The sequence below is a fragment of the Leuciscus leuciscus genome, assembly GCF_965113295.1.
Source record: "Leuciscus leuciscus genome assembly, chromosome: 12".
Lineage (NCBI taxonomy): Eukaryota > Metazoa > Chordata > Actinopteri > Cypriniformes > Leuciscidae > Leuciscus > Leuciscus leuciscus.
Genome location: NC_138736.1, coordinates 5734802 through 5795749, shown reverse-complemented (window position 1 = coordinate 5795749; position 60948 = coordinate 5734802). Strand labels below are relative to the sequence as shown.

At 36.8% G+C, this 60948-nt stretch overlaps 4 protein-coding genes and 1 long non-coding RNA gene across 5 annotated transcripts; 2 read left to right on the top strand and 3 right to left on the bottom strand.

The window, feature by feature from the left end:
• Positions 1 to 5079: 5079 nt before the first annotated feature.
• Positions 5080 to 9015, bottom strand: tfpi2 (tissue factor pathway inhibitor 2). The gene is made up of 5 exons (XM_082186357.1): positions 8833 to 9015; positions 8511 to 8681; positions 6117 to 6296; positions 5492 to 5668; positions 5080 to 5392 (listed from the first exon to the last, which is right to left on the bottom strand). Exons 1-5 carry the CDS (start codon positions 8906 to 8908, stop codon positions 5292 to 5294), a joined length of 705 nt encoding a protein of 234 aa, XP_082042483.1. The 5' UTR covers positions 8909 to 9015; the 3' UTR covers positions 5080 to 5291.
• A 455-nt stretch (positions 9016 to 9470) lies between these two features.
• On the top strand, positions 9471 to 10546 carry gngt1 (guanine nucleotide binding protein (G protein), gamma transducing activity polypeptide 1). Its single transcript, XM_082185054.1, has 3 exons — positions 9471 to 9819; positions 9917 to 10015; positions 10164 to 10546. The coding sequence occupies exons 2-3, from the start codon at positions 9920 to 9922 to the stop codon at positions 10287 to 10289; spliced, it is 222 nt and encodes a 73-aa protein (XP_082041180.1). The 5' UTR covers positions 9471 to 9819; positions 9917 to 9919; the 3' UTR covers positions 10290 to 10546.
• A 1020-nt stretch (positions 10547 to 11566) lies between these two features.
• Positions 11567 to 30526, top strand: LOC309511764 (putative acyl-CoA dehydrogenase 6). Its single transcript, XM_082187102.1, has 9 exons — positions 11567 to 11795; positions 15608 to 15728; positions 22535 to 22664; positions 25165 to 25271; positions 26683 to 26850; positions 26941 to 27114; positions 27456 to 27617; positions 29806 to 29956; positions 30167 to 30526. The coding sequence occupies exons 1-9, from the start codon at positions 11604 to 11606 to the stop codon at positions 30255 to 30257; spliced, it is 1296 nt and encodes a 431-aa protein (XP_082043228.1). The 5' UTR covers positions 11567 to 11603; the 3' UTR covers positions 30258 to 30526.
• Positions 30527 to 30555: 29 nt separating this feature from the next.
• On the bottom strand, positions 30556 to 32887 carry bet1 (Bet1 golgi vesicular membrane trafficking protein). Its single transcript, XM_082187134.1, has 4 exons — positions 32719 to 32887; positions 31785 to 31894; positions 31625 to 31681; positions 30556 to 31537 (listed from the first exon to the last, which is right to left on the bottom strand). The coding sequence occupies exons 1-4, from the start codon at positions 32735 to 32737 to the stop codon at positions 31382 to 31384; spliced, it is 342 nt and encodes a 113-aa protein (XP_082043260.1). The 5' UTR covers positions 32738 to 32887; the 3' UTR covers positions 30556 to 31381.
• Positions 32888 to 54975: 22088 nt separating this feature from the next.
• On the bottom strand, positions 54976 to 57560 carry LOC309510567. Its single transcript, XR_014210394.1, has 3 exons — positions 57491 to 57560; positions 56841 to 56936; positions 54976 to 55242 (listed from the first exon to the last, which is right to left on the bottom strand). It is a non-coding gene; the product is annotated as an uncharacterized lncRNA (long non-coding RNA).
• Between the last annotated feature and the right edge of the window lie 3388 nt (positions 57561 to 60948).

Sequence of the window (60948 nt, the reverse complement as noted above, 5' to 3'; positions counted from 1 at the left end):
AATGTTGTTATTGCTGCTGCTGTTATTGCTGTTGCTGCTGCTGCTGCTGTTATTGCTACTGTTGTTATTGCTGCTGCTGCTGTTATTGCTAATGTTGTTATTGCTGCTGCTGTTATTGCTGTTGCTGCTGCTGCTGTTATTGCTACTGTTGTTATTGCTGCTGCTGCTGCTGCTGTTGCTGTTATTGCTGCTGCTGTTATTGCTACTGTTGTTATTGCTGCTGCTGCTGTTATTGCTAATGTTGTTATTGCTGCTGCTGTTATTGCTGTTGCTGCTGCTGCTGTTATTGCTACTGTTGTTATTGCTGCTGCTGCTGTTATTGCTGTTGCTGCTGCTGCTGCTGCTGTTATTGCTACTGTTGTTATTGCTGCTGCTGCTGTTATTGCTAATGTTGTTATTGCTGCTGCTGTTATTGCTGTTGCTGCTGCTGCTGTTATTGCTACTGTTGTTATTGCTGCTGCTGCTGTTATTGCTGTTGCTGCTGCTGCTGCTGCTGCTGTTATTGCTACTGTTGTTATTGCTGCTGCTGCTGCTGCTGCTGCTGTTATTTCTAATGTTGTTATTGCTGCTGCTGCTGCTGCTGCTGTTACTTCTAACCCGGTTTCACACCGCAAGCGTCAGCGGCGCGTGAGCAGCGCGTATTTTTTTCGGCGTCCATGTTAATCAATGAGTGCATTCACACCGGGAGCAGGAGCAGCGCGTGAGCGTCAAGCAGGAGCGTCACGTGAACAGCAGTACAGCGGGGGTTTCGGCGCCCAGTCTATTTTTTGCTGTGCTGCTCACGCTCAATTGAAGTGAAAGCACACTTTTGATGGACAAAATAAATGTGATTTAACACAAAACGTGCTCAAAATGCACAGAATAAGCAAGTCAAGAGTTTTAACAACAATGCCAATGTCTAGTGTTTTAACAATTATGCCAGAAAAGATTGATTAAGTATAACAAATATGTGTTTACCCATTTAAATTTTTTAATTATTCATTTTGGGTGAAAGTATGGTATTATTATAAAAATAAAATAAAGTCAAACTAGCCACAAAATAAGATATAAACTTTATTTGAGTTTATTATGTAATACACAGACACTATGCTATATAGGCTCTAGTAAACATGTGCATGCGGCAGATGATGTAAACACAACCTGTATCAATGGATGACACGAGGAGGTCGAGAAGCACAAAGTGCTTTATGACCCAAAAAACAACACGTTCTAAAAGGAATTAAAACAAAATGTTTAAATACGTACGGCGCTAAAGTAGACCATGAACAACGATTTTAGATAAAACAAACTCTTCCAGGTATTACAAATATTCTGCAAGTAATAATGTATAAAAACAAAAATGTTAAAAGAACTTGCCATTGTTTGAAATGGTTTTATTGTCTGCCGAACACGCTTTGCAGCCGCTGCTGTGACGCTGTACTTAGCTACGCTTCCAATGTGAATACTCGCGAGAGTCTGCTGCTGCAGTGACGATGTAGTGGCGCGGACGCGCTGCTCGCGCACCGCTCACGCTTGCGGTGTGAAAGAGGGGCTGCTGTTGTTATTGCTGCTGCTGCTGCTGCTGCTGTTATTGCTAATGTTGTTTTTGCTGCTGCTGCTGCTGCTGTTATTGCTAATGTTGTTATTGCTGCTGCTGCTGTTATTGCTAATGTTATTGCTGCTGCTGCTGCTGTTATTGCTGTTGCTGCTGCTGCTGCTGTTATTGCTGTTGCTGCTGCTGCTGTTATTGCTACTGTTGTTATTGCTGCTGCTGTTATTGCTGTTGCTGCTGCTGCTGCTGTTATTGCTACTGTTGTTATTGCTGCTGCTGCTGTTATTGCTGCTTCTGCTGTTATTGCTGCTTCTGCTGTTATTGCTACTGTTGTTACTGCTGCTTCTGCTGTTATTGCTACTGTTGTTATTGCTGCTGCTGCTGTTATTGCTGCTTCTGCTGTTATTGCTGCTGCTGTTATTGCTGCTGCTGCTGTTATTGCTGCTTCTGCTGTTATTGCTGCTTCTGTTGTTATTGCTACTGTTATTGCTGCTGCTGCTGTTATTGCTGCTTCTGCTGTTATTGCTGCTGCTGTTATTGCTACTGTTGTTATTGCTGCTGCTGCTGTTATTGCTGCTTCTGCTGTTATTGCTGCTGCTGTTATTGCTGTTACTGCTGCTTCTGCTGTTATTGCTACTGTTGTTATTGCTGCTGCTGCTGTTATTGCTGCTTCTGCTGTTATTGCTGCTTCTGCTGTTATTGCTACTGTTGTTACTGCTGCTTCTGCTGTTATTGCTACTGTTGTTACTGCTGCTTCTGCTGTTATTGCTACTGCTGCTGCTGTGATTGCAATAATCAACAGCTGTAGCAATAACAGTAGCAGCAATAATCAACAACAGCAGCAATAGCAGCAGCAGCAGCAACAAAAACAGCTACAGCAGCAAATTAACAGCACATAATTTGACACATTATTACTCTCATCTTTATTTTTAGCAGTATAAGAAAGCCTTAATATTTCAGGATATACATATCTAAGGGCATAAGTTCTTACTAAGACAAAAATAAATATGCTGTTGCTTAATACAAATTATATTTTTGAATTTGAAGTTTCAACAAACCAGTAACTTATGAGGTGTTCTGCATTATTAAACATTTGTAAATGGGTTTTGCAGTCTCTGTTGAAAAACTGTCACTTTTAATTTAAATGTGTCACTGCCGAGAAATGAAAGTTCCAGACTTGTGATTTACATAAAGCACACCTTTGCTGATTGACTGATTTGTGTATTTATTTCATGGCAGTATCCTGCCACCTCTCAGCAAACCTAAAATATATGACTTTATTAAGCCCCAAATTCAGTTGTGCTGCTGTGCAACCTGCTAAACCTGCTGAGAGATAACAAATCTCTTTTTAGTATAAAACTATTAACCTTTGCAGACTTCACCACAGGACATGCAGACTCTGCAAAAGATTGTAATCCAACTCCCATATATGAGTGACATGAATTCACAATGAGTCTGTATTTCTGGAATAATCATTTCTGTATTTCTTGTTATTGGAGGAAAAGCTGCAGCTTATCAAAATATATTCCAGATATATCATAATGCATTTATCATTGTAGTTTTAAGTAGAGTCTCTAAGGGAGGATGTTGCATATTGAGATTTCTCTCCATCAGGTACATATTTAGATAATTTATAACTACAATGTCTTATTCAAGTTGGGAAAAACAACACTTTCTAAATGCAATGGAAAAGAACAATGAAATACCACCCTTTTCATGCCAAATTGAGCAGCAGAAATGCTTTTAAAAATGTAATCTGTGTGTCTTCAACAATGTAAAAAAAAAGTGCATTAGTGTCACCGCAAAATAATTTCTTGGAGAGTTCCAGTAGCAGAGCATTATACTGCATGAATACAGAACTCCACCTTGTGGCTGGTGGCTGTTGTAGACAACATTAATCTGAAGCCATTGACTGAGACTTACTAGTCTGTGGAACGTTAAGTTACCAAATTTGTTCATGATAAATTCAGCTTTGCTTTATTGATCTTGACATGAAATTACATTTTATGTGTGACAGTCAGATGCTTCAGGCCACATTATGTCGACCATTCACGGCCTAACAAGTTAATTACGTGATAGATAAACTAGGGGGCGCTATACTTTCAAATAAAACTTCACGTGGTAACCATTAAGGGTTAGATCACCCAAAAATGAAAATTCTGTCATCATTTACTCACCCTCATGTTGTTCATGCTTATACATTAGGCTACAATAATTACATAATTATTAATAAAGATAAAAAGAAACATGAATAGGCCTCAGTCATGGCTATTCATGTTTCTTTTTTCTTTTATTATTATTTTTCTTTTATTTTTTTACATGAACTGAAACATTGCACAGCAGTTAAACACCTAGTGATGAGGGTCGAAGTGGCCGGTGTTGTCTTCTGTCCCTCTGCTGCGTGATTGTGATTTAATGTGCTGAGTAACGCCATTTTCTCCACCGTGATATGGCTTCGAGATATGAAATTAAATTCTTCCGGTCAGCTGTTGTTAAATTTACCTGTATATTAATTTTTTTGTTTTTCTTCCTGCGTAGATATCAGCCGCGCAACTGGGTTGTCCAGGTTGAGGTCACAAATGGGTTGACATTTGTATGTGTCGATTGTGTGAGTAGGATGCGTTTCATGCAAGATCTGGCAACTGGACAACCTTGGAATAATAAATTGATGTTATATATTGATCATATATTGATGGGCCATACAAATTGCTACGGGAGTTTCCTGAGAGAAATAACAAAAAGGGAGTGGGGCGGGAGATGGGTGTGAAACACAGGTGATTCCCGGGAAAAACGGGAATGTTGTTCCAAACCTGTATGAGGTTCTTTCTTCTGTTGAACACAAAAGAAAATATATTTTTTTAAATGTTGGTAACCAAGTAACCAGTACTTTAACAATAATGTAAATTTTGGGATTTTGGAAATTAAAATGGATGTACAGGTGATTATGATTAATATGTGAGTGATTATGTGTTAGGCTATTTATGGTCATATTCTTCATGTGACAGATCAAACAACAACATGAATTGAGAGTCTTTAATACTTCAAAAATGATTAGAGAAATTATTTATGCAGATGAAAGACTTTATTCGGGATTGGTATAAAGTGTCGTTACAAAGGCATGAGACACAACATGATTTGAATTCAATTTAGTAAAACATTTAGGTTAACATTATATATAAATTAATATATAACACCCAGGTCAAACACGCTAATAATTTTTTTTTTAGCATTTCTCGAAATTTTGCACAAAAAACAACCTGTTATTTTTAACCCAACAGACTATTTTCATTTATCATGCTTGCTCTTGTCAGTTTAGGTGTCACTATAGCTTTCTGAAATGACTGTCATGTTAGACTTAGATGATCCTTGATAAAACTTGCTTTATCACTTAAACAGTGTTAGACTTATTATTGTATTTAATAATACAAATAATAATTAAAAAAAATTGAATTCTTATTTTATTGAAAATAAAAATTTCGAAGTAATCATTGCCAGTTAAACATTGTGCTTTATCACTTAAACAGTGTTAGACTTATTATTGTATTTAATAATACAAATAATAAAAAATAAAAAATGGAATTCTTATTTTATTGAAAATAAAAATATATACAGGCATAAAAAATACATGAGAATATTAAACAAACCTTCATTTTAAAAACAATCAACATCATATGTGCACAGAGTGAGCTGTGCATCCAATACTGTAAAATCAGTGCAATCATCTTTGTCAGTAAAACAGTGAGAATGGCTTAATGAACAATTATTTGGCCGACGTCTCCCTTGGTGGCTGAGCCTTTACTCGTCTTAGGTACTGTTTAGAAACTCTTATTGACTTCTTTGAGGTTCTCCAACCTTTGCTGCCTGAGAACAACAAAACACATGGTTAGACCACACATTGAAAATAATGCTGTCCTATTGTCTTGATAATGACTTTCTCAAACCCAAAGCGATCAAACATACCATTTTTAACACAAACATTCATGCAGAGTTGTTTGGAGATGAAGTTATTGTTGCTTCCTCCGCATCCTGTATATATGAACTCCTCGCATGTTTTTGTAGCAGAGTTGTAGTAATACCTTTCCATGGAAGCTAAGCACTTTCCTTTATCCAAAATATCATGGCAAATCACAGGGATCGCTGGAAAAAATTAAACACAACAGAAATGTTTAACTTTAGATCTTTGCATTTTCTAGGGACCTCAAAAAGTGTTCTAGGTGGAGCCGGAGTACATGAATAAATAAGCCAGGCAAGAGACTGGAAACCATTTAGACATGAAGGCCATTAAACAAGCTTGTTGTGCTGATGATTTGAAAAGACGAGAACAAAAATGTCTTAATGTGTTCCAACGAAGGGTCCCAACAAGTACACCGGTCCCTTAATGTTCTGTTCTATGACCCGCTCCCGCTCATCAGTTTTATTAATGCCATTGACATTTCCTCACCAAATCATTATCAAGGTCCAATGCTTTATTGCCGTATACATAATAAAAAATAAAAAATCTGCATTTTAATTATTTGATTTGATCTGCAAATGCTTCAATGAGGCTTTTTTTTTAAAATGCTACAGCTACAGTGTTTCTACTTACTTTTAGGAGGTTTGCAATATTCCAGACATCCCTGAAAGTTTTCAAACTGGTTTTCATTGCCTTGGCAACCACCATAAGAGAAGGGTTCACACTGCATGGAGGTCATATTGAAGAAATAACGCTTGAAGATGCCTCGGCAGGGCCCCTCTTTCTTTGGGAAACGACAGATCTGGGGGATTTCTGTGGTGTGCAAAACAAAACACGTTTAAGTGAGCATTTCACATCAGAAGTGCAGCTTATGATCGTTTTAAACCATAACTGCCCTCAGAACTCGCATTAAAAAATCCCATTTAAGATCCCTTATGAAAAATAAGTGTACTTAAAGCTGCAATCTATAACTTTTTTTGTGTTCAAAATTGACAAAATTTATATAATAAGCGAGTACATCATGAATACATTTTCCAAACCATTTTTTTTTGTCTTATCCTGAATCACTACGCTACACCTATCTTAAAGGGATAGTTCACTCAAAAATGTAAATTGTGTCATCACTTACTCTCAACCTCGTGTTGTTCTAAACCTGTATGGGTTTCTCTGTTCTGTTGAACACAAAAGAAGATATTTTGAAGAATGTCGGTAACCAAACAGTTGATGGACCCCATTGACTTCCATAGTATTTTTTTTCCCACTATGGAAGTCAATGGGGTCCATCAACTGTTTGGTTACCGACATTCTTCAAAATATCTTCTTTTGTGTTCAACAGAACAGAGAAACCCATACAGGTTTAGAACAACACGAGGTTGAGTAAGTGATGACACAATTAAAATTTTTGAGTGAACTATCCCTTTAAGTGTTTATATTCAGACTATTTTAGACTGGTTTGTGTCGGCAACGCTGTGGAGTATCCCAGTTCCTGCGTGACTCGTCATAGACATAAACAGAGAGAAGTAGGTCCAGCTAAAATGTTCTTCCACAAGACACATATAGTTCTGCTTATTAACCGCTAGAGCGCCAAAAGTTACAGACTGCAGCTTTAAGTTCAGTTATATTTTGAAGTATACTTCATGTATACGTATACTAATATCAATGTACTAGATGCATACTTGTAAGTGTACTGTTTTTAATACTACTTGGGACTAAATTGCCCCACTTGTCAGCGTATAAAAGTATACCTCTAAGTATACTTTAAGTGTAACAGTAGTAAACTTTGAGTACACAACTAGTTTACTGCAACTATACTACAAGTGAACTTAAAGATATACTGATAGTTTACTAGACAAATACTTGTAGCACACTTTTTAGTTTATAAAAGTACACTTTGAAGTGTATTTTCTACTAGTTTAGTAGTTTTATACTGCAAGTATACTTGTAAGTGTTCTTGAAGTGAACACAACATCATACTTTTGTTTACAATTAATATATTATTTTTGCACTTTAAGTAAAAAGTTTCAAACTATTTTCCAAAAGCCTACTATGTTCCAGTTTAGGTATTATTTGTTTATACTTGACAAATACCTTTAACTGTACTTTGACTTTTTTGTAAAAACATTTAAAGCAACATGCAACCTTTTCTATCAACACTTGAATCTGGGTACGTTTTATATAAAAAAATTAAATTAAATAAAAAAGCAACTTTTTGCGCAAAAAGCTGAGAAAATCTTTTTAAAGACTACGTCTGGATCGGATTCAGAGCGATGATCAAAACATAGATGGAGTAGATCGTGTCCATCAACACACCTACAAAGCTTCACAGTCGTTAACACTTCCTGGGTCGACATTTCATTAAGTAACGTTAGGCAGTTTTGATCTTTTGTGCTGTTTTTCTTCTATCACTTGTTTCTGCTTCTTCATCATCTGTTAATTTTGATCTGGAGATTCTGAAGTCTCTCAGAAGATGCGTAATAGTTAGAATAAATGAGGCTAGAATAAAACTTTTTGTTTTTAAAGCAGCGGCTCTGTTCTTTCATTTGATATACTGCATGTTCAGATTTGCATACAACAAAATATTCTGGGGGCCATGAAACTTTCTTGAAAATGATCAAAAACAATGGTGGTGGCTAGCATTTTTTTTTTAAACGCTGGCAGTGACAGAGTTAATATGCCACTATACTCAATCAAAAGAGTAAACACAACTACAAACCAAGTACTTAATTATACTTTTAAGTATATCCTGATCAAAAGATTGAGTACAAGTATAGGCCAAACAGGCTACTTAGACTTTTCTGTCAGTATAAGTCAAACTATAGCCTACTTAAGTGGAATTTTAAGTATAATTTTGAGAAGTACATAAAGTATATTCTTAAAAAGGACATAAAAAGTAGACAAAGTATACCTTCTTATTTTTAGTTTAAAAGAAGTAAATAGCACACTTGAATAAACTTCTTTTTCGTAAGGGATGCCATGTGTATTGTTTACAGAGCATTTACGTATATATTTATTTTTAAAAAAACGTACTTGGAATCCTGAAGCAAATCTTCTGACATTCCATAAATGACCTGAAGTTGTTTGCGTTTCCTCCACAGCCGCTATAGCTGAATTCTTCACACTTTTGGGTGATTGTGTTGTAGTAATAGCGCTGGATGTCGTCATTGCACGTTCCTTCTTCAACTTGCAACAGACAAACTTCTGTGAGGGAATAAATAACGTGGTAAAAAAATATATATAACAAACCTCAAGCTCAAATTCACTTGCAACTTTTAAGTGTCACGTTTCAACAACACAATGCCTCTGTTTCGCCACTTTACCAGCCATTAAAAGAGCACAATGTTACATTTACCTTTGGGTTGTTGTCCGACGGCGCTTTGCAGCAGAACAACAATAAGCAAAAGACCTCCAAGCAAATCACACACCATCGTGAGAGATTATGGATTCTAAGATCGCGTGTATAGTCTGATATACTAACTGCTATGTTACTCGCCTGATATGTTACTACTAACTTGACTTCTCCCAATCGTTGCCTTATAAATGGAGAATTTGTCAGGGGGGAATTGGAAGGGCGGGCTAAACTTAGTCATTTCCATGACAATTCCACAGTCTCCACTCAGTATAAATACGTCTATTCCCGAAGTATAGGAAATCAATAATGACGTGTTTCATGCATAAAATTATAACAAAGCCAAACGTACTACTACTAACTACTACTATAACTATTATACTATAATAATAATAATAACATGTCTATAATATAGTAAAAACATAATAAAAATAGAATGTGTAATCATTATAATTACTATAGAATAATAATAAATAATATTGGAATAATCACATTTATATTATTATTAACAATATAATAATGAAAACCCCTTTTTATTCATGTGTGACCAGGAAAAAAACACATAGGAAATATTTTAAGAGAATGCATTTGTCATATCTTTGATGATAATGAATTATCTAATGTGACAGGTTAGGGGTAAACATGGATTAGCACGCTTATCACAGTAGCCTGTAATACTTTCTATGTCCCCTTGACCTATATTGCAATCCGAAGGTCATTCGAAACCCTTTATATCAATTTCACTATGTTTGGGATGTAATTCATTTGTTAGGTAAATATGTATTACTTCTGTGTGTATGGTAATCCACAAGAACACCTGACCACAAATTTGGTGAAGAAGACTATGGAAAGATAAAATATAGCGTGCTTGTTTTAATGAGATTAAGAGATTACAATGTTTCTGCAGATTACTTTATAAACCGGATTGAGGGAGAGGTGCGGAATCTCTTTCCATTTTCAGGGGTGGAGGAGACCTCATCGTAAGCGGCAGTAAGTTTGGTCATCTGCAATTTTTTGAATAATTGCAAATCTCAATCATAAAAACCCTACCACTTGTAATGTAATTGTCTGATTTGATTTCTCACAGACAATGCCGGTCATAAATATAGACGAACTTACAGACCTGGATAAGGCTACAATGGAAGTAACCCAGCTCAAAACTGAGGTGAAGCTGGAAAGGGAGAAGGTAAGCATCCAAATCTACTCATGGCCAGATTACACAAAATGGACTACATCAAAGTTGGATGGCCTGGATGGCTTTCTAAAGCGTGTATAGGCATTGTTAGTATGCTCTCTTTTGTTTGCTTGTCACTTTAATCACTTTTTTCTGTCAGACCTCCAAATGCTGTGAAGAGATTACGGAGTACATTCAGAGCGGAGCAGAGGAGGATCCTTTGGTCAAAGGCATTCCAGAGGAGAAGAACCCATTCAAGGAGAAAGGTGGATGTGTCGTTTGCTAATGTGGACAGAGAAGCCCCGACTTATGCAGTTTAGTGTTCAATGCAGCCCATGGACACCTGCTAAAATTGAATCATAGCTGGAATCCACTCTGCTCCCCGAAAAAGGACAATCACAAACATGGATAGATGTTCGAATAACTCTAAATGGCTCTTTCTCCCTTGTAAATGAGTCCTCAGGATCTGGACCCTTATATGTTGTGTATTCATCTTTGAAGTGATGTAATAAATCTGACTACCATTGTGCACTGATCACCAGACACTTGCTTGATGGACTAATCCATGTATTTCTTTCTTAGGCAGGCAGCCAGAGGGTAACATTTGTGTAACTAAACTGAGTGAAAGTGAATTTTTGAGCTTGCAATTAACATGATAAATCAAGGCTTAATCGGTGGAATAATTTAGCTATTCAATAAAACCAAAGTTACATGGCAAAAGGCCACTACAGTTTCTGACTGAAATTTTTGTCACCTGAACATCCCCAAGAGCCATTATGAGTTTGGTTTAAAGTGTACAGTAGCCTATTATAAAGCAAACAGTAATTTACAGAAAACGTTACATCAAGTCTTTGCCATAATAATGCAGAAGAAAGGCCACTCTTGTTAATTACAAATGTGGTAATTTCAATAGTCAACTTTAGACATTCTACTAACTATAAGTAACTTTGTACTAGCAGTCATTAGAGTATTAGTAGACTGTCTGCTTAATATTTGCTAACACTTTATTTTTAGGCTCCCCAACAGACTGTAAGTAACTTTCTAATAGAGTACACGTCAACTTAGGCTATTCTACTAAACCTAACAGTCTATTAATACTCTAATGAGATTTAGTTGACATATAGGCAACGTTACTTGGAGTGGATTTAGGTTGATTGAGACACTTTTGCCATTAAAATGATTGGGAAATGTCCAAAATCAAATCAGCCTGAATTCACCCCTAGAATGTCTAATGTAATGTGGACTATCTAAATAAAGTGTAAACCAAAATCTACTATGGTAACCATAGATGTAACTGACAAAATACCATAATAATAAACGGTATTATATAATGGTATAGCTAATAGGCTACCATTTAGTAGGCTATATGGATTTTCTGCAAATATTGTTTCAGAATTATTCTTACTTTTGGCTAATACCCATTTATCACAGTTTTAACAATACTACTATAGCTTAGTTAACAATAGCTATAGGTAGTTATCTTGGTAAAGCGCTGACAGCAGACCAGTAAACTGAAATACTGTACATTCGACTTCCGAGTTCTACGTGAGGTCCAATGCGCATGCGCAGGCCAACACTTTTGTGTCTGTAGTTTGTAAAAATGGCACTGCGTGCTAAGGTCTTGAGATTCAGTTTAGCTGTAAATCGTAATTTACCCAAAACTGTTGTCTGCAACAATCGGCACTTCTCAGAAAAATCGTCCTCCAATCCGAAAGCATCTGTTTCTACCGAAAATATCGATCATGTTCTCTACACAGAGGAACATTTTGCATTAAAGTCATCTTTGAGAAAGGTAACTTAGATATGACAGCGTGCTATTTTGTATCCATAACAAATGTATAATTCTCTGTCGAGATGAATGTTGATTAAGTTTCTTGCTACATGTGAATATCACACATGTGAATGTACAGGTCGAATCTTTTTCAGCAAGTGAATGTAGGTAAGAGGTCACTTACTTACTTACTTTGTAGCTAGCTTGGACAACTAGTTGTATCTGTTTCGGGTTATATGAATTACTTAGGGGTTTCCTCGTAATGCCAGACACAATTAAAGAATTTTTAGGAAGGATTTGTTTGATATAAAGATGAATTTTCTAGATTAACAGATGAAATGTCAAGATTAGACGTTTTGTTTTGATGCTTCCAGGATTGTCACGTGACGCTGAAGGTGATTGTACAGCCAGCTGTCAACTCCAGAATACAAGTTTTTTTTAATTAAAAATAAACTTCCCTTCTTCTATACCAAATATATACACTTTAAAAAAAAAAACAGATTATTTACATTGCATTTTATATAAGAAAAAGCAAAACAATTCATTGTTATTGTAATTAATTAGACTGTGCTGTCTGTTCTGCTGTCATTTCCATCACACCAAGCAACAAACAATCCTTTTTATTTCCTTCCCAAAAAGTTTTTCTCTGATTAGGATAGGAATTAGAATAAATAAATATCTCTATCAGGACACCTGAGTGACATTTTGAAGATCAATTCATTTTAAGATCTGTGAGAAATAGGACTCTTTTTTTGTACATTTTATTTCAGAACATTTTGTTTTTTTGTACATTTTAATTTACTAATAGCTAATCTTTTGTGTTAGAAAGTTCAAGGCTTTTCTCCAAAAAGTGAAAAAAAAAAGTAATTGCCATCTCCAAGGCATGTGGTAAATATTTTAACTTGAAACTGAATTCGAATGAGTAAGATTTAATTGAGTGAAAGTCACTGTAATTATACTTTAATATCAACTGGCTAGACTGAAGGGTTACAGGGCTTGGGAAGGAAGTTGCTTTATCCAGTTCCCAGTGGCTTTAAGTGTATCCGAATAGACTGCTATGAGAAAGGATATAAGTGGAAAACAGAAAAAGCAGCGGATAATGAGAACAATGCTGTATAGCGTGAAGCTCAGGGACAGCGTTTATTAAAAGAACTCACCAGAGACAGTGAAACACTGAAAACAAGTTAGAAAAGTCCTTGACTTTGTAATAGTTATATGCATCTAAATGGAAGGAAAGATTGGTGTCAGATTCAATACGGCTTAATATTTGCAAGCTCAGTTCTATTTTTCAGCCTTTACTCATGTATTTTACAATAAAACGCATTCCTTCTCAAGGTCATCTCATGACTCAAGATTACATTTTTCACAGTATCTTACGTAATGCGTAAGGCATGTCAGTTAAGCTATGTTCGGATTGAAATAATGGGAGTATAATTTCTTTTCTTTTTTTAAATCAAAATGTTTAATGCACCTATTAGGGTTAGCACTTCCAGGAAACATCACCTATTGTGTTAGTCAGTTTAGTCAATGGTCTTCTGGGTGCATAAAGTGTTGACAAACCATAAGTCAGAGTTTTGGACCCCACCAAACAATTCACAGCTCTAACCGACAAAAGTATTGTGGAATGTATCACCAACCTTTATTAAGAACAAGGAACCTTGTACTGTAGGTTCGGACAGGGTGGACCACCCTTCCTTTCATGACCGTATTATCCAGTCACAGTCCTCCAGTCCTTGAGTGATCTAATATTAAATAAGACACTTCCATTATATATTCTATGCCAGTTGTTCCCCACAAATTCTTTCTGCTGAAGAAAGTCAGAAACTAGTTCATTCTGACTTTGTTATCATGTTCTTGACCCCTGGCTTCCTTTCGTTATTAAATGCTGTTTGTTCTGTTCACTCTGCTTTTGAGGCAGGACGTTTTTGTTGGCCAGTGAAGCAGCATGTCTGCGTGTTTTTGGGGAAATGTGGTGCTCATCCCTCTGCAGTATTTTTATTTTCTTAAACTTTTCACAGCTCATACTGAAAGCTCAGTCTGTACCCATTAAACACACAAGCATGACATATTATCTGAAGAGGAGTCATTACCACAGCTGAAAAACTTTACAGCCTTAATTGAATTAACATTATTGGTTCATCATGCTTGAATCAACTTTGTTTTGTTGTGCACATAAAGCATTATTGGAAAATTAATTCAGTTCCTTTTCTGCTTCATTTGTGTAAGTAGATTTTAATGAATTGCCGTGCTTTCCTTTGACTCCCCCATTACAACATTTAGTGTTCTTGTGATCAGACACTAAAACAGTTCAGACAATGAGCATTACATGGTCTGCTGACTTTTAATTGCATTTATTTTAAAGACTTCTGCTTTATAACTTAACATTTACAAAAAATACTCACCCTTATGTTGTTTGTAACCTAGATGATGTGTCAGAAAAGAGAAGCCTGGACATTCCACTAAATTACCTTTTATTGTGGCCCATAAGGAAAGATGATACTTTTATAGTTTTCAAAAAAACTCAAAACTCGAAAAGAATATAAGAAAAAAGTTATGGAATATTATCTTTATTATTAGTTCAAATAAATTAAATCCAGAACAATGCAAAAATATTGGCAACAAAATTGTGCATGATTTATGAAATATACACTGCAGTTCAAAAGTTCGGGTTCTGTAAAGAATTTTTTTATTTGATCGAAAAGACAGCAAAACGCTAATATTTACACATTATTAAAAAATAAAATAAAAACTGAATTTTCAGCATCATTTCTCCAGTCTTCAGTGTCACGTGATCCTTCAGAAATGATCCTAATATGCTGATTTGCTCAAAAACATTTCTTATTATTATTAATGTTGAAAAAAAGCTATTGTTCATAATGCATTATTGGGAAAAGAATTCAGTTCCTTTTCTGCTTGAGTTGTGTAAGTAGATTTTAATTAATTGCCTTGCTTTCCTTTGAAACTAATGTTGAAAACAGTTGTGCTGCTTAATACTTAAGTGAAAACTGTGATACATTTTTTTCAGGATTTTTTATTTTATTTATTTTTTGTTGAATACAAAGTTCAGAGTAACAACATGCATTTTTATAAAACATTATAAATATCTTTACTGTCATTTTTGATCAATTGAATGCATGCTTCCTGAATCAAATATTAATATCTTAAAAATCTAAAATCTAAAATAAAAATCTTACTGACCCCAAACTGTAGGTAGTGTAAAAAACAAAACAAAACAAAAAAAAGCACATTTGGTAAAAATGCAATTGAAAGTGGTGCTCAGATTCGGTGATATGGTGTCTTTTTTAAAAGCATGTTCAGTTTACAGTTGACCTAGAAATCCAGATGTTAATAGTGCTAAACTTGAAAGTGATTATGTATGTCACTCTTCTGTCAGGAATGTTATTTTTGGCAGCGCTTGTATTGGTCAAATCTACATGGAGTATTGCTGCAGATGCTCACTATATTTCACAACGGTTATGTTTGTTACAAAACCAGACGTCTTGAAGTGACTCATAAGGAAGATAGCATATTCCCGCGTTCATGGAAGAAACCTATTTTCTGGCTATTATACTCTATAAAGTTTGAAGGAACTTGAAAACTATTTTTAATTTTGGGCCTTTTGCCACTTTTATATAGAGGGCTGGAAGTGATGAGAAGAAGTGAGTGATATCCTGCATCACTGGAATAATCACGTGTTTAATTGCATACAAAATGTTACTGTAATACACAATTGCCTTGTGAACTATAAATCAGATCATATTCTGGTTTGGTCATGTTCATATTTAGTTACAGGACTCAGTTTAAGTATACATCTATGTTTGAATGTGTTACAGATCATTGATCAAGAGATCAACCCTTATGTAGACAAATGGGAGGAAGAAGGGCAGTTTCCTGCTCATAAGATCTTCAAAATCCTGGGAAGTGCAGGATTTCTGGGAGTCAACAAACCTGTGGGTAAGCAGACGTTTGCTACTTCAGATGTACCTTAATCAAGCACACAAGTGACCCTCAAAACGGGATCTTAGGTTTTTATAATTTTTTCCTCCATGGGGTCATAAGCATTTTCCTTAGAGTAAAAAATATTGAGAAATGCTGTCAGTTTGGGCGGTCATATCATGTGTAATCAAACATTTCAGAACAAGCAGTTTTTGCAGTATGTTTTCATAGCTTTTATATTGCACAAGATAAAGGACAATTTGATTCTTCTTGAAGTATCACCTTGAAAGCAGCTGGTTGAAAAAGACATTTGTAAAAATGAAAATATGCATTTTAAGTACAAACTGGATAATTTTGTCTTTGGTAATGGCAGAATTACAAGTTCATTACTAATGGCGCGTTTCCACCGAGCGGTACAGTACGGTACGGTACGGGTCGGTACCCTTTTATTTGCGTTTCCACTGCCAAAAGTTGAGAATGGTACCAAAAAGCCGAACCGTACCGTACCACTTTTTGGGTAGGCTTCCGTTGGGGTACCTAGCACAGTGGTACGGTACTAAAAGGTGGAGCTAGACTCACTGCAGGACGTTGATTGGTTGACAGAGAATCGTCACTTGCGCGTGCTACGAGGGGAATGACAACATAAGGAGCGCCATTTTTTAATATACAGTTTAATATAATACTACTGTTACTGTGTCACGAAATGTAATTTTAAGAGTTTTTCAGGCGAGAATGTAGTTGTTTAAAGCTCAAATCTGTGGTTTATTTATAAAGATGATTTGTTTTTCCCCGGTTGTGAGATCCATGCGATCAGCGGGCGCTCGGCGCTCATGTTTCCCGGCTGGATGAGCCTTTCCTCGGCTAAGTTAGTTCTTCTGACGTTCGCCGATGACTCCGACGGTAGTGGTTAAACATGAGATATAATAATTCGTCTTGTGTAGACCTAACGGGCGATCTTTGGTCTCGTGAATATATAATTCGTTCCCTGTCAATCGTTTTGGCCGAGGGCTAAGTTTAGTTTCATATTATAGGCTATTTGTATTTAACTTTACTGTTGTAATGTTAGACTAGAGCGCAGCATTTGGACATTTGGCTGAATTGTTTGCTTTATTTCTTATTGTATAGCTTCTTGTACCTTTTACTTAAACTTTTATATTGGCTATTATTGATAAAACTGAAATTTTACAAAAAGAAATATGGTTTCTTGTCATTTTCTTATTACAAGATTATCACTGATGTTTATTGCAACATTTGTACAAATGCATATATTGCCTGTAATATGTGTAATTTTTTTAATTATTTAAACGAAAAGAGGTAACGTTAGGGTTGTGTTTTAAATTTCGTTTTGTTATAACGTTAAATAGAATAACGTATAACGTGCAGTCAATATGCGTTGTGCATGAACCACATTTGTGTCCCTATAATGTTTAATTTATTTAAATGAAAACGAAAAGAGGCAGAGTAGTGTTTTATAACATATTTCGTTTTATTGTTGCTTAAAATGTACATACAGAGTAACAGAGATAACCGGAGTAGCAGAGCGAGCTGAGTGACCTTTTAAGAACGCGCTGTACCATTTGCATGTAGGAGTCGCACATGGCAAGTACAAACTTTGCGTACTTAATATTGAGAAAAGCCTAATGTCGGCGCTTGTCTTCTTGTGACAAACATGTCGAGGAGCAAGAACAAGATCTGCTGTATATGTCATCCATTGTAGTTTACTATGTTCTTCTTCGCGCGAAAATGACGTCGATCGAAACACCACGCCCATCAAGTAAGGGTACTGTTGGCAGTGGAAACGCTAGCCAGATCATGGTTAACAGACCCGAACCGTACCGTACTGTACCGTACCGTACTGTACTGCTCAGTGGAAACGACGAGCCATAAGTTACCCTGGTAATCCAGAGTTCTCGCGAGAGCACAAGTTGAATTTACTCAGCGAGTTACTCTGGTGTCTAGTAATGATGCTCATTAAATATGCCCCTCGATCTGAGCTGCACCAATCACATCGGGTTATCTGATATAGGCGGGCCAGAGGCGAGCTAAACAGAAGATGACAGCGCTGTGACGTCGAAGCCATTAGTAAACATTGCAAGATGGCTATGGATGAACACCAGTTGTTTGAAACGGCTTTGGCCGCTACAATGAACGAGTTAGACTTGGCTTTTTATCTTGGACGTTTTTGCTGTTTTGCCATCCGGATACAGCAAGAGTTTAATCTACCAGTTAGCTCCGCTGGTAGCTAAGCGTATGGGGTTTATTGTTGTGATTGGTCGTAGTGTTATCCAATTGCGTGCAATGAGATTTTCAAATGCATGCTTGGTGCCGCCCCTCGAGCTGGCCGATTTTCATTAGTCGACGCCAGACCATTAATCTTTTAGATTTAGGTCTGGATTTCCAGGCTAGTTCTAAGGATCCTTTTTGAGAAAAGTAGAGGAAAAATAAGATTGTAGAGTCCCCTTAAACAGTCTTAGGTTTTTTTTTTATGTGAGTGCAGATGGATTCATGAGAAAATATCAACATTGCTGCAAGAAGCAATTACGAGAACAGTGGAAAACACAAAACCGATTTGTGGTATTATCTCAGGTATCAATATGTCAGTGCACAACTTTTTGCCATGCAGTTCAAAGGGTTGCTATAGACTCCCAAAACATGAGAAGAATGATAGGAGAACCAAAAGTCATACAGTTCATGTACAACAGATTATCTGTTATTATATTGAAATTATTCAAACAATCAATGACTGTTGAGTCTCATTCTTAAATAACACGCATATAATATCCACCATTTAAAAAAAAAAAAAAAAATTCATATGATATATATAAAGTTTTAGCAACTAAGAATATAATGCAGTATAATTACTAATGGCTGGAGGCTCGGGGGAAACTTAAATCTGGCTTCATAAATCTGTAGGTAAGAGGAGAACAGCACTTGCATTAAGAAGTGCTGACACTGTGACACTTCTGCATTAGCCGGCTGGATTTACAGCATCTTCTTAGACTGAGGATTAGTGCTCGTAGCGTTGCCTCACCTCATTTTGATACAGTATGTGCAGCGCAGATACACCAGCAAATCTCTGAACAATAACGTAGAATCTGTTCAGGTGAATTGTGCCTCGACTGCTGTAGGCTATACGCTCTATTTTTCATCTCTTTTCTGCGCACTCCCTGTTGAGATTTGGGTGGGTTTTGTGGCTATTTTTATAATCAGAATCCACCATCGTCAGTGACTACAAATTTAGCATTTTCACGTTTATAGAAAGCAGAACATTTTTAGTGAAAGGTTATAATTTTCTGAAATTATCAATCAAAATGTAAGGGAAACTGGATGAATATTTCTCAGGCTAGGTTTATTTTCTAAAAGTCAGTTTCTGTACAGACACGTATTTGAAAATCTTGCCTACAAAAACATTTTCCTGGTTACTGTACAGGAAAAAGGATATAGTTAATGAACACACATTACTCAGCAGCAGGGCTTGTTGTCACATTGTTTGAGGTTTACACAATGTAACCTGCCTTTAATCTGCCTGTTATAAATTTTGCAGCAAATTTAAACAGTAAAACAATCACGAAACAGCAAAAATGTAAAAGGTTATGCGTCAAACCATTTAAAATATCAACCATTATATTGCACTGCAAAAAACAAAATTCTTATTCAATACTTTTGTCTCGTTTTCCATGACAAATATCTAAAAATTCTTAAATTTAGACATTTACTTGAGAAGCAAAATGACTTAAGTCTTGTTTTCTGAAAAGAAAATCATCAAAATGAAGTGTTTATGCTTAAAACATGAAAAAATACCTGTCAGCGGGGTCAGAAAAATGAACTAAATTAAAAAGGGAAAACAAGATATATATTTTTTACCTCACTGACATATTTTTCTTGTTTTAAACTTGCATAATATTGTTAATTTTTTTTAGTAAAGAAGATTTAATATCTTAAGGCATTTTGCTACTCAAATGTATCTTGATTTAAGATACATGAACCGACAAAAATACTGAGTAAGTATATACTGTATAAATATACGGTATATTAAATATTTCAGTGTGGTTTTATTGTGTTCATTTATTTACTTAATAGCGACAGCAAAAATATGGTGGTGTTGCTATTTAATTTTGGAGGTCAGAAGTCACACACATTTTTTTTTTGTATTAAGTGTTAGAAAACACAATTGTATCATGAACTTTTGACTCAACCCTTACAGTTACTAAGAAATGGCCTTTGTAAAAAAACTAGCCCCGGTCTCCCATAATTATAACCATCATGAGCCCTCTATACTAATGCATGCACAGAATGCTACATGATCTTACAGGCTAGCATTTTAATTATTTCGCATGATGGAAGGTATTTTGAGTCCTCGTTTTAGAGTTTTGCTGGTTCCCATAACACCGTCTTCCTCATGAAATCACAGCTTTCACAACCAGGCTAAAACAACTCTATCTTACAAAACACTGGCGTAAATCCAGATTGTCTGTTTTTCCAACCCTGGCAACCTCAGATAAGGCACTAAAACTTTCTTATCCGAACCATCCAGTCTTCTGACATTTACTCAAGTCCCAAAATATGTGGGGGTGCAAGGCCTCTTGTGTCTCTTGAAATACTTCTCATTTCACATCTATGCGGTGATTAAATGTACTGTGCGAGGTTACCCCACCAAACAGGAGAATCACTCTCCACTGTTTTTACATGTACACAGTAAACAGAAGTGTTGACCAGCTTCCAATATCTGACCTTCGTAAAGATTAGACCTGCTTGATGGCATATGACATCATTTTTCCCTTTTTGTTCCAACTTTATATCCTGTTATTTCATACTACAAACCCATATTAAGACTATTATACAATATTTGCTTTTTTTTAACATTTCCAACTTTCTTTAGTGTGTAATGTTGCTGTTTGAGAATAAAAAAACTCTGAAAAGTTTAAAAGCACAAAGTCACTGCAAAAATAGTTATTTTCTATATTAGTGTTGTAAAAATATAGATTTGTATCGATGCTGAAATATCTGAAACGGTTCCAATACTCGTTTTCTGAATCGCCGATACCAAACTGCGCATTCTCACTTCTCTCCAACAGCGAATTAAAACACACCCGCCTCCTCTCACTCACTCATCTCATTCGCTACGATTGAATAGTGCTTGTATTGCGCATAATTTTAGTCATTTCCGCAGGTATCGCGCTCACACCAAAAGCGCTCTCAAAAAAGCCACCTCTCAAACAGCTTGCGAGTAATAAAATGACTTCAAAATGATGTCAAAATGGTAGAATATTCAGGTAAATACAGTCCGTTTTGGAACTTAAATTAAAAAAGAATAATAATAATAAATCGCACGTTGTGTAAAAGTATATTGGATCTGTGCATAAGCTCTTAAAGTGACAGCAGCCTAATAAACCTTCTGCTTTCTGTCATGTAAATCAAAGAACAAAAGACAAAGAGAAAATGACACTGCTCTTGACTAAGTAACTTTTGTAACTTTAATCATTAATCTGTGTTTCATTTCTTACATTTGATTACTTTATTTAATTTCTGTAGTGTTTCTTACCTGAATACTACTGTTAGACCCACCTGAAAAACTGTTTTTATTTATTTTGTCGCTTTATTCTATAGTATTTATTTGTGCTATCATGTGCAAATAGTTATTTTTTATTACTGACTGTTTACTTGTTGTTTTTTACAAGCTATTACATCAAAATTACAGTGTAAAATAAAGGGTCGAGTCCTGGTTGAGTTATTAGCTAGTTAGTAGTTCGTTGAAACTCGCTGCTATGGTAAAGGGTGTGTCATTTACAAAACAAGCTCGAATCACAACACACTGATCTACCCGACCAATCAGAGCACATTGTGCTTTTCAGAAGGAGGGGCTTCATAGAGACAGGAACTAAACAGAGCGTTACTGACAGACTGGGAAAAGAGGAGCTGCAAAAATGTCAAATATGTGAAAAATAATGTGTTTTTTGAACATTCAAGCCTATTCTAGTAGACCCCAAAAACAAAAGGGCATAATAGGTCCCCTTTTAGGTTAGTTAAGCTAGTTTGTGGTCAGATGCATCTCACTCTGTACTGAACACTAACAGATTGTCCGTTTGGATACTGAATTATTTGACTACGACTGTTCCTGTGCAGCTGTATCTGTTTCCTTTGCTCTCTGGCTTCACTTTTCCTTATTTTGCCACGCCAAATGTTGTCCACAACCATCGAGGGGCCTGATGATGACAGAATACAGTGTCCTGTGGTACTGGGGGAAATGAGTGTAGAGTTCACCACATTCAATAAAGGACTTGCTTTTCAGCATTATTGTTGCCCTTATTGCCTGCACAGATTACAATCATTTCCTTAATGTCGTACTATTTGTTTCCTGAAGGAAAATGCTAAATGAAATGGAACATGAAATGACATGAATAAATGCATGACCAGGAAAGTATCGTGGGAAACAGTAACGCTGTTATTACGATCACATGTAATTGCCTGTACGCAATTGGGCCGAGACATTGTAGTATGTAATGATGAAATGGACTGCAGGGGTGTGAAAAGGGCATGTCAAGTTTTAGATTACTGCATGGTACAAATATGTAGATGACTTTTGCATGATGCATATTGTCTTCAATACTAAAGTAAGCAAGTTTAACTTATTGAGGCCTAAGAACAAAGAGACCTGATAGAAACACTCTAAATTTCACTTGCTTTGTGATCAGAATGTTCAGGAAATTGCGCAAATATTGTCAGATAATCATTTATTTACAATGTTTACATGCTTATTAACAAAAAACTGAAGAGATGAAGCATCTGCTCTCTGGATATTCACTGGTTGTTTTCATTGTTGGCAGAGTATGGCGGTCTGGGATTGGACTTCAGCTACAGTTTGGCTGTGGCTGAAGAACTGGGGAACATCAACTGTGGAGGGATTCCCATGGCCATTGGAGTCCAGAGTGACATGGCTACACCGGCACTGGCGAGGTGATTTCTAAAACTGAAATATTGTTATCCTTTGAGTAAGTACACATCAAACAGTTCCTGTACTCAGAATGGAATACTAAAATCTGAAGGCTGTCCATCATTTTGACAGATTACACTAAGGGTGATCTATTATAGCTTGTAACTGTAATTCCCACCCCTGTCCAGTTGGTGGCGAGTGCGCTCAGTGTGGCTGCAGAGCGCAGGTTCAGCCTCCAGAACAAAATTAGGGCTGTGTTCGAAATCGCCTTAAATAGGGCACTATTTGAGGGGACAGACATTTGTGTACTAGTGTCCGAAACCATAGTGGATGTGATCGAGTGCACTCATTTAATATTGCGGCGCAATAACGAGTGTACAACCGATGTACGCTCAACAGCTAGAAAATACCCATAATGCACTGTGAGAGTTGCGTGCTGAAGGGATTCCCTCGTCTGACCAGAAGATGGCGCCGTACCTGAATCATCCATCCATCCTTTTTCCAAACCGCTGGTCCAATGTGGCTACAGTGTAATATCATTCAGGTGTAAATTCCTTTTTAATTGATCATTCAATTGTTTAATTTTGCTAGTTTTCATGACAGAGTTCAAGATAAATCTTTTCATTACTACTGGAGCTGCCAGTTTGTTAAGTTTCAAATGATTATTAAACAGCAAGCACAAACTATCCAAAAGCGGCAGCCCTTCCAGCGCACTCAGTGTCCAAATTCACTCACTCGTTTTCATTAACTCCCTATATCAGTGGACTAATGTAGGTAGTAGTGAATGAGGGTATAGGGAGCAATTTCGGACACAGCCATGAGAAGTTGTCTGTCCGAGGCAAAGACGCAAAATCTAATGAGAAATGCCCTTGACGCGTTTAATTACACACATGGCGAACATCCGGTTTAAGTCGATGCGGACCAGGAGGAAGGTTTGCATTTTGGCAGATACAAAGTGTCTGTTGTCATTTGTTATCATTGTACAAGCAGAATGGGATGGTTGGTCGGTGTGGTGTTTGTCCCGCCCCTCCTTCACTGTGATTGGACGGCTGGTTAAAAAGCGACAGTGATGAGCGCTGTTCAGTTAATTTTCTACGTTTTGTACATATTATAATCAGAATTGTGTATTTTAATATATTGCATTAGTCATATTTTCTCTGATGTCGTGTTTACCGGCACGAGGGCGGGGCAACCTGTCACTCACATGAGATCCACCAATAGCAACCCACAACCATCCAATCAATTCTCCATAGACAAAATAATTGTATCTTTTTCGAGAAGCCTCTTCACTCAGATATGCGTCACACTATGGAAGAAAAGACTATTGCAACTTAAGTTTAATATTGACTTTAAGTTTGTGAAAAAATAGTGTTTTAACTTTATTTAAGATATTTTCTATGATAACAAATTATATTATGCAGTTTTGCTTCTCAAGTAAATTGATCTTGTTTTAAGTTTTGATATTTTTACTGTGTAAAAAGACAAAAAATACTGATTAAGCAAATTATCCTATGTGTTGACAGACTTATAACAGTTTAAACCACCTATCATTTATTATAAATAAATACTGTAGTTATCAGGATGGTTGTTGGATATCAGCTTTTAATTATATCCCAAGTTCGTTGGGAGTTGCAGAAACTTGATGGCGTGTCTGATTAAAACACATGACAAATACCAGTCCTTTGCTCTCTTTTATTTTAAGTTCAGGATGATTAAAATCTTGGGTAATTCACATGACTTGAAGTTCATGGATTCACATGGAGCAGATTCACACGATGTAAATGGACAGGAGTTAATGGATGAACAGGATGTTCAAGATGGTCTTAAGTCACTACAAACAGTACAATAAAGGAAATCAAACTCATATAATGCATCAATTAACATAACATATATATACTCAATTCAAATAAACAAATTCAAACAATACAATTAGCAAAACAAACTTGCTTAACGCATCCTAAGGAAAGGACTCAAAGGACATGGTTGGGTGTCCATTCAAACACCCACACCTCACCAATACAAAAGAAACAAAGGAAGGAAGTGAGGCCTACTTATAGACCTTAACTAACCAGGGGGTGTATGGGTAATGTAGTGTACTAGATTTAGTAGTGTAGTTTGCTTGGAATTGTGGGATATGTACTACATATATATATTGGGGGGAAAAAATAAGTAAAATTAAAGAAAAGGGCCAAATTCACAACAATGGTTCCTTTCCTCCTCTTAGTAATTGCCATATTCTGACTCCAGCCGGTTGTACACTGTCACTGAGGGGATATTACTGCACTGTGCTCACTCTCTGGAAACTTGTTTTTCTGTGCACATCCACTTTGGCTATTTGGTTTCAGAAAATCAGGGATTTTGATTAGTGTCCTTTGTGATTCTGCCATAGGGAACAGCTTCTGAAATTGCATTTGCTGCTAGTAAAATGTAAATCTCTTGTGTAACCTCTTGTGTACAGTAAATCACAGCTGCTATTACACTGATACCTGTGAGGATGTGACTGTGACTTCTGTGCCGTTGTAGGTTTGGTTCTGCAGAGCTCAAGAGAGAGTTCTTGCTGCCCAGCATAATGGGAGACATAGTGGCCTGCCTCGGGGTGAGCGAAACAGGGGCCGGCTCGGATGTAGCAAGTAAGTATTTTGCTGGAGATAATGTACCACACAAGAAAGACATGTTCTTTATATTGCCAAGGGGGTGTTTTAAACAAGATGTAAACACACACCAGACGCAAATCTAAAATTAATTACTTTATCAAATGAAGATATCAAAGCATTTCAGGCCAGGGAGATTAAAAGACTAGCCTACATGGGAATACCACACAGGGGTATGCTGAGCTATTTTTCATAAATGTATTCAATTTTGTATTTGAAGTAAAGCCGGCACTAGTCACAAATTATTAATGAGTTGCAAAGAAATCTAAACTTGTTTTATGGTGAAGTAAGAGTGCTGCCAAGAGTGTGAAGCCAAGTATGATCTAAAGCAGGTGTTCTCAACCTTTTTGACTCAAAGGCCCTTTATTGTCCAACATAAAATTCAACAGCAAAAATTTTTGCTATATGATATTTCTAATGTAATTATGACAAAGCTGCTTGATTTCAACTTTTTTATTAACAGAAACTGGGAGTGGTGATACAGTGCAAATAATTCATTTTGTGATTCCAGTGTTGTTATAGTTAACTAGAACTAAAGCAATTTAAAAATTGTTTTCGGTAATTGAAAAGAAAATGAAATTAATTTGTATATAAATATTAGATTTAAAACTTAAACTTAAGATAAATGTAACTAACTAAAATAAGTTAAATACTAAATAAAATGAAATAAATGTAATTTTTTACAAAAAAAAAAACATACAATATTACTAAAACAAACTGAAATTAAAATGAAAACTGAAAACATAAAAATAAAAGCTACTTCAAAATATATATTTTTTTTTTTACAATTGTATATAAATAATACTAAAATAACTGTTCAAGAACTTGTTTTTGGTCATTGAAATAAAAGTGAAATAAGATTTAATATAAATATTAGATATAAAAAACTTAAACTTAAGATAAATGTTGCCTTTGCAACTAACTAAAATAAACAAGTTGAAGTACTAAAATAACTAAAACTGAAATAAAAATAAATCAAAGCTATATAAAAATATATAAAATCTATCAAAATATTACTAAAACTTAAACTAAAATTAAAACAAAAAATTTAAAAGAGCTAATTCAAAATACAAAAAAAATGCATAACCGTATATAAATAATATTAAAATAGCGCTGTTCAAGAAGTCTCAAACTATAGCTGGAAAAAAATTGGGGGAAGAAATCTTTGTTTCTTAGCAATTTTATGATGTTTAATTAAGTTAGAGTGTTTAATATATTAATAACAATGTTAGATTAATATGATTGGAAATTGGTAAATATTATTATTCATTTAAATCATTTTAAGCCACCCTTTGGCCCCCTTGGAAGTTTAATGAGGCTCCCAAGTGGGCCCCGGCCTCCTGGTTGAGAACCACTTATCTAAAGAGTCTATAAATACTATCTCCTCCAGGCATCAAGACTAAAGCTGTGCGCAAAGGAGACGAGTTTGTCATTAACGGTGGAAAGATGTGGACCACTAATGGCACTCAAGCAGACTGGATGTGCCTTCTGGCCAACACCAGCGATGACCCTTCTCACAAGAACAAATCCCTAATCTGCTTACCCATGAATCTGCCTGGTAAGACTGGAGGCAAAAGCACAAAAATTATGGAAAAGAGTCGTTTGTCTGCCAAAGTAAACATGCTAATGTTTTACCGTGCGTCCGCAGGCGTTCAAATCGCACGCAAGATCGGTAAAATGGGCATGTGGTCATCGGACACAGCGGAGGTGTTTTTCGATGACGTGCGCGTGCCCTGTAAAAATGTAATAGGGCAGGAGGGAATGGGCTTCACTTACCAGATGCTACAATTCCAGGAGGAGCGACTCTGGGGAGTGGCCAATAGTAAGTCATTATTTTCGACTCCCACACATCCCGCTGCACGTCAAACATTTCTCTTCACTGTTGGGATTGGCACGGGCATGACGTCCGTGTGTTAATGTCAGTGGTGCTGGAGTGTGTACAATAAATCCAGATCGCTCTCCTCTCAGGCCCAAACGTGTTTACAGATGAGTCAAACTTTGGAGGATCTTTTGACATCATCAGCTGCCTACTTCCTGTCGAGATATTGTCTACAACTATTCCCTCTATCATATAATTTGTTGAAAAACACATTGGAATTTTTTTCCTTTGGTAGGTTAGACCGGAGACATGACCCGATTGTGTCGTATTTCTTGTTTTTCAAGTCCTGACGACGATGGAGAAAGTTGTCCAAGAGACCATTAATTACACCAGACAGAGGAAGATCTTCAAACAGCCGATTCTGTCTCACCAGGTCGTTCACTTCAGGCTGGCTGAGCTGCAGACTGAAATCGAGCTGTTGCGCTCCCTTTTGCATCGCGCCACAGGCGAGTCCAGACTGTTTCTGAAATTATTTTAGAATGATTGGCCAAGGCAGCTTTGCAATTTCATGGGTTTGTGTCTGGTAGGTCTACAGGGCCACCATTTCCAGATTAATAATGGAATGAAATGGTGTGCACTAGAGGCTGTACGTTAAAGTCCTTTGACAAGTACGATCACAGCGAACATTTAAATCTGCGTTGGCGCTGACCCAGAGAGAGCAGTTGTCATGTATAAGTATGAAATGGCTCCACAAACATCTTTTCTAATACACCGTATCATTATACTTGATATAATTACAGTAATTAAAATGATCACATAAGCACAGGGATAAAAGTTTATAGTTCGGATATAAACACTGATGTCTACGGTAGCGATCAAAATAGAGTAAATGTGACCCTGGACTACAAAACCAGTCACATGGGTCAATTTCTTGAAATTGAGATGTATACATCATCCGAAAGCTTAATAAATAAGCTTTGCATTGATGTATGGTTTGTTGTGATATGACAATATTTGGCCGAGATACAACTATATGAACATCTGGAATCTGAGGGTGCAAAAAAATCGAAACATTGAAAAAATCTCCTTTAAAGTTTTCCAATTATGTTCGTGCTTGTGCTGCATTCACTCACAAAAATAAATGTTTTATATACAAAATATCTTCATGGAACATGATCTTTACTTAAAGTAACAACATGTAACTTTTCAACCTTCATAATATATTTCCAAGACCCTTGTGATAGTACATCGACTTACAATAGGTTGAATGAGACGTCTGCCAGAGCCTGACGGGGTCTGTATCGCTTTTACTGGCACTATGTAACTTCGGGGTGCGGGTAGTAACCAGCGCTCAAAAAGAACTACAAAATTCGACTGCTTTACGGCATACGTCACTTCGCCCACCACTTCCTCAAATGTGGCCAACCAGCGCGTTTGTTTTCGTACGTCTGTTTTCGTCATGGCTGAACCAGCAGCGAAACGTAAGAAGCCAAAGGTTTTGTCGGAGTAGAGTCGGAAGAGGAAAAGGGAGAGTGATAAACTGAAAGGCAGGACGAGGATCAATATTGGTCGAGCGTTTGCTCGCTGGCGTGAGCTTATGGAGGAGGAGAGTTACCAGACCGATGCTGACTTGGCCGTCATGCTGTTGAACTAGTAAGTAACTGTAAATTGCTTGCATACTATCTATAGTTTTTCTAATCTGTTGTCTGCCTGGCAACGTTACGGAAACTATCTGGTCCTCCATTTATTTATCTTCATGAATCAGCTAGTAGATGAGCGAATTATCAATCTGGTAGCTAGTAAACACTAACATGGTAGTTTTAGATGGTTAGGATGCTATCGCTATCATTCTCGTTCAGATTTGAGCATTGCAATCGACATGCAAATCGCAAATGTTTGAGTTAAAATGTTTAGTCTAATAAACATGTATAAATTATGAAAGGGGGAAGATTAATATTATCATTGCCCATATGAAAAAAACCTGCATGCTTCATATACAGTAACCGTAAATCATTTTACGACAGCGGTAATGGACAATTCCGCTTCCAACCTGTAGGGCGACCGCAGAGGAAAAGTTCCATGTTGTTGCTTTAATATCCTAATGATTTTTGGCATAAAAGAAAAGTTGATACTTTTGACCCATTCAATGTATTGTTGGCTATTGCCACAAATATACCCGTGCGACATATGACTGGTTTTGTGATCCAGGGTCACAAATCACCATTTGAAAGTAACTTAATGCTTCAAATAAAAATTGTAGCGATTACATTGTTACACCAGTAGGTGGCGACAAGTGACTGCTAAAAAATATATGTCGTTGAATCATTCATTCAAGAGATTCGTTCAAAAACGCTGATTCATCCAATAATGAAATGAGTCAAGTCTTTGAGTGAGTCATTGAATCATTCATTCAAAACGCTAAAAAAAGTTTGTCAAATTGATTAAATATTTTTTTAAAGACTCCATCTGTTAACATTATGTCAGAACCTCAAGTAAATCATGTTTTTGTTTCGATGTCTATTCAGATAATCGTAGGATAATCGTGATCTCTATTTTAATCAAGAAATCTCCAATCATTTGACATGTTTCTCCTCCCTCATGTTGTGAAATTAAAAAAATGGAGCTGAATCTCAGCATATCCTGAAAAATAATACCTTTAGAATTTATATGATGTTTTCTGTGCACGTTCATTAGCTCTGTACATCAAGGGAAACGACGTGACAAAGTTGGCATCGATGGCCAAGCTGAAGGCGGGACGACTGGCCCGAGAGGTCGGTGACAGCTGCCTCCAGTACTGGGGTGGCATGGGCTTTACCAGTGGTGTCCTGGTCAGCCGGTTCTACAGGTCAGTTTCTCTCATCTGAACTGAGGAGAACGTGCATGTGCTCCCAGAGCTGCAGTGACATCTAGTGACATTTAAAAGCAACAGGTTTGGATTGCATGAAGCATAATATGCTTTTGAGGGTGTGGAAAGAGCAGTCAAATGAAGTGTATCGAACGCCCAACTGATTGTTAAAAGTGTAAAATATTGGTAAGCCTTCTTTTTCCTTAACAGGGACTCCAGATTAATGTCTATTGGTGCAGGAGCTGATGAGGTGATGCTGTCAATCATATGCAAGTACATGGACACTCTGCCCAGGAAATGACATCACTGATATGTATTCAAAGTGAAAAATAGTGCACTTAAAATGAACTGGAGAATCTATCAGTTAATTAAGTTATAGTAGCAGTTACGTCAACTTTAAGATGATTTGTAACTTGTAGTCAGATATTGTTGCCTTAATGAAGACTTGGCTGATGAAAACCTGACAAAATTGTATGTAACATATGTAAATTCTGATTATACTGTAGTTGTATATGACTTAGTTTTTTTAATATGCATGAAAAGAAATAAAGTTTTCACAATTCTTAAGAAGCCCACAAACAGAATACATGAAAACGGACTCAAGCTTTTGACAACATAAAGGAAATGTTTATGTAATAATTCTCTCAAAAATGACATTTATTTACATATTAGTCTCTGAAAAACTAAAATAAACCATGCATTATGTTAACCATAGAGAGCAGAAGGGTTTGAGCAAGAACCTCAAAAAATTAATGCAAGACATTTCTGAAAGTACACAGAATTCTGGGGTAGTTTCTGATATATATGATTATTATACAAAACTGAATTTCACATAACTTCACGTATCTCAGTGTGGTTTTCACAGTCTCAAGATCAGCCCTTTAAACACTATATTAAATAAGCAAAATGTTTGTGGCAACTCTTTCAAAGATGTTGTATAGACTTGTATAAACTAAATTGTTTACACCCATCCAGCTTCACTTCTGGCCAGTTGTCATAACCTGAATTTCCAACTATACAATTAAAAGGATTACTGTGCTGTCACACTCTCTTATAAGCATTTCATCAGTATCCATATAGAGGTTAGCACACATTTATAGCACTGAAGTTCTCCTAAATGAATAATATCATTAAACAAAGGTCATTATTGAATAAAAGATGCATGTTCATCTTTTTTCATGACCAGTATTAAACGAGTGGCATTATCCCTGCACTGAGACGACATTAATTTTGGTGGGTTGGGACAGATATATTTTATATTTATACAGATTTTTCAGATTGCACATTGTCACTCAATGGTTCAGTTTCCTGTCCAATGGAAAGCAAGCAGTCAAACACTCCTCGTCGTCACTGTGAGGATTCTGATCCTGTCCCCCGTGTGAGCATGGCACATAAGAAATGTCCTGGATCTCATCGGTCCTGCGATCACCTCAGTTTGATCACCCAGTACAGGACAATGAAGACAAACAGGGCGAACAGCAGCATGTAGCAGAACACCTTGGACTGGCTCCCCCTGGCGAGGAGCTTCAGTCTACCCATGGTGGATCCCAACAGACCTCCAGTTGAGTCGAAGTCCGTGTCCTTGAGGAGAAACAAACGCGAGATCATTCAGATCAGTGTGTTTTGATGAAGAAACTAGATTTTCATTAATAATTTCCCATCGCTTACCATTTCTCCCAACATTTTATTCTGGTACTTGACTTCATTTCCAATGTCAATCGAGAGCTGAAAAAGATGTAAAAAAAAATTCTCTTTAGATATATTGTAATAAGTGAAAACTAAAAAATATATATATGCCCCAAATATAAAATGAAATAAGCTCACTCACATGTTTAAGTGCGTTTACTTTAGCTTTCAGTCCCTCCTGTAGATGTTCGTTCTCCTCCTCATACACGCTGTATCCACTCGCTACGTAATTCCCTTGAGGGCCTCCCTCACCTAAAGAACAAGTAACAGGTCCACTTCATTAGATAACACTAGTGTTTCTCAGTATTTTAAAATACAACATCCAATCACAGCAAACTATTTGCCACGTATGAATTGACATGTATGAATTGATTTGACTTCAAAGTCTAAGATGGGCAGGGCCAATCATTTTACTGAGGCTGGCTGGGAAAAACTTCCAGTTCCTTGACATGCTGACTGCAAAATCAAATAGATGTGCACTTTAAATATACGTCTAAAACGTCTAAAAGTAAAGGACTAGTTATGAATGACATATTGATACAAAAATCTAAATTAGATATTGAAAATAATTTGAAAATAATTCCTATCACCGTAAAGCTCCTTTGAAATAATCTGTTTAGTTCATAAATCTAATTTATTTGCTGCCCAGTTTTATTTATCAGTTAAAATGATCACTTCGACCACTGACTTTTTGATTATATTTTGATGGTTCCTTTCAAATTGTTTGATCAATATCGAAGGAATCTAAAGTTAAGCTTGGATGTGTCATTTATTTTGTAATACACGCAGAAACACTAACAAACACTCATTCATTTTCAGATGTAAACATCTCTATGTTCACCTGACCTATGTAAGTTAGCAACTGCTCTAATATAGAGAAAACTAGCCCATTATTGTCTGTCTCAGGCCAGACACCGTTTTGTCTGGTACCGTTATTTAGGCAGGTGCTTCTCCAGATCTAGAAACTGTGATATTTAGCATGATTTGGTCATACAATGTTTGTTTAATCTCGGGAACTGTGACTGACTTAGCTTAGCATGAGCTTCAAACATAACAACAGAGAGAAAAAGACTTACCCAAACCTGCACGCCTCATTATAGCCCGGAAATCTTTATGATATGATATACGATCAACACAGTTTGAAAGTAATGTAACAGATTTTAGCTTGTCTTGCTATTTAAAGCCGCTGTACTTTCCCCTTCCAACTCAACAAGCGCCACGACACCCTACGGAAGCCGCAAAGGATGAAGTCAGCCACACGCGAAAGGGTGAGTGGGTAGTGAAGTTTATACAGCGAGTTTTGTTTGCAGATTGCTGACAGGTTGAAATCAAAATGAACACTTCATATGTTTTGTGGAATATTGCAGTATTTATTATAAATGCTTGTTTTATTTTTATGAATGTGCCCTTGTAATCTTTTATCAAAATAACAGCGACTCTTCTCGCGAGGGCGGGGCAACCTGTTACTCACATGAGATCCACCAATAGCAATAGTTTTTTCCTCCGTTTTTCTACTGTGTATGAGGGTCGTTGATAGATAATATGGACATTCGCTTTTTCTGCATTGAGTGAGAACTTGAAAAGCATTTTTTTTAGGTGTAGAATGGCTAATTTCCTCCCTTTTTTTCAAAATTCGTACCAATTTACTCAAAAACCAGAAACCACTAATGAAAATTGTTCTTTGGCAAATTATGGAGACCATTTTGTGATTCACTCTGAATTCGGGCTATGCACTAGCCTGGTTAAAACCAGACCATTCTCAGTATTAACTGAGTTATGGTCTGGCAAAGCTTCATTAAAGTCGGCATGAAATCAAATTTGACAAATCTTCTTTTTATATGTAATATTGTAGTGTTTATTATAAATGATTTATCTGTGCACTTCATTATTTTTTAAAAATTCATTTACCCTTATAATCTTTAATCAAATACATTACCCTTCCCTCCCCCTTCGAAACGACCTCTCTTCTCTTTCGGTCACGTGCCATGGCGAAAGGGTGCGGCCAGAGCCGATGAGGGTGCGGCTATCGGTGTGTCTCGTTTTGAGTCAAGTCAAGTTGTCAGTCAAGTTCACCCTCGAGAGCATCTCGAAGTGTCCGAATGGTAGGCTATCTATCTTATCTAAATCTAGTTATTTACTTATCGGACACGTCGAGATGCTCTCGATGGTGAACTTGACTGATAACTTGACTTGACTCATCTTCGCGGGAGGCTTATATAAATATGGGCTGATTCCTGCCTGAAAATTTAGCTGCTCGTCCTCGTCGCCGGGCTCCTCAATAAAAAATACTTCATGGGAGGGTAACGGTGGGGAGTCCGGTGGAGAGAAATCCTCCACAACTGAATGTAAACTGGCATTCAAATCTGCCTCCATTTTGTTTGCAACGCCCAACCTCCAACGATCCAATCAATTCCCGAAGAACAAAATCAAGCCCCGCCCTACATTTTTCTCTAATTTCAGAAGCCGTTTCACTCGGATATACGTCACAACAAGGAAAAAAATGACAATCTCAACTTCCGTTTCATGCCGACTTTAATAACTCATTTCCAAAAGGGGCGTCACCAACGGACGTCGCTCAAATGCCTCTGGGCGCAATTCGCTCGGTGCAAGACTCTACTTCCGTTCTACTTCCACTCCCTCGAGTGTGTGGGTCAGTACTTCCGGCAAGATGGCGATGTTTTACACCAGATGTCTCCAAGACCTGCCCAAGCTAACCATATCAGACGTCCACAGACTTGTCCGAAAGGAATGCTCAGCCCCCCGGAGTAAACGGGAAAAGGGGTACAAGATGTACCTTTCAAGTTTTATTGACAACTATGAAGGTAAGTTTGAAATTGACAGCAAAACACATTCACATTGTGGTATCGCTAACTAGCTAGCAGAAGCTAACATTTAGGTCAGTTGTCCTGTAGAGATTTTAGATTTTGTAGAATTATCAATTGTTTTTTAAAGTTTTTTAGTTGAGGTTTAGTCAAAACAAAAACTCAGCACCCTGAAAAAGCACGCATGTTACTGAAAGAACTAGCAGAGAGAGCCCCAGCCCGCGTGCTCTCTCTCTCTCATCATCTTCAAACGGTCTTGCTCTCGCATATTTAACCAACATCAATTGACAATTTACACTATTCTGTGTTTTCTGTCAGATCACCGGAAGTCTTCACCGGAAATACTGGCCCACACACTCAAGTTCGAATCTCAACGGTCGCCATTTTGTGCACAGAGCCCATTGGATAGACCTAAAACCAATCAGAGCGATCGTCATCGTGTAAAGCATGCTGCGTCCCAATTCGCCTAAGTTACACTACACCATAAAAGTATGTACTCTTTTTGTGAAGAAAAGGTATTTACTTTTGAATGTGTAGCAAAAAAAGTAGGCAAGCTTTGGGACATACTACTTCGTCATCTTTATCAGACGGATCTGTCGCGTGCATCCTGTCACGTAAACTGCCCTGTCAATCATCTTGTCACAGTTAAAATCCTCTATTAAATCTAATTTAATTTCCTACCGTTTCGGAGAGAAATGTAGTAGCACGTTCATCTGCCAGTGGGTCTTTCATGGAGACTGTCCTCATGTGTTTGCAATTTGAATATAATAATGCATTTAAAAGTTGCTGCGCTTCACCAACGGATGTCGGTCAAATGCCTCTGGGCGCAATTGGATAGACCTAAAACCAATCAGAGCGATCGTCATTGTGTAAAGCCCGACTCAACGTTTCTGATTGGTGCTGCGATTTCGACGGATTAGAAATGGGCTTGAATTTTCTCTTTGCCAGACTACTTGCAGAGCAAATCTAAATTTGCCGGAAGTTGTCTGGGTTTTCCCAGGCTAGCTATGCACAAGAAACTATGGTGTTTTTACTACTGTAAGGTATTTTATTAAACAGATAAAGTACCATATGTAGCTCTCTAACAGAGTTCATTGTAAATCATTTTCTATTGTGAAGGGTCATAATCATCCGCACAGTCACGCAGAGTCGAGGCACAGCCAAAACAATGTTCTTCTGCAAAAATGCATGCAGTTTTTTTACTGCTAGAGGGCTAATCTGCTTTTAGATGCGCTTTGGTCGATCGGATCACAAGTGGACGGCATTAAATACAGGCGGGGACTAAAATGTTTTGAGCTTGTTCACTTTCAATCACTTTCAGAGGTAGTCGTAAACACATTCGACCGGATTGCTTTCTTAATGTAAACGCTCATGATATATTGGCAGTAGCAAGTCCTGTTCTTGCTCTGCATCAGCAGCAGCGGCGGCGGCGTAGCAGATTTATTCCTCCAAGACCAAACATATAAACTTCGTCATGTCCCTTACCATGCCAAACACTCCAAGATTTGTCATGACGGAAATAGCCACCAACTTAAGTGCCATTATAAGGTCTGACTTGTCCTGAACCCACAGCACATCACTGTGTCCGTCCACTGTTTTTCATGTGCATCACCCTGCAATTTCACAGAGCACTCAACAAAGCAAGCGTCAGAAAGAACCCCTCAAAGAGCACTTTCAGTGTTCCTGATTATCACAATAATCCATGTCTGTAAATGCCAGTTTTCTTAGAGTACAAAGTTCATGTTTTGATTCGGACTTGCATAATAAAAATACCAAATCGTTTGTATATATTGTTTGAAATAGCACAAAATAGAATCAAGAGTAAGACTATAGTTTACTTTTTGCACACACACACACACACGCACGCACACACACTAAAAAAAGATTATAAAAAATATCTTTGAAATGTACTCTCGGATACTTGAATCACAAACTTGTGCATGTCAAAGAATCAATGAATCTACAGTGTCTTCTTGTATTCTGAAACCCCAAATCCCTTTCATTTCCTTTCATTATCATCATTCTTTCATTCACCATGCATTCTTGTCATTTATAGATGATTTCAAAAATATGTGACACTTAAAAGCTCAAATTGCTGATATCACTCTTGTCGTTTCTGTGGAATGTGACAGACAGCTCAAAAGCTGAGAACATACACTGAGTTTGGAATCTATTTAATTCCTGACAATCACCCTGACATAATTCCAGCTATATAATCTCAGCTATGAGTCACAGCTAAACAGACGCTGTCTCATTAGTATTCACCATCACAATCTCTAATCCGTTATTTCGCTGCCTAAGTCTGGTAAACATTCACAGAACAATGTTCTTTGACCATTCGTATTACACAGCTATAAGACACTATTATGTGAGGATTATCTTTTATCCATAGGACATATTGTTTGTCTTACCGATGAAAAAGTGACAGTTGTGGAATTGTAAACTATTTTGTGCTGCACATATTATTAGTAAACCTAGCAAACTACACAAATACTAAAGAGAAAGCATCCGTTGCTTTTATTTTTGGGACATTTACTCAACATATCTGTCACAGCATAAATTGAGTAAACTCTTAACATACACCAGACCGGATGTTCTGCTCTCATTGTGACATTAAATCGACTTGAAAAGGAAGTTAAGACAGTCTTTTCTTCTCTATTGTGACTTATTAAGTGAAACGGCTTCTCGAACAGGTAAAAATGTAGGGCGGGGTTTGATTTTGTCCATGGGGAATTGATTGGATGGTTGTGGTTTGCTATTGGTCAATCTCATGTGAGTGACAGGTTGCCCCGCCCTCACGCCAGTAAACACATCATCAGAGAAGAGAAGATATGACGCTGCAAGAGGGAGAAGTTATTTTGATTAAAGTTTACAAGGGCACATGAATTTTAAAGAAATAAGGCTGTGCACATATAATTTGTTTATAATAAACTGCATTATTCCATAAAAAAATTTAATTGTCAATTTTGACAGTAATGTAATCCTGTTTACCTGAATTAATAATAGAGACAATATACTTGTAGATTATTTAATGATTTGTCTGAAAGATCTGTTTACAGATAACTAAACTAGTGGATACATTCCCAAGAATAATTTTCTTGAGGAAACAGAAAATTCTTGAAAAACATAATGTAAAAAATTGTCATGTAATATTTTTTTCAGAATAATCAGCAGTACAAAAATCAGCTTATTGTGGGTTGTGTGGAAAATAAAATATTAATTTGTGCTTTATGGGTTGTTAAAGAACAGGATAGAAAATATATTCACTAAAACATTCACTGACATAAAAAAAAAAGAGGTCCAATGTTGGTAACTTGGTTACACTTTATTTTAAGGTGTCATTGTTACAGTGGAATTATATATTTAAGTACTGAGTAATAATAAGCAACTACATGTACTTACTATACGGTTAGGGTTTGGTTTAGGGTTAGCTGCATCTAATAATGCATCATTTACTGTTATTACTATGGTAAGTACATGTAACATATGTAACAAGGACACTGTAAAATAAAGTGTTACCCTTTATTTTAAGGTGATGTTAGTTACACATTACTACATGTACTTAGTAATAACAGTAAATTATGCATAATTACAAGTAACTAACCCTAAACCAAACCCTAATTGTATAGTAAGTATATGAAGAGTTCAGATGCAAAAGCCTCTAAGTGCCATCTGAAATTTTCTTCTAAAATGATCCTTTTTATCAAGCTTGTATTATTTAAGTTCAGTAATTTCACTTAAATTACAATTAATAGGTAATTTTCATTGCCATTTAAGTGACATTACTGAACTTAAATATATGGCACTTAGAGGCTTTTGCATCTGAACTCTTCATATGTAGTTAATTAATATTACTCTGTTATTTGAGTAAGTACAATGTAACTAAATCCACTTAAAATAAAGTGTAACCCCAATTTTTAACAATGATTCTATAAATTGCTTTGAATCCATGTGTGGACATATTGCTTGAAGGTCATCTGGAACAGCAAACCAATTACTTGCTCCACTGATGTCCAGAAATTTCAATTAACAAGCACTGATTTCATTAAAACTAATCTCTTATTGTGTTAAAGTATATACTGAGCAAAGAAGATATCACTAATGGCTTTCTGTAGAACGCACAGATAAGCATATTTGACATTTTAATATATACTTATCTTCTCTTAATACTGTAAACTATTGATTAGAGAAAGGGAAAAGCTGATGTAAAATAGTATTTTCCTCACCATTATTGGTTGTGTAACTAGTTATTATTAGGAGTGCCTACAGTACATCTTGCTTGAATTATTTTCGGTGGGGAACTCACTCAGCCTCAGGGAACGCAGAAATGGGAAAGAAGAAACCCACTCCTTCTTCGGATTGACATCACTTTGAACTGCAGATACAAAAAAGAAATCTCTGAACATCATGTTCTAATATTCGTGCTATTCAATTACAAATGAATCTGGGCGATGCAATTATCAGAGTTCTTGGCTCTATTTTTAAGCCTTTATCATTTCAACACTTTATAATAATAAAGCAGTTAAAGTGCACTCATCTCCTTACAAGGAAAGAAGGACATAATATAACAAATACAATATAAAAAGCTTTCAAAGAAGCCATTTTCATGCCAAGCTGGGATCAAACATTTCCCCTTTGCCACCATTTTACTGTTATATTATATATAAACCATGTTGACATTTATCAGCATGGTAAAAGCTAAAATGCATTAAAAATGAAAATTCTATTAATTCAATTAATGAATTATGTCGTTCCAAACCCGTAAGACTTTCGTTCATCTTCGGAACACAAATGAACACCTTCTTTCATCGAACATTGCAGTGATCTTCAGTTGCTAGTGCAGGAGACAAATAAGGAATTAGAGGAGACACGCATAGTGGTCACTACAGTGGACAGCTATTAAAAAAGCATTTTCTTGAATTTGCACGGGTTTTTATGGCAAAGTTGCACATCAATCTCTTCATTGGACCCTGGTGCATCATCCTATAAATTGCAATCAAGTGGCAAGCCTTTGTGTTTCGATTTTTTCCCCCTCCAAACCAAGATGGCCAAGGGTCAGTCAGACATGCCAAGTTGCTCCAGAATATCCACCCATTCCTTCTATCCTAGGAGACTCTTGTAGGTAAAAAAAATATTGCAGCATAAAGCAATATCTAATGAGTCATATCACAGTAAAATTTTCCAAGTTTTGATTTTAGATTGAGAGAAAACTCTGATTAATCACATGTCCACTGTAGTGGACGTCATGCATGCAATGGCTATATTTCAGATACAATTCATAATTATAATGTGAATATTGTTTTTGAAATTTAAAACTTAAAAACTTAATATGCATTGACTTTTTCTACTGTAAATAAATGTATTTGTATTATTAGAATGTAATTTTCATTGACATCGAAAAAAGTCATGTGATTGTATGACACTTGTAATGCATTACTTTACTTGTTAGATCAAAAAGTAATCTGATTTTATAATGCATGTTATTGTAATGCATTTTTTACTCATAACATCAAAAAGTAATCTGATTACATAATGCATGTTACTTGTAATGCGTTTCCTTTCTCATAACATCAAAAAGTAATCTGATTATGTAATGTGCGTTATTGTAATGTGTTTTTTACTCATAACATCAAAAAGTAATCTGATTACGTAATGCATGTTACTTGTAATGCGTTTCTTTACTCGTTACATCAAAAAGTAATCTGATTAGGTAATGCATATTACTTGTAGTTAATTACTTGTTAGATCAAAAAGTAATCTGATTAGGTAATGCATGTTACTTGTAACACATTACTTTACTTGTAACATCAAAAAAGTAATCTGATTAGGTAATGCATGTTACTTGTAACACATTACTTTACTTGTAACATCAAAAAAGTAATCTGAATGCGTTATGCATGTTACTTGTAATGCGTTACCCCCAACACTGATCATTTCAGATGAGATTGAAAAAACGTATCGCTAGGTTTTCTCAGAGGAGGGCTATGATAGAAATGTGCATGTCCATCTTGAACATAATCAGAATTATCAGCTAATAAGGGTAAATCTCCATTCTCTGGTGCACTGGAGGGAGCATCTGAGTGGTTTCCACAGTTGTACCTTGACAGGCTGTAGAAAATTCTGATGGAATCACGTCCTCATGTTCTGATATCAAAGATACGCAAAGTGCAACTTGTATGAAGTTGTATGAAGCCATTGCAATATTTTGCATTTATATTTTTTTGTATATATTTTATAGTTTTCACATTATTTGATATAATTGCATTGATTAGTTTGTTAAATTCACATACTTTATCTGTTTGATTATTGTCTTATATTTAATACAGTATATCTTCAGTTTAAACCAACCGCATGCTGTCCACTCAAGTGGACATCTGAAGATCTCTTTGAAAAATTTGTAAAAAAATAAAATAAAAATCAATTCTTGTTTTTCATGCCCTAAGAGCAATAAAAACACATAGGAAAAAAATCCTGACTGAGGGTATCATAATTCATGCATGAAAGGGTTAAATTATGGTTTGATACAAACAAATTATCACTAAATTTAAAGAAAACGAAATTAATGATGTTTGGAAATGGTCGAAATAATTAGCAATTTGAAATGAAGCTGGATGGAGTGAACATTGAAAAGGTTAATGAAATCAAAATTTTAGGAGTCATAATTGACAATAAAGCGAACTGGAAACCTCACATTAGTCATGTTAAGAGTAAGGTTTCAAGGAGTATAGCAATAATTGGGAGAGCAAGGCAAGTTTTAAATCAGAAGTCTTTACGTATGCTCTATTGTTCATTAGTTTTGCCATATTTCACTTATTGTGTAGAAATGTGGGGAAACAATTACACAACAACAGTTCAGCCACTTGTTATTTTACAGAAGAGAGCTTTAAGGATCATTCATGGGGCGGGTTATAGGGAACATACTAATATATTTTTTATGGAGTCCAGATTACTCAAATTTAAAGATTTGGTGGATTTACAGACTGTGCAAATTCCATATAAGGCAAAACGTAATGATTTACCTCAAAATGTACAAAAGTTATTTACTCGGAGAGAAGGAGGGTATGTGTTGAGAGGAAAATTTTTATTTCATATTACCAATGGTACACAGTAGGAAGAAAAGTTCTTGTGTTTCCATACAAGGGGTGAAACTGTGGAACAACTTAAATGAGAAGCTTAAGGAATGTCCAAATATAAAACAATTCAGGAAAAGATTTAAATAAATGATTTTTGAACGTTATAAAAATGAAGAAAAATGAGTTGGTTAAGCCAGAAAATTTGTTGCTAACATATTGTATAAATGCATGAAGATTTATGTGCTTGTGTTTTGTAAAAAAGTGGATAATACCAAAGGAAGTAAACTAATGCATTAAGAGTTTGAAAGAGGGGGTGGAAATTAATAAGTGTTAAACTTCATCCCACTCCTTTTCAAGCAGCGGTGAATTTTATTTGTTTGATCATCAGTGTTTTTTTCAATTATTGTCTTATGTTGTACATACTGTACACTTTTTCATTGTATGCTGTATAAAATGACGAAAGAAAGAAAGAAAGAAAGAACATGACCTCATGAAATTCTCAGCTCATTGTGTTTCTAATAAAATAATGTTGCAGTCATTCTGCACAGTTTACAGGTCTGGGCCAACTTGGCCTCTTGCATATATTTTCATAACTTTGGTCGCATCATTTGCACAGCTGTGTTCCACTTCAATGAATATAATCTCTGTTTACTCTCTTATCTGTTCTGCTAACTGTCCCTGGATATAGTTTGTGCACAGACCAACATTCACAAAGCAGTTTAGGAGCTGTAATAAAGAAATATCAGCAAAAATCTCAGCTTTGCCCAGAGGCTGTTTATGATCAACTCATCATACGTGCTTTCAAATTCCAGAAAGATTTCTGCACTACATTTCTTAATGATCTAAGGATGATTCTTGAACAGTAGAAGCTCCAGATAACACAAAATGTTCTTTTTTAATCACAGAAGATGACATCATTTTCAGCAGAGATGTTGCAAAATTCTTGAAGATGACTTAAAAAGGGAAATATAGTGTAGAAGCATTAGTGATAAAGACCAGCACAGCGGGCCAAGAACATTCCTCTAATGGAAAAGTACTGCTTTTATGACAGCCATGAAAGAGTTCAGACCTCCAGATAGGGCTGAGCGATAGACGCGATTAACTGGTAGAAATGTGTCATCCGGTATAGATTTTGCTGTGCCGTGTGGTCATGAAAGCCCACCCGTATATCTCCAGATGTATTAGGAAAACTCAACAAAACAATATTCATTTGCCTCTAAATGCAGCATTTTCCCCTTATAGAATAACAGCAACTATCTTTACTGAATGTTTTTCAAACGTAAGCGTAAGTCCTTCTGACATTCTTAAGTCTTCACAAAAAGCAGAGATGCCACCGGGCAGAGATTTGAAATAAAACTCTTTTAATTAATAGTGGATAAATCTGCATCAACTTTAATTAATCTGATTGAGGTAAATGTGACACGGACTAATTAAATATCTAAGAAAGAGAAAGACGGGTTTGGATTGCTTCACATCACATCAGCCACCAGTGCAGCGTAACCCAAGTGATAAAAGGTGAAGTTAATTATTCATCAAATTAAAAGACATCACAAGTGAACTCATTAATAACATCATGCCTGAGGATGCACGATAAAAATGGCAAACGTCTCAAAAATAAAATCATCAGCCAAAAGGTTCCTATCTCCATAGCAAAGCAGAGTAGCTGAAACTTTAAATTCATTTATTTTTTCTAATATAAAATAGAAAAGGGGGTCTAATAAAAGCAAATCACTGTATAGTTCCTGGTTGCTGTCTAAAAGGGGTTCTATAGAGTTCTATATAGAACCCTATATGCCAAAAAGGTTCTATATAAGGAGAAATGTCTTAAATGATTTCATAATACTTTCATGTTAACATGGTAGGTATTTAAAGTAGGTTTATAATCTGTTTAATTCATAATTAAAACTAAACCCATAAAAGGGTCCCATGATGGAAGCTCTTGACATAAAGTTCCATATAGAACCTTTTCTTCTAAAAGCTAGTGTACAGTTGCTCTCGCTTTTGTTCCCGTTCATCCATTCCCAACATGTCTCTTTCATTTCATTCTACACACTAACTGCAGATTCACCGAGTTTAACAAGTAAACCATTGTTTGCTGAACAGGGAAAATTGCTTTTGCAAATCCCCTCTGTATGAAGTGCCACCGTCTGGTCAAACATTTCTCGTTCTAACAAGAGTGAGTGCTTATCATTCGAAAGACAACATAGCGAGGCTGTAACTGCTTTCTTTATTAAAACAAAAGTATAGATAGGCAAAGTATTCATTCGCTGCATGAATTTCCCCAGAGCCTCTGTTTGCTGAAAACATACGCACAGGGGATGCAAACATCTGCTCAGCATAACAGAACAGGCTGGAAAACACCGTGCTTTGTTCAAATATGAGGAAACAAGCCATGCTCTAAGTTGGATTTTTTACACAAAATGAACAGAGATATGCATTATTAAATGTATAAAAGGTCATTAGAGTATAACCCCTGAATTCATGTGCATCGGTCATGTTCTGGGAGTGCAGAATGACTCATTAAGAGAGGGAGGAGAAAGAGAGAGGGGGAAAATGATGAATGTAGACTCTTAATGAGTTTTTAGTGCCTTCAAATTTGTTCACAGCTCTCGGAAAACCCTCTTAATATTCAAGATGTTTTTTTTCTTTTTCTTGTCCTAGCTATACAAACCGATTTCATAAAGGTGAATCATCTAACTTGAACATGAATTTACATACTAATACTGTGTTTGACCCCCTTTCGCCTTCAGAACTGCCTTAATTCTACGTGGCATTGATTCAACAAGGTGCTGAAAGCATTCTTTAGAAATGTTGGCCCATATTGATAGGATAGCATCTTGCAGTTGATGGAGATTTGTGGGATGCACATCCAGGGCACGAAGCTCCCGTTCCACCACATCCCAAAGATGCTCTATTGGGTTGAGATCTGGTGACTGTGGGGGCCATTTTAGTACAGTGAACTCATTGTCATGTTCAAGAAACCAATTTGAAATGATTCGAGCTTTGTGACATGGTGCATTATCCTGCTGGAAGAAGCCATCAGAGGATGGGTACATGGTGGTCATAAAGGGATGGACATGGTCAGAAACAATGCTCAGGTAGGCCGTGGCATTTAAACGATGCCCAATTGGCACTAAGGGGACTAAAGTGTGCCAAGAAAACATCCCCCACACCATTACTCCACCACCACCAGCCTGCACAGTGGTAACAGACTCTACCATCTAAATGTCTCAACTGAAATCGAGACTCATCAGACCAGGCAACATTTTTCCAGTCTTCAACTGTCCAATTTTGGTGAGCTCGTGCAAATTGTAGCCTCTTTTTCCTATTTGTAGTGGAGATGAGTGGTACCCGGTGGGGTCTTCTGCTGTTGTAGCCCATCCGCCTCAAGGTTGTGCGTGTTGTGGCTTCACAAATGCTTTGCTGCATACCTCGGTTGTAACGAGTGGTTATTTCAGTCAAAGTTGCTCTTCTATCAGCTTGAATCAGTCGGCCCATTCTCCTCTGACCTCTAGCATCAACAAGGCATTTTCGCCCACAGGACTGCCGCATACTGGATGTTTTTCCCTTTTCACACCATTCTTTGTAAACCTTAGAAATGGTTGTGCGTGAACATCCCAGTAACTGAGCAGATTGTGAAATACTCAGACCGGCCCGTCTGGCACCAACAACCATGCCACGCTCAAAATTGCTTAAATCACCTTTCTTTCCCATTCTGACATTCAGTTTGGAGTTCAGGAGATTAGCCGCGTTTCCACTGTCGGGCCAGGGCCGGGCCGTGCTAGTGCGTGCCAGGGCCAGTCGCGTTTCCACTGTCACTTCCGGGGCTTGATCGGGGCTTACTCTGGGCCAACGGCCAGGATTTCTGGCCCGTCGAATACCTTGGGCCAGAGCGGGCCAGCTCGGGCTAGAGGAGTGGTTACGAACAGAGGCGGAGTTCACCTGAGTCGGGAGACGGCAGCGCCGGATGATTCTGTCAGCATTAAAGACTTTTAAAATAATTTAACTCGCGTTCATGTTTGAATGCCTTGTGTTTGTGATGCAAAAGACTATGCGCGCTAACCATTACCATAGTAAACATAGTAAACGCTTGAAGATACGCATAGTAAAAAAACATAGTGAACGCTTGAAGAAATCAGACCAATCATAAAGGCTATCACAGTCATGTTTTTATTTTATCTGTCAGTAGCCTACGTCTCGTCTCATTATACCGGACTATCATAAAATAAAGCAACTTTTTTTTCGGGAGCTTCCTCTGTTTCTCTGACGGAAAATATCTGTATGGGAGTCGAGAGAGTGCTGCTAAAGCTCCTCAGGTCGTATTTTTGGTGGCATATATTTGTGGAAATTATCATTCTTTCTAAATGTGATGTAAATATGTCCTGTAACTACCAGATAAACAGTAACAGACGCGACTGAAGAAGTAAGTGTGTCCTCTTTCTTTTGTGAAATAGACCAAACGGTAATTTATTTCTGAGTGAGTAATGTGCAATTTTGACATAAATTAATTCATTATGATCAATGTATCACTTTTTATTGTAAACCTGTGGTAAAACATCGATGCTTGGGTTTTAAATATTCAAGTAAACAACAAAAATGCCAGCGAACGGCCGCTTTTATCATGTTTGTTTTCAATGCTGTTTCCAGTGATTTCTGATTAGTTTTCTGATAAAACTTCCATTTGTTGGTGAATGGGTTAGTGTGACGTTGTTCCAGAGAGGCGTGTTACGGGCGTGTTTTAGTGAAGCGCTGTGGAGCTTCTGGCCCGACAGTGGAAACGCAGGCCCGGTGCTATTAGCCCGAGGCTATCAGCCCGGCACGGCCCGTTTAAAGCCCTGGCCCGGCCCTGGCCCGACAGTGGAAACGAGGCTATTGTCTTGACCAGGACCACACCCCTAAATGCACTGAAGCAACTGCCATGTGATTGGTTGATTAGATAATTGCATTAATGAGAAACTGAACAGGTGTTCTAATAATCCTTTAGGTGAGCGTATATGAAAATACACTGCTGTCCCATACATCCCCATTCAGAAACGAAGCAATAACAGCTGGACTGCTTGTCATTCCTTGTCAAGTCGACATGAAATCAAAATTGACCCTATTTATTTTGTTACCGGATATTACTAGTCTTGTGATGAACAATTAATCTGTGCAAGTCAATACACAGAAAAAAAATGTTTGACGTGGTAATCTTTAATCAAAATCTGAAAAATTACTCAATGCAATAGTTTGACGGCTTGGGTTGAAAACGCTAAACCACTCCCCTCAAACCGTTAGTCTGCGATGAGCCATAGACAGTAAAAGAAATGGACACAGCAATTGGATTGGATTCAACAGAGAAAAGTGAAGTCAATTAGAAGCTCTCACTTCCTGATGGTTGAGCGTACTGCGCAGACTCAAATTGAGCTTGACAACGTAGATGTGACGTGAGCAACCCGTCTGTCTTCTAGTAGCTGTGCCAAGAGAAATCTGAATCATTCCCTTTTTGCAGAGACGGAGAGTGTGAGTAGGAGGTGTCCATGAGCTAGGAGCAGGAGAAACTTTTGCTAAGTATTCTGATGAATTATTTTGTCATTTTGCCTCCACGTCTCCCCGATTGCCCGCGAGCTTCTCCTCCTGTCCATACGGTAATCTCTCTACTGTGTGACAGAGAGTCGCGTGGTTATGACGCCATCGTTAGCCTATTTTTACAAAAACTGCTTCTACGGGGCCACAACGTAAGATACAAGGTAATGGAGCCTTTTATACATTTTCGTGTTTCTTTAGAAATAAAAAATGGACAAATGGAGTCTTTAAACGCCTCAGATGTAAAGTTATTCGCTGTCAAAGTGCCACCAAAATGATGGAATACTAACAGCAGGTGATGGTCTGCTAATCAATGGTGGCGCCCGGGGAAGCTTCAGTTTTTTCTGAAAGATTACCCCCCTGCATGAGCCAGGGATGAGCAGAGATGCAGAGGAGGAGCGCTAAAGTAAAACCCTGCCCTCTGTTCAATATTCCGTTTCACTTGGAAATACGTCACAACACTGGAGAAAAGTCGTTTTCAACTTCCGGTTCACGCGGACTTTAAACAAGGAAGTTCTAATATTTAGCAAACTGATTCTGGTTAAGATTTATCCCCATACAGACTATAATCAACAGCGTTTAGTAGCCTACACATACACACACAAACATATCTGGGAGTTTAAATAAATAAATAAATATTCTTAGATGTTGTGTTTCAAAGTAAGCATGTAAATATTTCCTATTATTGTTGTTTTTTATTCCAAGCTGGAGCAACAGTGCCATCTAGTCTACTGTAGATACATTACAGCTACTTTCCCACTGATTCAATTGATCATTTCTCTGAGGTCTCTCACTAAACAATACACCAAACAACTGCTCATTCCCAAAAAGCTTAGGCTCGTAAGACATACAATAATATGAAGAAACTAAAAAATACTAAACATTCTTGATTTAGACATACAAAATATGCTGCACAACAAATGTGGATAAAAAGAATGAAAGTAGGAAATGAACATGCAGGACAGGTTGTCATGAGGAAAAGAATCATTTTAAGGCCTCTGTGTTATTTCTCGCGTTTTTCATTGTCATGCTAGACGAATATCAGGAGAGAAATGTCAGAGAAAATGAAAATGGTGATTAAAGCACAGCCATGTCTGACAGAGGCTTTCTAACGTAATCTCCTTTCATGTTTCACAAAAATCTCTGTGCTGTCGGGGGAAATGGCTTTCTGTAACCAACAAAATATACAAAGGAAAAATAACTATATTTTTGACCTATAGAGTTCAACTGTAGTGTTGCAGACATGGCTGAAATCAAGCATTATCAAACACTGTCCCTCTATTTCAGCATTCATTCTCAGATGTGGCGTTTGCGCTTCTTCATGCATGACAACAAGCTTGGGATTGAAATACTACTTCTTATGAGGATAATAATAAATAATAATAATAATAATAATAATAATAAAAGAACAGGAATTTCATCTGAATGCAATTACAAACAAATCAGTTTTAAACCTTTTCCAGACTAAATGATGCAAGTTGCAACACAAAGCCAAGCAGGAAAGACTGTGGGATCAGTAAAAAAGAAAGTCAGTAGGGTAGACTGTGTACAGTTGAGACATAGGTACAGTTGAGACACCTTAAATAACTTGCGTTCGCAGCAAGCACACGTTGTGATTTTTGCTGTGCACATGGTTAGTGTCCTCTTTGTTTGTGGGAAATTTGAACAGTGGACGCATCTCCGATCCGAAAATATCGGGAAAAGTTTTTTTTCTAAAGTAGGACATTCACTTCACCATGCACTCTCCACAATGAATAGCTTATTATCCCTATATGACTGTTAAACGTAACTGGTATCACCACAAACGTTATTCTGTGCCCTAAAAACTGGCATATTTCATGGTATTGTGTCATGCAAGGTAATTGCAAAATCTAGAGAAATGTGAGAGGTGGCCAGCGGGGGAGAGTTGAGACACACGTGTATCTACTGTACCCCCGATAGAGCTCTATTAGGAAACACACTGTTTAGTTGTTCAGTGTTATGATAACAGGTTAAACGCCGTAATTAGCCAGCATAGGACGCAAATGAAAATAAAATTTGATATTTGTGATATTTAAACTGTGTATTATTAATAAATATTGTTTAATATCTTGTTCCTGCTTTATAAATTTTAACCAGTGCTAATTTAAATAAAATGAATGAATATAAATGGTTGAATAAACAAAAATGTTGCCCAATTGTTATTTTCTTTATTTGTCTTTATTTTTGATATCATCTGATACACGTGGAATCCACACAAACCAGATGTGTGCCGGATCTGGGCCGAACTGTGTTGCTGTCTGGGTGCACTGGGGTCTCAGTGGATTAGGTGTTGAATTAATGTGAGAAAGAACTGTATAACAAATCACAGTGACAAGAGAAGAGCTATACTTCTCTGACAGGTTCATTAATCTGAGTTATTACTCGTGTTCTATTTAAGAAGAGTCAAATGAATCAGCGTACAGGAGCTTGATAAGAACTAGTTGCTCATAATTCAAAATGACTCAGTCCATTTCAAGAAATTAAAGTGGTGCGTCAATGTTTAGCTAATGCTATATCATTACATAAAACTGACGATGGAACTGTTAAAAATGGTAATCTGTGAGGTACTGTCTGATATTAGCTAAGCCATGGAAATGTCAAACACACAGAACCTATGAGAAGCTGCAGAAACTGTATTTTAGCTACAAGTTACTCACTATAGTAACAACACAAGGTAGGTCAACTAACTTTACAGAAGCAACATCTCGAAATATGCTCAATTAAATATTTAGTAAATTATTTATAAATATCTCCAAAATACTGTAGGTTACATATATATATTGAAATGTAACTATCATTTTTATTTATTTAATCACAGTAGTAGCCTATTTTTAATATTAACAGATGAACAGTACTTTTCATAATCCTGTAAACTCACATATGAAGACTCCAGTTATATCAGTAGCTTTTCTGTTTTACACGTATCGTGGGCAGAAATGTTGGGACGCATGACCAGGCCAATCTTGAATATGTTATTTAACTTACCTGTTTTATCTCTCTCTCTCTCTCTCTCTCTCTCTCTCTCTCTCTCTCTCTCTCTCTCTCTCTCTCTCTCTCTCTCTCTCTCTCTCTCTCTCTCTCTCTCTCTTTCTCTCTCTCATTGATCTGAGGTTCCAGTCAAATCTCTCCAACATGCTGTAACCATCTTTATTTATAAGCTCCATGACCTGTATCCTGCTAATCTACAAGTCTAATTCTGAAGATGACAGACGTATTGAGTTTACAACTATATAAGGTAGCAAGAGTTGTGGACCTTTGCAAGTAAACAATGCAAGGAAACCTGATCAATCACATCCACAAAATGCTGTAAATATCGTTACGTTATACTAATGAGATTAATAGTTATGAGGTGCATCTCACAACAAGGAACTTCTATTGCAAGCTACTGTATTAGTGTCCAAACACATACACACATATATATATATATATATATATATATATATATATATATATATATATATATATATATATATATATATATATATATGCACCTCTTGGTTGAAATAACATCACAACATTTATTTTATTTCCATCAAGAGGGGCATCAAAATTGGTCAAGATCTTGTTTTGATGATGCAAGAGTCCAGCACTCTGTAAAGTCTCCTCCAGCACATCCCAAAGACTTTCAATGACTTTAAGGTCTGGACTCAGAGGAGCCACTTCATGTGTGCAAATGATTCTTCATGCTCCTCCCAGCCATTCATTCAAAATTTGAGCCTGATGAAACTTGACATTGTCATCCTGGAATATGGCCATGATGTGTCTTCCTACATGGTTTTTAAGAAATGAAAAGCTACACACTCCATCAATTAGGGTTAGAAAAACTGTTGCCAAACACATAACATGTTAATAATCACTGCAATAATGATCCAGTCATAGTCTTCACAGTCTGCAGATTTCATTTATGAGTTGAACTTTACCTGTGGCCACAAAACCAAAATTCCAATATGTTCACTCTCAAGGAGCTTTCCAAAATAGGCTACATTACTCCAGTTCAGACCTTTGTGTACATGGGCACAAAATGTGCATTTTGTTATTTTGCTCTAAATTTGATAAAGTTATCAAACAAAAGCCACTTCATGAATCACTGTGGCAGTGTTGATTTAAACCATGAAACTATATATGATTTACACTGTCTATCCTAATGTCTATGCCAGATTATTCAAGGATTCTGTTCAGATGTTAAAATCTGAACATACAGATCTCCCTACTTCAAAAACATAGGTTAGTATCATTCAAACACATTCCACAAGGTTTGACTCTTTGCATTAAACAAGCCATGCAGCATCTGTCAAACAGATTCAACCTCCGGTTATTGCACATCTGGTGGCTAGATGTTTAGGCTATCTGAAAGATAAAACAGCAAGATTTAACAGCGACATAAGATGTTGATTTTGTCGCTTTAAATGTCTGTTGGTCAGGCCTACAAGTCAATGATCAAGGACAGAAAGCAAGGACAGCAGAAGACAGGTTTATCCAGCACATAATCATGATATATGCTCGGCCCAAGCGTTGAAATATGAAAAAGTATCGTCCCGTTTTTCCAATCCTCCCAGACAGTTATATGTGAGCGCCACCCAGTGGACAAAGATATGTAGCTTCTTAACCAAGTGATTCCCGTACAGTGTTCTCCTCCAATAAGAAACACCGAAACGGGTTTTGAGCTTTTCTCTGGAATGTCTGTGTCTGTGTGGGTGAAAGAAAGTCCCAGAAACAGTACAACTTTTTCTGCAAAGTGAAAATGGATGCAAAATGGTCCGAAATCACCACATCATATTTAGTCAAACATTTGTCCTTAAAATGAAATAACATGTGTAAGCCTATCTTGATTCAGTGGGCTCCTCGATAGATTATAAAGTTATAAATATGGATATTTTTCTTACAAAAACGCATCGCTTTGCTTCAGAAGTACTTTATTAACCCCCTGAAGCCGTATGGGTTATTTATATGATGGATGGATGAGGATTCAAAATTTAAGGTAGGCCTACTAGCATCCATTTAAAAGCTTGGAAGAGCTAGGCTATTTTTTAATATAACTCCAATTGTGTTTGGCTGAAAGAAGAAAGTCATATACACCTCGGATGGCTTGAGTAGGCTACATTTTGGGATAATTTTCCTTTTTGGGTGTACTAACCTTTTAATGCTTTCATTTGAGCAATGAATGTGTGCATTAGTGTAAAGCCTTTGGGCATCACTTCACCAGCAGAGGTCGCTGCTCTCTCATTCATGGCGCCAGAAATAAAGGCAGATCCAGAGATGCAAGGGTTGTTTTCAAACAAAATCTGCTTAGCTAAATTGAGTTTAAGTCTAGTAAACTTTACTTTATTATACAGCGTTTAAACCTGGAATGCAAAATGGAGGTTTGTATTTATTTAAAACTGAATTACCTATATATTGTGATTTATTTATTTATTCATTTTTTTGTGGCAAGACCCCTAGAAAGAAGATTTCTGAATGCCTAAACTGAAAAAAAATATTCATGAGGACCAAAAGGGCACTTTCCACAGTTACATTTTTCTTTTAGAGTTCAGTCTGTTAACTGGACTATTTTACTTTTCTGTTTTCTAACTCGTCTGGTGAAGTCGTTTGGGAATGGCTTGAGAATAGGGGGAGGTGCTGAATACCTCAAGTTTCTTAGTTTTGTTCCAGGGCTATTCGATGAACACTTTTCTATCCAGATGCCTTTACTGGCCGAGTTAATTCAACAATATGGCTGTGTGATCAAGATTAAATAAACTCTAACAGTATTCCACAAACCTCAGTCAAATTTGAAGGAATACAGGCTAAAATTGTTGTAAAAGAATATGTGACTTCAGGAACGTGTCTGTACGAGATTAGAAAAGAACACTGGCTGTAGTTTTGGAACTTGGCTTGATTCGAGGATGCCTGACAGACCAGTGCTGGTCTGTGACGGGTTTAAGATGTGCTCGTGTCACAGGTTTGAGCTGTTTCAGCTGCTTTCTTAAAAGTCCAGTGGTCAGATATAGTGAAGTACAATGACAGTCTTCTACCTGAACACTAAATCTACAGCAAAACATTCACTCTAAGAAAAAAACTAAAACAATTCTATAGGCTACAGAACCAGTCATTGAGGTTCTTGACATCATTTTATGCCTAAATGATTTCATAATACTCTCATGTTAAAACGTAATTCTTTTCTAGTGATAAAGTATGTTTATGAGGTGTTTGATTAATACAATTTAATCAAACTAAATCCATAAAAAGATCACATGATGGGAACCCCTAAAAGGTTCTTTCTTTGTATGAAGCTCCTGACAGAACCCCTTAAAGGGATAGTTCACCCAAAAATGAAAATTCTGTCATTAATTACTCACCCTCATATCGTTCCAAACCCGTAAGACTTTCGTTCATCTTCAGAACACAAATGAAGATCTTTTTGATGAAATCTGAGCGATTTCTGTCCCTCCATTGACAGCTACACTTTGACGCTTCAAAAAGTTCATAAAGAGATCGTAAAACTAATCGTCCACATTTTCTGAAGAGACTCATTCATATGGATTAGTTTTAAAATCTCTAAGTCAAAGTGGTAGTTGCGTAGCTGTCAATGGAGGGACAGAAATCGCTCAGATTTCATCAAAAAGATCTTCATTTGTGAAGATGAATGAAAGTCTTCTGGGTTTGGAACGACATGAGGGTGAGTAATTAATGACAGAATTTTCATTTTTGGGTGAACTATCCCTTTAAGGTTCTATATTTTCTAGTACAGCATGTGTTCAATCAGTGTATTTGTAGTAAAGATCAGAGAAAAGGATGTTTTACTGTCCCTGTAATCATCAACCTCACTGCACCTGTGATCTAAGACCAGGGATTTTCCACAGGTATTTCACTGGATATCACTCCAGCACACTGCAAAAACATTTTCTTTGTTTTACAGTAAAATAAAATATCTAAACATCCTTCAAATAATTAAATTGACGTGAGAAGCAAAACTGAATCCAACCAGAGTTCTTCTTGGAGCTCCAACATTTTGGTGACATGGTGTTTTGAGGATGGCATTGAGGTCACATTTGCCCAGGAAGTGCCTGATTTACACTGCCTCCTTCCGGCCCTGAAACAACCACATCTTAAGTCTGAAATCCATAGAGCTAAACATCAGGGAGGTCAGAGAGCATGTTAGAGAAAGAGATGGGATGGGACGCCAGCAGGGGAAGAAATAGACGTGAGAGACAGGGAGGGGAATGAGAATGAAGGAGACAACGTGGCAGTGTGTCCTCTGCTACTTCTGAAGACAGGCAAATTACTAAAGGTTCATCTGAGGTAGCAAAGGCGACCATGTGAACATTCAATCGAGTTTTCTTAATTATATATTTTTTTTTTTAATACCTCAGAAAAAAAGACAAATTTTGAGCATCATTCTTCAGTGTCACATGATCCTTCAGAAAGCATTCTATGCTGATTTGCTGCTCAAGAAAAAAAAATGTATTATGAAAATGCATAATTTTTTTTTTTTCAGGATTCTTTGATGAATAGAAATTTCAAAAGAACAGCATTTATTTGAAATAGAAATCTTTTGTAACATTTTAAATGTCTTTGCTTCCACCTTTGGTCAATTTAATGCGTCCTTGCTTAATAAAATTATTAATTTAAACAATCTTACTGACCCCAAATTCTTGACAGTATATATTGCACTATATATACAGACAAGCACAAAATGATCCAAAGAGCATCAGGTGCATCAGAACAAAGTGTCTCAATTGCACAAATTCACTTATTTGATTAGTGACCTAGAAAAAATGTCTACAATACATCATTTCTTCATTTTAAAAATGGTTCTAAAATAAAATCCTAACAATCTAAATGTTAAATCCCAGATTTTAGATGTGATCTCGCACTGTATGTCTGTCAAATGAGTTTAAAGTTGATAGCACCTTTGCTTTTGAGAAGAATCGTTCTTGTTCCTGTACTCTAGGTGTCCAGGACGACAGACACTAACTAACACAGAGCTTCCCAAACCCACCTTTCTATTTTAGTTTATGACCCCTGAGATGAAGCTCCTCAACATGCACTCAGTCCACACGTGGCTGTAAAGAGCAGGTATGCCTTGTAATTTGATGGGCGGTGTGTATAGGCCCAAACGTGAGGCTCCACCACAGATCGGCTGTTAAAGAAAGAGCACAGATGGAATAATCTTAGTTCTGAGGCTCAATGAAAATGACACTTAGAAATAAATCTAGGTTGCAAGTATGGAGCCATAAAATTGATGGTACCTTGTTTATATAAAAATACGATAATAACACTTTTAGAGCAATATTTATGCTTCAATGTACACTACCGGTCAAAAGTTTGGAATAATTCAGATTTTTTTATACTCATCAAGTTTTAAAATGTAATTTATTCCTGTGATGTATTTTCAGCATCATTACTCCAGTTTTCAGTGTCACATGATCCTTCAGAAATCATTAATATGCCGATTTGCTGCTCAATGTTATTATCAATGTTGAAAACGGTTGTGCTGCTTAATATTTTTGTGGAAACCGTGATACATTTTTTGTCAGGATTCGTTGATGAGTAAAAAGTTCAAAACACAGCATTTATTTGAAATATAGCATTATAAATAACATTATAAATACTTTCTTACATTAACTTGCATTATTGCTGAATAAAAGTATTAACTTATTATTCTTTTTTTAAATATATACCCCAAACCTTTTGAATGATGCTGTAACAGTTTCCACAAAAATATTAAGCAGCACAACATTGATAATAATAAGATCATAAGATCATATGTTTCTTGAGCAGCAAATCATCATATTAGAATGATTTCTGATGGATCATGTGACACTGAAGACTGGAGTAATGATGCTGAAAATTCACATCACAGATTCATCACAGGAATATATATTTTAAAATATATTACACATAAAAAAACCCCGGTTATTTTAAATTGTAATAATATTTCCACAATATTGCTGTTTTACTGTATTATTCACCAAATAAATGCAGCCCTGGTGAGCATAAGAGACTTCTTTCAAAAACATAAAAAAAAATCTTAATTATTCCAAACTATTGACCGGTATATATATATTATTTATAGACAATTAAACAAAAACAAAAAAACCTTTGTACCTTTTATTTCAGTCTCCAAATATGAAGTTAATGACTTTAATTTTTTACTTTGAATATGATTTGTTTATTAAAATAAGATAATGATATATATATATATATATATATATATATATATATATATATATATGAATAATTTTAGAAGCTAAAATGTTTGTCTTGCTTCACTCTTGCCTATATAACCTTGTTGTACTGAATAAAGGTATTGGCTTTTTGCACAGTTACCTGGATTAGTGGGTCTTTGTACAGCACATAGATTATATATGTTTCTCTTTAATTTTAAATGTTAGACCCCTGAACCCCTAGACTATCTTGGGGGTCATAACATGTCTAAATCTACATTATTGGTGCCATCAATGCCATGTAAAACAAATACAACTAGGCAAGAAATCACATTGAGGCCAATGCTGGTTCAATGGAGGAAAGTGGGCGGAGCTTTGAAAGGAGGAAGCAGTGTTTCCTTCAGTGACTGACTGACATTAACCCATAAACTCCTCCTTCCTCATCAAGTCTGGACCACACCCCCCTAGAACGAGGGTCTTGGCCTTCAGGGTCCCGTAAAAGCCCCTGGGTGATTGTGTTTGCGGACCACGGGCCCTGAACAGGGCGGGTCTGAGAGGAACGACGTCCCACCATTATCTGTGTGTGTATGCGTGTAGCTCCAGGCCACAGGATTCCATTCCTTCCTTCTGCTGTGTTTTTTCCAGACCTGACAGGCAGGCTGAGGCTCTGCAGGAGTGAGAGAACGAGGGAGAGAGACGTGAGATAGTGAGAGGGGCCTCAAGATGTCTGTGGAAAATGAATCACAGAGGCTGACTCAAGGGAGAGAGAGAGAGAGAGAGACGAGAAACACATCTGGACAAAAAAGGAGAGCAAGACAGGAAAACTTTCACAGACGCATATCTAACTTTCCATTTTCCGTAGATATGTGTCTCTTTTACGCCCTTAAAGTTAAAGAAAACCTTCGTAATCATAAGTAACATTTACAGATTTTGCTCAGCAAAAATGTTTGCTCATCTAGACTCTGCAATTGAGTCGAGATCCCTTCCATTACAGTAAGAAGCAGTCTGGGATCTGCAGTCTAAACAGAGTTCAGGCATCAAGCTCTCCTCGACATCCTCGGGTTCCTTTAATGTCATGTTTTTTCAAGGCTGCAGACTGCTCTGTAAAATACTAACCATCCTCCACAATAACAGATAGAAACAGCACTGCAAACTTCAGCTGCCAATGCCCAAATCTCTTTGGCTCGCCACACATGTCATTAGAGTTTTTTCTTTTCTTACCGGAGGTGTGTGTGCTTCCAGTGCAGCGAGGTCAAGAAAACCTCCGTCTTCAGCCACGTCATGAACTACTGAGAGTTAGAGAAGCATCTTTTAGGCAGACGTGTAAAGGAGATACTTGTGTTTAAATGTATGCTATTGGATTATTTTGGGAAACCTATGTGTGTGTTCAGAAAAATTATTATTGAAAACGTGTACTTTGAGACTCTAAATGAAAAATGAGACGTATGATTTTTAATTTGGAAATGTAGGGCATAAAGTATAAAAATGCCTGACATATGAAAGACTTTTATTCAGCAAGGACTCGTTAAATTATAAAAAGTGACATTAAGACATTTATAATGTTACAAAAGATTTATATTTCAAATAAATGCTGTTCTTTTTTAATTTTAAAGAATCTTCCAGCAAAAAATAAGCAGCACAACTGTTTTTAACATTGATAATAATAATAAATGTTTCTTGAGCAGCAAATCAGCATATTAGAATGATTTTTTAAGGATCATGTGACTGTTATTGTAATAATTTTTCACAGCATTATAGTTTTTGCTGTGTTTTGATCAAATAAATGCAGCTTTGGTGAGCAGAAGGACTTCTTTCAAAAAACATAAAACAAAAGAATCTAACTTAACAATGGAGTAAAGCATAGAGCCTCTGAAATGTTTAATTCTTCATTCGGTCCCCTGATGGAGTTTGGGTTCCTTGCCACTGTCGACTCTGGCTTTCTTAGTTGGGGACACTTAATATTCAACAATATGTGACTCTGGACCACAAAACCAGTCACATGGGTCAATTTATTTAAACTGAAGGTGCGCTGCATTCGACCGTAAGTGGACTGCGAAGTGGACTTCACAGGGTATTCCGCCATCTTAAGTGAGATTCCAATCCAAAGGGAGCGAACATGTTCAGTTCGAAGGGCACTGCGCACGGCATAGGGAATAAGGGAACATCGATACATCACTTCACAGGAAGTGGAGAGCGATGATCACCCAACTGTCATTGCGCGCACCACGTCATCACCAGTCAGAACGGTCATAACTAACGTAACCATTTTTCTTTATTTTCCTCAGGAGTGTTTACTATACGGAAGAAGGCGCACGAGACCTGCTATGCAATTATATGACCGTATATACACATAGTTAACCAAATAAAAGTTTATTTTCATATTGCATGACAGTTACAGCAGGGCTTCAATTCTGTTAATAGTCAAGTAATAGCAGCAATAGTCAATTAAAGGGTATAATAAACATAAGTTTTTTTTATTATATAGAACTCAGTGTTTTTTTTATTGTATAGTGTACATATTTTAAATGTGATAGTAAATAAAAATTTAAATATGAATGTAGTCCTATATATATTTATGTTATATCATAATCTACATAATCTTGTAGGGCGTTCCAAATGAGCGGTTATTGTCAGTGAAGTCCACTTCAACTGATATACCGTGCTCAGGGAGTAGGGAGCAGTGAACACTGCGTAGGGACCCTGTCGAATGGAACGCACCTTGAGATGTATACATCACCTGAAAGCTGAATAAATAAGCTTTCCACTGATGTGTGGTTTGTTGGGATAGGGCCGATACAATATTTGGCCGGGATACAACTATTTGAAAATCTGGAATCTGAGGGAGCAAAAAAAAAAATCACAACATTGAGAAAATCTCCTTTAAAGTTCTCCATTTATGTTCGCGATTCTGCTGCATTCACTCACAAAAATAAATGTTTTATATATTTACGGTAGGAAATTTACAAAATCTCTTCATGGAACATGATCTTTACTTAATATCCTACTGATTTTTGGCATAAAAGAAAAATGTATAATTTTGACCCATACAATGTATTGTTGGCTATTACCACAAATATACCCGTGCGACTTATGACTGGTGACGTGATCCAGGGTCACATATTATTGATCTGCCTGCATTGACACCATTAACTGAACTGAGCTGGACGATGACATCACGGTTTTCTCCAGAGCGGCTGTATAGATAAATGAACCAAATTAATAACACTGAACTTACTTAAGCTGGACTATTACACTGTTTTCTTCTAGATCTGCTGTACAGCCGAAACAAACTCTGTTGCATTATTAACAATCAATCTGTATTGTAAAAAGCGCTAAATAAATAAAAGTGACTTGACTGGACATTCCCATCTGTAACTGAGACAGGATTGTAGGTGTTATGGGTATTATTGCATCTTTTGAGGCAGTGGTAGTGGGCGTACGTATAATTTGTAGTCAGAGCCCCCGTTACTTCCTCCGGTCCACACTTCCATATAAACTACACTCTGATCACACATGAAGATCAGACGAGAGAAAACACAGCGTCCATGTTGTGAACTTGCGAAGAAGAGATTTGGGTCTTAGGCCAGCGCATGAGCGTGTTTATCTAACTGCCCCTGGGACAAGCAGAGGAAAGCGCTTTGATTCCAGCGCAGTGTGTGCCTTATCCTGCCTGGTAGGGGCTAAACTAAACGTCCCGCACAACACACTCACAGTCTGACACACACCGGCTCAGACATTTTCTTAACCTGCATGTGTGCGGTGATGAAAAGTATCGGCTTCATGCATGCATCTGTTAAACTGTGAGAAACAGTGACTATAGCTAAAGCTTTTTTTGTATTGACAAGCAGCTGAATTCCTCCAGCGTTCAGCAGCCAAACCTGTCAGCTGTAGATCACCCCAAAAAAGCCCATCAGCACTCCGATGATCCGCTGTGAAGAAGCACAGACCGATTACACAAGCTTAAGAGTCCGTCATCTCTCGCTGACTCGCTCGGCTAAAAATATAAACATATATAAAACAACAGATTTAGGAAACTTGATTTGAACAAAATACCTCATTGGCTTACAAAGGCCTTGATCCTTTGACCAAAACAAAATAGGGATCCTTGTTAACAATATATTTCGATGGTCCACTTTAGAAATTCTAACTATAAGTTACTACATGTCAACTAGTCATTAGTCTAAAGATAACCATCGAAATAAACTGTAACCAGATCCTTTTATTCACATAATTTCTCTTTTTCTTAAATTTTTTACATTTTATTTTTCGGTTTAGATTCTCACTATTAACTAGTACGCAACTACCACTTTAACGCTTCATAAACTTCATAAAGAGATCATAAACGAATCATATGAATTGAGCGGTGTTTAGTCCAAATTTTCTGAAGAGACTCGATCACTTTATATGATGAACAGATTTAATTTAGGCTTTTATTCACATATAAACACCATAGACAGTATATAAACTGGACACAGCGACCCCATTGGATTCAACGGAGACAAGTGAAGTCAATTAGAAGCTCTTACTTCCTGATGGCTGAGCGTACTGCGCAGACTCAAACTGAGCTTGACCACGTAGATGTGACGTAAGCAACCCGTCTGTCTTCTAGTAGCTGTGCCAAGAGAAATCTGAATCATTCCCTTCCGAAACTTGCAGAGACGGAGAGTGTGAGTAGGAGG

Excerpts from the sequence above, each read along its gene's own strand:
- LOC309511764 (XM_082187102.1), top strand. The coding sequence starts at position 11,604 with ATGGCACTGCGTGCTAAGGTCTTGAGATTCAGTTTAGCTGTAAATCGT. Across the intron at positions 22,665-25,164 it reads GCTACACCGGCACTGGCGAG|GTTTGGTTCTGCAGAGCTCA; the intron begins GTGATTTCTAAA and ends GTGCCGTTGTAG. Across the intron at positions 27,618-29,805 it reads CCTTTTGCATCGCGCCACAG|CTCTGTACATCAAGGGAAAC; the intron begins GCGAGTCCAGAC and ends CACGTTCATTAG.
- gngt1 (XM_082185054.1), top strand. The coding sequence starts at position 9,920 with ATGCCGGTCATAAATATAGACGAACTTACAGACCTGGATAAGGCTACA. Across the intron at positions 10,016-10,163 it reads TGAAGCTGGAAAGGGAGAAG|ACCTCCAAATGCTGTGAAGA; the intron begins GTAAGCATCCAA and ends TTTTTCTGTCAG.
- bet1 (XM_082187134.1), bottom strand. Across the intron at positions 31,682-31,784 it reads AAGTAAACGCACTTAAACAT|CTCTCGATTGACATTGGAAA; the intron begins GTGAGTGAGCTT and ends CATCTTTTTCAG. Across the intron at positions 31,538-31,624 it reads ATAAAATGTTGGGAGAAATG|GACACGGACTTCGACTCAAC; the intron begins GTAAGCGATGGG and ends TTTCTCCTCAAG.
- tfpi2 (XM_082186357.1), bottom strand. The coding sequence starts at position 8,908 with ATGGTGTGTGATTTGCTTGGAGGTCTTTTGCTTATTGTTGTTCTGCTG. Across the intron at positions 8,682-8,832 it reads CGTCGGACAACAACCCAAAG|AAGTTTGTCTGTTGCAAGTT; the intron begins GTAAATGTAACA and ends ATTCCCTCACAG. Across the intron at positions 5,669-6,116 it reads ATATTGCAAACCTCCTAAAA|CGATCCCTGTGATTTGCCAT; the intron begins GTAAGTAGAAAC and ends AATTTTTTCCAG.